Below are 72,089 nucleotides of genomic sequence, written 5' to 3'. Positions count from 1 at the left end.
ACCCATGTGCGGATGCTGTTTCTGGACTTCAGCTCAGCATTCAACACGATCATCCCCCAGGACCTGGTACACAAACTGGGCCCCCTGGGCCTCAACACCCCCCTGTGCAACTGGCTGCTGGACTTCCTCACTGACAGAACCCAGTCTGTCCGTGTGGGTAACAACACCTCAAGTGTCATCTCCCTGAGCACCGGTTCCCCACAGGGCTGCATCCTGAGTCCCCTGCTGTTCACCCTGATGACCCACGACTGTCGTCCCAGGTACACCAACCACATCCTAAAATATGCGGACGACACAACAGTTGTGGGCCTCATTCAGGACAACAACTAACTGGCCTACAGAGAGGAAGTGCGACATCTGGTGGACTGGTGCAAGGTGAACAGCCTGCTCCTGAATGTCGACAAGACAAAACAGATCATCGTCGACTTCAGAAGATCCCGACCCAGCCACACACCACTCCTCATCAATGGCACAACGGTGGAGGTCGTCAGCAGTACCAAGTTCCTGGGGGTTCACATCACAGACAACCTCAGCTGGACACTTCACACTACCTCCCTGGTGAAGAAAGCCCAGCAGCGCCTACACTTCCTGCGACGGATGAGAAGGGTGTCTCTCCCCCCTCCCATCCTCTCCACCTTCTACAGAGGGACCATCGAGAGCCTGCTGACCAGTGGCATCTCTGTCTGGTCTGGGAGCTGCAAGGCCTCCGACTGGAAGTCTCTGCAGAGGGTGGTGAGAACAGCGGAGAAGATCATTGGGACTCCACTCCCACCCATCAAGGACATTGCACACAGGCGCTGCCTAACCAGGGCTCACCAGATCCTCACTGACCACACCCACCCCCACCATGGACTGTTCTCCCTGCTGACATTTGGCAGGAGGTTCCGCAGCATCCGCTGCAGAACAAACAGACTCAAGAACAGTTACTTTCCGCTGGCCATCAGACTGCTAAATTCCAAATAACAATTTATTTGGAAGTCTCAATATGGAGTTTCATACAATACATTTTGAGGAAAGGTGAGTACTGTACTCCCCTTTCCAGTTCTAGCCATGGTTCACCTGACTCCTCTTCGCGTTGTACTATGCAACCTAAATCTGTCCACTGTGTGTCTGCGCTTATGGCACATGACACATGTGGTGTGCTGATCAATTGAAACATTTGTTGATCAGGTTCAGGTAATTTTACTGCTGCTGCACAATTTCCCTTTTTATCCCAATATAGGTTTGTGAGCGTCAAGTGTATGTTTGGCTCTTTGAGAAATGTAACTTCATAGAGTGTAGCTCAACCCTGACAAGGATTATAGTGCATTGTACAGTGCAGTTCTTTTGACAAGACGGAACAGCGAGGACTCAGACGCAGAGGCCTTTTAATAGTCTTTATTGACACTCTTAACAAATCTCAAGGAAGGTCCTCTTTACTGAGGAAAAACAAAGCGTGGCTATGAAAACCTATAACAAATGGTGAGCGCAACGCTCTACAAGAGAAGCGTTGCGGAACTATAAACGCGGAACAAAAAATCACTCCGAAGAGGAAACAAACTTAGACTAAGGGTATTATGTAAAACTTAAACAGAAAACTCTCCAAACGGAGGAAACACGGCTCTACACACTTCAAAACGAAAGCTAACTCAAAAGCGCAATCCTAATGATTGGCGATCCTTAACTAAGAATGGAATCAAAAACAAAACGCAATCTAAATGATTGGATCTAAATAGTAAAAGGTAAGTCACAATCCTAGTGATTGGAATTCCTAAAAGGCTGTGACAATTAACAAACAAAAATCTCTCCCAAGGAGGAAAACAAAAGGGGCTATAAATCTGAACTAAGGAATCAGCTAACAGGCTATGATAAGAAAACTTACAAAATAAAACGTCGCTCACAAAGAGGATCAAAAACTTGAGGATTCTGTGGCTGTGACGAGGAGCTCGGGTGATCAGGCATGAGCGATAACACACTGGCACTGATGCTGGGGAACAGAGAGTTTTTAAAGTGCACATGGCTTAATTGTCAGCAGGTGTGTGTAATCAGGGCCAGCAGAGGAGGGGGCGGGGCAAACTGCCGGAGTGACATCTTTTGGATCTTGTAACACTGTGCCTGGCGGTATTTTCACTTTTGCTTCAGCGATCAACTTGTCTGTTACCAAACTAGGTCCACTTGTAACCAAGTCCAGACCGTACCAGTAATGCAATTCCTCTCCCTCAACCATGTACTGGTTTGTACCTTTCATTTCTTCATCACTGTTATTTATTATTATGTATTTTTGTCATCCTGCAAGCTTTCATACAAAAATCGGACCACGACGGAATGTTAAACGTTTAATAATAACCGCATAACTTGTTAGCACATGGCTACTCAATAATAACAGAAAGGTGAAGGTTACCCATCATTCACCGGGTGCATGCCAACTACGGGTCCTATTATAACCCAAAATACACAACAACCACCTTGACAGCCAGCGATTGAATGACAACATGCGGCTATACATGTCATCACTGGTCACATTGGGCAAAGGGCCAGAAAAAATTACTTTGTACGACATAGATTTCGCGTACCCACACACAGACTCAACATTAACTTTTGTGTCATTACTGCTGACATAATTAATAACTTTACTAAATTATCTTTAGCCAGCAGTTTCAGATGAGACTCTATGTCGCCCGCTCTGGCCCCGGGAAAACACCTGACTGTGGTCGCTGGTGTCGCTATTTTCACGTTCCTCTTAGGCTTAACACTACGCCTCTTATTACCCAGCTGCCTGGTTTGTCTCCCGGCTGCACGGGAGTTGCTGAGGGAACTAATGCTGTATAATAATGTGATTCGCACCGACTACAGGGGACTGGCTAACTGACTTAGCTTTTATTGTGCAAAGCCAAGTTTCTACCTCACTAAGCCTCGCCTCCATCCTAGCCAATAAGCTACACTTTTTTTTTTACACAGTATTTTTATCGCTAAAGGAGGCAGAGGAGTAACTAAACATGTGGCACACAACACAGGAGAGAGTAGGAGAGGGAGAGAGAGAAGCCATCGCTGCTAAGTTAACTTGTTACGCTAGCAAAGAAAAAAACACTGTACGTGAACGATAGAGTTTAAGCAAAAGTAGCGGATGAAAGTATTAGTCAATTCAACAAAACGAGTGCTTGTTCAGTTAATCGATCGTTACAGTAGACTGAAAACCACAGAGAGAGCAGGAGACACACAGCATAACACCAGTGGAAGAACAGGAAGTGACACAATACGTTATCGCCCCGCCACATTCAGCCACATACAGTATCTTCAGTTACAATACAAAAATACAAAACATGGCCTGATACTAGGCCTGTCGCGATACACAATAAATCAATTAATCACACAATAAATAAAATGAGCATGATCATTTTTCCCATCGCGATAATTTCCATTTGCATGCTTGTTTGTTTTCCTCGTCTCTCTCTCTAGCAAAGACAGTGATGCCACTCTGGTGCATCAGTGACCCCTCTCGATTCCTTAGCGTAATGAGGAGTCAACCCTCTTGTCAGTCACTTGTTAGCCGCATGTTCTCTGTGTGAGGGGGCGGCACTCCTGGCGTAGCATACCACAGAATGCAGCAACAGAGCTGCGTGAGGAGTAGCCAGACGCTAATTGAGAGTTGGAGGAAGATGGAATTGGTTGCAAAGCCAAACATGACAGCTGCAATGTAAGAGCATTTTGGATTCAAAGTGAATGACCGTGGTTAACCACTTAACCTGAGCAGGTCGGTATGTTGCATTTGTTGTAAACAGTAGCAACTAAATGTGGCAAGTTTAGCACAGCTGGCAACATTGCTACTCCTGAGAGATCCTGCATTAAGCCACACAAAGTCAACATGTTGGTATTTCTTGCTCGGAATCTGCCATGCCGTGCCATGCCAGTGTCCTGGTTAGGTTCGGCTGAGCCTAATCTCCAACCCCTACCAGAGAAAAACGCAATGCCGGGGACCCAGAGGGTTGCAATCCATTCATCACAAACTGTTCAATCCTCTTTGCTCTGCAGCCCTACACCTTCGCCTCTGAGGAAGGCTGTGGGGAACAGCCGAGTGGGAACGCCACACACCGGCCTGCTCCTCCTGGTGGTGTAGCATCCATAGGTCTTGACACTTCCGGGGGTCTCCTGGGTCTCGGACAGGAATCCTGTGACTGACTACGCCATTGACTTCTGCATCCGCAACTTGTCATCAGGTCTGTCTTAAGCAAGCCACCACTTCCCAGTCTTATACCTGTTCCGGTCCTGTTCCATATATGTTGGGGGTTCCCGCCTAATACCTAGACTTCTGAGAGGTCTTCAGCAAAGCCAAAGCAACCTCTCTTCCCCCTCATAGATCCTACGACTGCGCCATCGACCTCCAGCCCAGTTCTGCTCCACCTAGAGGCCGCCTGTACTCAATTTCTGCCTCTGAGAGAGGGGCCATGGACAGTTACATTAATTACTCTTTGGCCGCAGGCATCATCCGACCCTCGTCATCGCCAGCAAGGGCGGGCAAGCCGCTCTGCCCTTGTATTGACCATCAAGGACTGAATAACATTACAGTGAAAAAACGTTATCCCCTGCCCCTCATCGCCTCAGCATTTGTGCTCCTGGAGAGAGCAACAGTCTTCACCAAACTCGATCAACGCAACGCCTACCACCTGGTCCAGATCCGAGAGAAAGACGAATGAAAGACGGTGTTCAACAACCACACCGGCCACAACGAGTACCTGGTGATGCCTTTTGGCCCCACCAATGTTCCTGCTATCTTCCAGGCCCTTGTCCATCCGGTTGTCTTTGGCTGCTAATGAGGATTTCCAGTCCCTAAAGACTAATTTTACATGTTGTTGAAGTTGCCAGAGGCAGAGGTAGACTCCTCAAAGGTGTGATCAGTCGCTTGGAAGCCACTATTAACTTGGAATGGAATCTGTGGAATTTGATGCCTGCTTTGAATAGCCAAGATTTAATCTCCCTGAATGTCCCTCTGTGTCGGGCAAGGTCAGGGGATAGATCTGGGAAGATTTGGATAGCTGAGTTGTTAAATGAAAGCTTTCCTTGTTGGTTACAAGCAAGGAGGTTGATCACTGGGCGTCGGGATAGTGAGCAGTGAGTAGCATCCAGTTACCACGGAAAACACCAGTTCTGCGTCAGTGACATGAGGCACTGGAAGTCACGCCCATAATTCATGCAAGATATCTGTCTCCACCTCATCTCCCCCTTGTCCTTTCTCTCCCCCCTTTCTATCCCCCACCTCTCCTCTGTCCCCCATTTTCCTTTCACCCCAACCGGTCTTGGCAGATGACTGCACATCTCTGAGCCGGGAGTTTTTTTCTCTCCACTGATGCCTAGTGCTTGGTCATTGTGTGAACTGTTCACTGGGGTTCTCTGCTCTCCTTGATGTTGTCTATGTACAGTGCCTTGAGATAATGCATGTTATGATTTGGTGCTATACAAATAAAATTGAATTGAATTGAATATCATGGGCCATAAGAATAAGGTGGATAGGTTTATACTTTATTGGCCGAGTTTGTGCACACAAACAAATTTGACTTGGTTCTGCCTTGCTGTCTAATACAAACAAACAAAATAAATATATAAACAGCAGAAGATATAATTATAAAAATAGGAGTTATTGAAAATATAACAAGAGGGTCTTTTGCAAATGTGCATGTGTGGAAGAGTGCAGAGTTGTCTAATAATTATTCATTTGATGCACAGTCTGGGGGAAGGAACACTGTGGCGGTTTGGTTTTGCAGACAGTGCTCTCTAGTGTCTGCCTAAAGGCAGCAGTTTGAACAGTTTATGTCTGGGGTGTGTGGGGTCTGCAGTGAGGTTTACCACACAGTAATAGAAGTGCCAGCAGCTCCTGTGGCAGGTTGAACTTTCTGAGTTGCCACCGGAAGGACAGTCTGATGGGCCTTATTCCTCCTAAAGTTTAGCTCCAGGTGGGTCAGTGGTCCACCTCCTGCCTGTTCGCAGACTTGTCATCGTTTTGGATCAAACCAAATGATGGTGGCGTTGTCTGCGAACCTTCACAGGCGGGTCTTCTGAGGTGCAATCATTTGTGTAGAAGGAGAAGAGCAACACCCTCTGGGTCGCCGGTGCTGATGGATTTTGAGAATGACGCAAAGCTCCCTAGTCTCACCTGCTGCCGCCTGTCTGTCAGGTAGCCTGCGATCCACTGACAGGTAGTAGTAGGAGTCAGAGGGGAGTGGGGTGAGCACTGCAGGCAGTCCTTTTGTAGAGGTGAGTGGAGAAGGTGAGTCTGTGAGGTGTGAATGACTGCTTTTCAAACCTGCTCAAGAAGCCGTTATAGTCATCAGCCAGTCGAATATTCATCTGAGGGTCGGCTCCTGATATGTGATATCAGGTGATATGCTTCCAAACTGATGCAAGGTCGTTGGCCGAGAAGCTGTTGTTTAGCTTCTTCATCTCCTTGGTCACTTTGTTCCTGGCCTGCTTGTACAGGGTTCGGCCCCTACTGCTGTAGGCCTCCTCCTTGGTCTGGTGGCTTAGTTTGGTGTGAACCATGGTTGGTCATTGCTGAATGCACAAAATGTCACAGGTGCTCACAAAAACTGATTTATGATGTCACAATGTTAGTGAGTTTGTTCAGGTCAGTGGCTGCAGTTTCAAAGACTCTCCAGTCGGTGCAGTGAAAGCAGGCCAGCTTTGATCCAGCTTTGACTGCTCTGTCCACTTCTTCACAGTCCTTACCACAGGCTTAGAAGTTTTTAATTTCTGTCTGTAAGTATGAGGTGAAGTAGGGTTGGGCGATAAGAGTTATACCGGTATATTTTTGAAAGAGTTATGTAGTTGAGACAATATTGCCATACCGGTATATTACAATAGATATTGTAGATATTGTAGATATTGTTGCCTTGCGAACGCTATTTATTAAAGCCAACCATTTTTGTTACTCGTTACAAAATAAAAATTGAGCTGGTGACGTAATGCCTGTTTGTTGTCGCTAGTTTTTAGCGGCACCAGCTGTTAGCCACTCAGCTGTTAGCCACAGATTTCGGCTCCAAGTGGACTTAAAACACATCAGTGGCTCGTTATTTACCGTGTCCGACACTGAGGCTCTGGTCTCCACGTTTCTGTTGTACACTCTGGACGCTAGGTTTCAGCTCTAAGCTGAGCGGCTAACCGGTGAGCTAACGAGCTCACGCAGATAAAACGCAGATTTTGTCTGAATTAAAACACAGTGTGTCTAGAAGCTCCAAAAACTCCAAAAGCACCAAAGCGTTTCAAAAATACAAGCAGACACAATAAGGTTTTCACCATTTGTGACAGAAGGTTTATTTTAATGTTGTTTCAAGTTGTTTGTCTGTACCTATTATTATGCTTTTATTGTTAAGAAGCCACAATACATGTCATATTCAAAATTGTAATTGCTCACTTTGTCTAAATACTTTTACTTGTAATACTTAAGTACATTTTATATCAGAAAATGACTTTTGATACTTAAGTACATGTCAGGTACTTGAAGACTTTTACTCAAGTAATATTGTAAAAGATGACTTTAACGTCTACCAAAGTCATTTTCTGGTAAGATACTTGTACTTTTATACTTTACTTTTGTGGGTCAGGTTTGTGCTGTTAAAATCCCAGGGTATAGTGATGAGGGAGTCTGGGTGTTTTCTATCCATATCCATTATCTGGTCTGCCAGCAGCTGTTCTGATACACAGGCTTGCGGTGGGATGTAAACTCTGATAAGAATGAATGAGGAAAACTCCCGCGGTTAATACAAGGGTTTGCAGTTTATGGAAAGGGACTCCAGATGAGGGCCACAAGACTTTTCCAACACTGTGACCAGGGTTTATGTTAGCCGGTATATGCCAGCTTTTGGCTGTTGTCACATGAATTTGGCTCGCAAAAAAAATTGTCACTGGCCAAAATGTCTGGTGGAAAAAAATGCTGAATAATTAAATCAATGGGTAATGTTGCCACCCACTTTGATCAAATGACTTTTAGGATGTGGTGGTCAAAGTTATTTCTACAATGGCCTGGTTTTTAGTTATGTTTCTGCCACTTATCTATATCATACCTGGCTTATGAGTGCAAGGATGGTCTTGATCCATCTTCCTTGAAGTCCACCTTTTTTTGGCATACGCCTTTATCAGGCTTGCAGAACGAGCATCTAGCTCACCAAAGAACTAAGACTGCAGATCGATTGTTGTGATCCTCTTGAATTCTGCATTCATCTGAAAAAGAAAGCAACAATGTATTTCAGCTTCTTCAATTCTTGTAAGGCTAATATATGGAATGTATTCATTCCATATATTAGTTTCTTTCAAATACCCATTTGTCAAAATGATTTGACTCTGCCAATATATTGTTGTATATCTATATGAAACATCCAGCACTCTCCAAGCAGAATATTTCAAGATGGAGGTGCTGTTTTATTCTTTCTGACATTCATTCACTTACCTCAAGCACATGGAAGAGAGCTGTGTAGCAACCGATAATGTAATAACGGCCAATAACGTAATAATTTAAATGTAATAAAACCAATAACGTAAAGCGTGGTCATGTGGCATCTCGGGGACGGAGCTACTGTCAAGGAAACGTATGATGTGAAAACTTTATGAGAAATGTGAATAAATTAAGGCTTTCTTTTACAACAAAATAGGTTTTAGTTGTTTATTCATCGCTCATTAGCATTTATTTTCAAACCTATTATCAATAACGTAATAAGTTATTACGTTATTGGCAAAAAGTTATTATGTTATTGGCTCAACAACTTTATTACATTATTGGCAATTTATTACATTATTTATATTATTACATTTAAATGATTACGTTATTGGCCGTTATTACATTATCGGTTGCTACAAGCTTGCTACCTTGTTTTGAAAACAGCAATCATGGGAGCTTCCTGAACTACCTCTTGCCTTCTGTATGCAAAGGTACTGTCCATCATTGTGGCCACCTTGTGCTCATTGTTTCTTCTCTTTACTTCTGAGAGAAGGGCAATTCTTGTTTCTTTAAGGGTCTCTGCTGTTTCACCGGCTGGATAGTTGGGGAAGTAATTCACTTCAGCCTTTTTTGGCTTCTTCACACAATATGGGGGTGGAGTTTCTCAGTGGTTAAGACCGGTACTGACAAGACGGAACAGCGAGGACTCAGACGCAGAGGTCTTTTAATAGTCTTTATTGACACTCTTAACAATTCTCAAGGCAGGTCCTCTTTGCTGAGGAAAAACAACAGCGTGGCTATGAAAACCTATAGCAATTTGCGAGCGCAACGCTCTACAAGAGAGACGTTGCGGAACTATGAACGTGGAACAAAAAATCACTCCGAAGAGGAAACAAACTTAGACTATGGTTATCCTAAAAAACTTAAACAGAAAACTCTCCAAACGGAGGAAAAACAAGGCTCTAAGCACTTCAAAAAGAAAACAATCTCTAAGCACAATCCTAATGATTGGCGATCCTTAACTAACTAAGAATGAAATCAAAACGCAATCTAAATGATTGGATCTAAATGGTTAAAGGTAAGTCACAATCCTAATGATTGGAATTCCTAAAGAGGCTGTGAAAATTAACCAACAAAAAATCTCTCCCAAGGAGGAAAAATAAAAGGGCTATAAATCTGAACTAAGGAGTCAGCTATCAGGCTATGATAAGAAAACTTACAAATAAAACGTTGCTCACAAAGAGGATCAGAAACTTGAGAATTCTGTGGCTGTGACGAGGAGCTCGGGTGATCAGGCATTGGCGATGACACACTGGCACTGAAACAAGGAAGCAGAGAGTTTTTAAGGTTCACATGGCTTGATTGTCTGCAGGTGTGTGTAATCAGGCCGGCAGGCCGGCAGAGGAGGGGGCGGGGCAAGCTGCCGGAGTGACAGGTACCCTGTGTACGAAAGACATCATGGTTGCAATGGTCGCAAGTTCGACCCCACCCCTGGCTGATTTTCCATTGTGAGGCATTTTGGATAAAAGTGTCTGCTAAATGACATGTAATGTAATATGCAGGGGTGCATTTTGTCATCAGGTCTTTGTTTTAGGTAATTCACAGAAACTTCAGGGCATCCCAGCCATCTCAGCTTTGTTCGGTAGTTGCCAAGCTTATGCTTCATGATCGTCTCGTTCCACTGCTATGCAGATGACAGTCAAATTTACATGCCTCTTAAAAAGAACGATACATACTGTTTTAAAATTTTACTTGAGTGTCTTGATGACATAAAGGCTTGGATGGCTCTGAACTTTTTAAATTTCTTGACAAAAAGACAGGTGATGCTTTTTGGTGGCACCACTGGGACCCCCCCAAATGTTGATCTGGGCTGCTTGGCACCGCTTTTAAAACCCACTATCACAAACCTGGGGGTTAAAATTGACTCTGATCTGAAGCTTGACAACCAGATCAGGTCCGTCGTTAAATCGAGCTTTTTTCAATTGAGGTAGCTGGCTAAAATAAAGCCAATTATTTCGAGGCAACATTTTGAAATGGTAATTCACGCCTTACATACTATATATTACACTGTTTATACTGTTTATATATTTTTTCAGACTGATAGTTATTTATTAACTTTTAACAGTACAAAACACACCTACTACCTTTACATCTGCCTTTTTTGCACTATTTGTATTGTTATTTGTATCGTATATTTTATATGTTTAAATTTTAGTAATTTTTGTATTTTAGTTTTGTATTAGAAAATGTCTGTTGTGCCTGTGCACTTTAACTGTTTTCACCGCGGGTGAATGAGAAACATCCTCTTGATTCTTTGAATGTCTAGTACATGTGAAGAATTGACATTAAAGCTGATTTTGACTTTGACACCACTCGGCTTGATTACTGTAATTCACTTTATGTGGGGGTCAGCGCATCCTCCATTGCCCTTCTTCGTTCTGAACGGGTTCGAGCCGACCCACGCGAGTCGGCGTGTGCCACGGCTCCCCGCGCGCCTCGCGCTCTCACCCGTTCATTCACCGCGCGCGGTACTAGTTATTTTCAGTACTAGTTATTTTCAGTACTAGTTATTTTCAGTACTAGTTATTTTCAGCGGCGTCCCCGCACATGTCGATCCAAATTTCGGGGGGGATCGGCAACGTATGGCAAAGTTATAGGGCACTTCCTGTTTAAAATGGCCGACTTCCTGTTCGGTCAAATGCACATCCGTAAACGTGTTCAGGGAAGTTCCCTTGTCTTACATATCAAGTTTTGTGCAGATCGGCCAATCTTAGAGTTTACTTCCTGTTTCGGGCATTACACTTCCTGTTGGGAGGTCATCTTTTGCAGACATGCTCAGGACAGGTCCCTGGTGTGACATATAAGGTTTCGTGCAAATCGGACAACGTACGGCAAAGTTAGCGGGCACTTCCTGTTTAAAATGGCCAACTTCCTGTTCGTCTCTGGAAACATGTTCAGGGAAGGTCCCGTAACTCACATATCTAGTTTTGTGTCAATCGGACAATGTAAGACTTTACTTCCTGTTTCGGGCGTTCCACTTCCTGTCGGGAGGTGACCTTTTACAGACATGCTCAGGACAGGTCCCTGGTGTCACATATAAGGTTTTGTGCAGATCGGACAATGTACTGCAAAGTTAGAGGGCACTTCCTGTTTAAAATGGCCGACTTCCTGTTCGGTCAACGGCATCTCCGTAAACATGTTCAGGGAAGGTCCCGTAACTCACATATCTAGTTTCGTGTCAATCGGACAATGTAAGACTTTACTTCCTGTTTCGGGCGTTCCACTTCCTGTAGGGAGGTGACCTTTTACTGACATGTTGAGGAAGGGTCTGGGGTCCCACATACTAAGTTTCAAGTGGATACAACAATCCCTGTTGGAGCAGCATCAAAAACTATAAATGTAATTCTGTCTGCTGTCAATTTGAAAATTAATATTTTCCTGTTCAGCAAGTTTGGTTCAGATCGGACCAGGATTGGCAAAGTTGTAACAGTTTGTTTTTTTAGAATTTTCTACCACCACCAGGAGGCGCTGTTTTCAAAATGTACCGTTTCAGCAACACAGTCGTCTTCAGCAACTAACCATCATCAACTATAGCAAGTTTGGTTGGGATCAGACCTTCCATCGCAAAGTTATAAGAGTTTCATTGTCTGCTGTGAAAAATTATTATTATCTCCAATTTTGGCGCCCCCTATCTCGTACGCCATACAATATTTTAAAAAGCTTTTGATAACTTTTGATGCTCAACTCGTCCACATTGATCTCACCAAGTTTGAAGGTGATCGCACAAAAGCTCTAGGAGGAGATAATTGAAATACAAGCTGTCATATTGTCTGCTGTCACCAGGGGGCGCTGTTTTCGAAATTGAATATTTTCATATAGACGTCTTTAGGGCCGGACTGTCATCAATCCTAGCAAGTTTGGTTCAGGTCGGACCAGGATTCGCGAAATTGTAGCAGTTTGATTTTTTGTCCCAAAAATCCGACTTTGCGTCGTTGCCATGGCAACACCGTTAAACGATTCGTCGTCATATTGATCACACATCATCTACCATGTGTTTTGACTGTTGTCACCAATTTTGAGTGCGGTACGATTATCTGTGTAAAAGTTATTCCCGAAATCGTAAAAAAACTTTTTTTGTGTGTATTTTCTTTCACCACAAGGAGGCGCTGTTTTCAAACTTCACCGTTTTTTCATGGACGTCTTCAGCCATGGCCCATCATCAATGGTAGCAAGTTTGGTTCGGATCGGACCTTCCATCGCAAAGTTATAAGAGTTTTGTTTTTCTGATGCGAAACATCAGAATCATCACGAACTTTGCCGCCCCCTATCTCGCGCGCCATGCGACATTTGAAAAAACTTTTGATACCGTGAGCTCCTCAACTGGTCCACAGGGACCTCACCAAGTTTGAAGGTGATCGCACGAAAACTCTAGGAGGAGTTAGTTCAAATACCATTGCTGCGAATTCGCCAAAATCGCCAAAAAATCGCCAATCAACCCAAGATGGCGGATTTCCTGTTGGGTTTGGATCATGGTCATAATGTAATTTTTTCTTCATCCTGACCCACTACACATGTGTACCGAATTTCGTGCATGTGCGATATTTGTGTTGGTCATGGTGAATTTGGACAGGTGGCGCCGCACTTATTGGCCCCTCCCACATTCAATTTTCGACGCACATTCCCCGAACCTTTTTCAGACGTAAATTTACACCAGGATTGATGCGGTCACAAAAATCTGTGAGTTTTGGGGTATGGGAAAGGCCTCAAAAAGGCGATTCATTTGGGGGAATAATAAGAATAATAATAACTAGTACCGCAAGCGGTAATTGACGGGTTCGAGCTTGACGGCTCGCGAGTCCCCGTGCGTCCACGTCGCAGCGCGAGTCCTCTTCCTCATCTTCCGTTCATTCACCGCTTGTGGTACTGGTTATTTTCAGCTGCATCCCTGCGCAATGTCATGCGTGTCCTTTTAAAATGGCCGTCTTCCTGTTGGGTGAAAGGCGTGTCTGTAAACGTGTTTAGGGAAGGTACCTTGACTTACATAACAAGGGTGCATTTTCTCTTTTTTCCCTCTGTTACTTTTTCGCTCTTCCCATTTTCCCTGGGTTTTTTTTCCTTGGCCCCTCTTGCAGTACCTTTTGCCCCATCTTTCCCTTTCAGAGCAGCATGAGAAACTGTAAATGTTAGATTTGATAGATTTGTAGGCAAATGCCTCCATCATGTGGCGAACAAAGGTTACTGCACTGACGAACCACTCAGTAGAGTTGATCCTGTGCAGTGTTCTTATGTCAACACCGTTGAACGATTTGTTATCATATTCAGCAAGCATCATCTACCATGTGTTTTACATGTTTTCATTCATTTTGAGTATGATACAATGAAATTTGTTAAAGTTATAAGGGAAATTGTGAACTTGTATTTTCTGTTACCACCAGAAGGCGCTGTTTTTAAAATGTACAGTTTTTGCATAAGCATCTTCAGCAAGATCCCATCATCGATCGTCACGAGTTTGGTTAAGATCTGACCTTCCATCGCAAAGTTATAAGAGTTTGTTGTTGTAGCGAAATACCAGACGTCATATTGTCTGCCGTCAACAGGGGGCACTATTTTTGAAAGTGAATATTTTCATATAGGCATCTTCAGTGATTGACTATCATCAATCCTAGCAAGTTTGGTTCAGATTGGAATAGCATTCGCAAAGTGGTAGCAGTTTGGTTTTTGTCGCAAATATCTGACTTTGCAGTGTTGTCATTGCAACACTGTTGAACAATTTGTTATCATATTAGGCACGCATCATCTACCATGTGTTTTGAATGTTTTCCAAAATTTTGAGTTTGATACAAGGAAATTTGTTAAAGTTATAAGGGAAATTGTGAACTTGTACTTTCTGTTACCAGCAGGTGGCGCTGTTTCCAAAATTTACAGTTTTTGCATAGGCATCTTTAGCAAAATCCCATCATCGATAATCACAAGTTTGGTTAAGATCTGACCTTCAATCGCAAAGTTAAAAGAGTTTGTTGTGTGTTGCGAAATACCAGACTTCCTATTGTTTGCCACCACCAGGAGGCGATGTTTTCAAAATTTACAGTTTTTGCATAGACATCTTTAGCAAGGGCCCATCATCGATTGTCACTTGTTTGGTTAATATCTGACCTGCCATGGCAAAGTTATGAGAGATTGTTGTGTGTTGCGAGGAATCGTGATTTTCGCCAACTTTGCCGCCCTTCTTCTTGTTCGCCGTGAAACTTAATGAAAAGATTTTGATACCTTTGGATCCTCAACTTGTCCACAGTGACCTCACAAAGTTTGAAGGTGATCCCATGAAAGCTCTATGACAAGTGCGTTCACATACCATTGGTGCGAAATGGCCAAAATCTGCGAAAAATGTACTTTCAATCCAAAATGGCGGCTTTCCTGTTCGTTTTAGAGGTTCGGCTACGCTGACTTTTTTGACCGTCTGGACCTAACGAACGCGTGAGTACCAAGTTTCGTGCATGTACATTCAACGTGCTCCTCAGGAGGACAAGTTTTACGGGTTGTAAGAGTTTTGCCTTTTGTTGTGAAAAATATGAATGAACACCAACTTTGGCGCCCCCTATCTCGTACACCGAGCGACATTTTAAAAAGCTTTCAGTAACTTATGCTCGGCAACTTGTTCACAGTGACCTCACTAATTTTCAAGGTGATCGCACAAAAACTCTAGGACAAGTTCATTCAAATATCAGGTGTCATAGTGGCTGCTGTCACAAGGGGGCGCTGTTTTTGAAAGTGAATATTTTCAAATAGGTGTCTTCAGGGCCAGACTATCATCAATCCTAGCAAGTTTGGTTCAGATTGGACTCAGTTTCGCAAAGTTGTAGCAGTTTGTGTTTTTGTCACAATATCTGACTTTGCAGTGTTGCTATGGCAACACCGTTGCGCCATTTGTTATCATAATAAGCACGCATCATCTTTCATGTGTTTTAAATGTTGTCACAAATTTTGAGTTTGATACGATTAAATATGTAAAAGTTATTACCGAAATTGTGTATTTGTTGTATTTTCTGTTACCACAAGGAGGCGCTGTGCTAAAAATGTACAGTTTTTCCACAGACTTCTTCAGCAATGGTCCATCATCAACCCTAGGTAATTTGGTTGGGAAGTGACCTTCTATCGCAAAGTTATAAGAGTTTTGTTGCCTGTGGCGAAAAATAAAAATTTTCACCAACTTTGCCGGCCCCTTTCTCGTACACCATGATACTTATTAAAAAGTTTTTAGCAACTTTAGATCCTCAACTTGTCCAAAGTGACCTCACCAAGTTTGAACGTGATCCCATGTAAGCTCTAGGACAAGTTCGTTCAAATACCGATGGTGCGATATGGCCAAAATCGGCAAAAAATGAATTTTCAATCCAAGATGGCGGCTTTCCTGTTCGTTTTAGAGCATAGGCTACGCTGACTTTTTTGACCATCCCGACCTAAAGAACGCGTGTACCAAGTTTCGTGCATGTACATTAAACGTGCTCCTCAGGCCCACAAGTTTTAGGGGGTGGAGCAGTTATTTGCCCCGCCCACTTTCATTTTTTAACGCACATTCCCCGAAACATTAATATACGTAATTTTACACCAGGTCTGATGGGGTTGCAAAATTTGGTGAGTTTTGGGGCATGGGAAAGGCCTCAAAAACGCAATTCATTTGGAGGAATAATAATAAGAATAATCTTAGCGATTATAATAGGGTTCTTGCGCAACCAAGTTGCTCGAACCCTAATAATAATAATCCTTCCAGTTTCAAGAGGGTTCTTGCAACCTTGTTGCTCGAACCCTAATAATAATAATCCTTCCAGTTTCAAGAGGGTTCTTGCAACCTTGTTGCTCGAACCCTAATAATCTTTGAATGTGTTTGTGTGGAGGAACAGGAAGGTGAGGGTGGTTGCCTGTCAGCAACAGCAGCTTCCCACACACAGAAACCCGTCAGGCTGTCCCCTGACCCCGACCGCGATCACTCACCACTGTGGGCAGTGAAAATGCGTTGGCTTTGGCATGCGGCAAAGGGGAGCCGGCGATCGCCATGGCAACAGACTGACTGATAGTGTTGCTGCCGTCTGGGTCAGAGTCGTCGGCGTGGGCTGAGGCATGGCGGACACGAGCAGGCGAGGTTTCTACAGAGGGATAAATGAAAAGCCTTATCAGGTGATCAGGTGCAATCACACAGGAAATAAAAAACACAAAAGAGACCGAGGACATTGTTCATGAGTGCATATGCGTTCTGCTGACCAGTGAAGTCGTGGAGCTGATGCAGTGTCTCCATGACGATGGGGAGGAGGGGCAGGTAGAGCTGAGCTATGTGGGCTCGGACCTGAGGGTCACTGTAGCGAGGGTCTGCATCGTGGCTGCAAAGGAGGGAGTGAACGGCACTAATGGCCTTTTTATGGAGGAAGAAAACCCTGGGGGGGGGAATGAAAAGAATATATTAGTGTGTACTGTACTGGAGATTTATACACACACACACACACACACACGAGTAATAACAACCCACCCTTCTCCATCAGGTTCAAGGATGAGAGAGAGCTCAGTAAGCACCAAGCCAGACAGGAAGTGCTGATGGCGGAAGGGGACAGAGAGCTCAAACATGGTGGCCACACCTTGGTCCTGCACCATACTGGAAAACGCTGAACTCTACAGAGCAGAGGGATAAAAGAACAGTAACAGCAGATTAAATTAAGGTACATTATGTAGGAAATGCATCGTATTAGGTCATAAAATGGCCGTGGTATTTCATAAGAGACTGAGGGAACTATTTAAATTGAAATACTGGCTGCTATACTGTTAACAATGTCACAGCCTGTTTATTCATGATTTAGGCCTTAAAGCCTCTATGTGGCGCTGTAACATTGCCACAAAAGTACACCAAAAAAGAACAAAATGAGAAGATGTGTGCGGTTTTCTAAAAACTGCATGTAAGGGCTCCCAAAAATCTGCAATAAAACCTTTGTGGATTCTCCTAAACTTGTTCTCATGTGTACGGTCCCTTAGATTTTCATTTTCAACCCTCAAAATCTGTTCATCACCTGTTGCGCCCCCCACTAATGCAGTGGTTCTCTATTATTTTCTGTCATGCCCCCCCGGAGGACAGAAATGTTTTCACGCCCCCCCCAAATTGAAATACTATTGAGAACCTGATCATTTTTATTTATTTATCTATAAACCACTGTATGAGTTGTCCTGCCCTGTATCTCACGCCCCCCCCGACACCTCACCACGCCCTACTGCACTAATGCAACTCGGAGCACTTTAGACACCAAAGTTACCACAGTCAACACAGTGAGCTGCAGCTATCAGTCAGTAAACCTAAAAGGCCTCACTACTCCTCTCAAAAACGTCTCTCAACTTTTCTCCTGGACAGATAATCAATTGAGCTAAAGCCAAGGATTTTCTCCCTCCCACGCTCTCTCTCGTTCATGTTTTGCTGGATTTTTGACATGTTACGTCGGCACGGTGGCCAAGTGGTAAGGCGTCGGTCTTGTAAACCGAAGATCACGGGTTCAACCCCCGTCCGTGCCTTAGGCGATGTTGGGTGTGTGGCATTGGGTGGTCACCAAGAGTAGAAAAGTGGTATTTACAATATGTTATTGTTGCCAACAAATCAATTTAAAAACAATTTGTCCTGTGATTCTTTGTACCATATACAAATAAACATATATCAATAAATAAATACATCTGAGAACATTATCATTTCAAGGTTTGAAAAACACTGATCAACATTTCTTTACATTTTGTGGATCAAACAACTACTTAGATGAAGTCTTAATGAAAATAATCGTTGCAGCCCATGTTGCCGTGACGTTTCCTCTGGTGCATACATGTGGAAAATTGAGCTAATCGATTGAATGTTTTGGGGGAAAAAAAGGCTGTGGGACAGTTATGTGATGTGTGTATGTGTTTTTGCATGAACACAGTGTAAAACAGAGTAAAAGTGCAGCTCCTTGTTTCTGTCTTTTGGAATCTTCCAAGCAATCATGGATCACAGAACCTGCTTTAAATGCAAATGTACAAAGCTTTACATATTTTACATATAGCCATATAGCATTTACATAAACCGACTATCCTTTCCAAACATAACTAAGTGAAACAGAAGGAAAAATATCTGCAGAAAAATTGAAGGTAAAATAATTCCAGTTACTTGTGAGGTGGTGGAGGAAGTAGAGGGGGAGGGGGATGCTGGAGGGCTGAGAGTTGAACACGGCAGGTTGAGAATGACGTAGTGCTCGTGGCTAGAGATGATTCGAATGAAGTCCATCCTCAGTGCGTTAAGAGAGCTGGGGTTCTGCGCCGTGTGGAGCTTGTTGGCGATCTGCTTGGCACACAATGTTCATTTTGAGAAGAGTGAAAGTTAAAAATACTAGTAGGAGCGTCAAGTGTTTAATATTAGAGGAAGATGGGCAGAGGAGAGAAAGGAACCTGTTTGTAGTAGGAACGGATGAGGTTGAAGACAAAGCCCCGGTCCATGAGAGACAGCAGGTCATTCAGGAAGAAGGCCAGACTAGTGTTTAACCTTTCCACAAGCTCCACATCCTGAGAGGGAGGAGGAGGAGGAGGAGGAGGTATTCATGTGGATATAACTCAACAAAATGGAAAAATATTCACAGATTCCAAAACTTTTTCATCTTTTACATGCTCTTATTTTGTCAGTTAAAATGTTTTCTGCTGTTATGTTTGTGTGTATTTCATAGAACTGCATGTATGTATGTCTTATTCTACAGGCAAATACACAACAAATCTCTAACAAAAACTCGACCCCTGTCAGATTTGTACCTTGTGATATCTGCTGGCGATGTCTGCACTGATGGCGCACACAAGAGCAGCGATGTCGTCCACAAATCTGTCTGGGAAGCGCTGACGTCTGGGAATGTCTAACTTGGAGGTCAGGAATAAGTGATGGGACATGCTCTTCGTCTGGAGGAGAGGGAAAAAAGAAGAAATCTAATAAAAAATGTTGCATTTCTGGCTTTCATAAGGGTACGAGGAGCATGTGTTTTGTGCTTCAAAGTGCTTCTGGTCAAAGCTCTTTTTGATTTACGGAGTGTGTTGTGAAACAATTTTTCATACTGACCATAAGTTGGAAGAAAAACCAGGCCTGCTGCAGCGCTGCTTCCCTCACTGTACTGGTGCTGACCACCCACTGTAATGCCAGCTCCTCATGGAGCAGCTGCACAGGAATCAACCAAGATACAGCTCATGTAACAATTTCAGAAACTGTGATTAAATAAGATATAAAAAATGTGTGTTTGCTGTTGCAGGGAATGAGATGTGAACTGTGACAGTGGCTAATAAAGATTATTGTACAATTTGTTGATAATTACTGATATACTGTATACACATATAATATATTATCCAGATTATCTAATGTTAGTTCATCGAGAAGCGACTGTTAAAATGTTATAAAAGTTGTTATTACTGATGAATGATAATGTCAGGAAGCTGAAACGTGTTAGTTAATCATGGTAAATGCCAGTTTTTACTGTTTTAAAGTAGATGCCAGTTTTACCTTCTTGATAATCTGCCTTGTAGGAACTGACAACAAGGCCACGCTGTCCAGAAAGGCAGACATGCGATTGCAGCTGTGGTCGTTTGCCTGACATGGGGTGATGGTGAGGTGAGCAACACAGACATGAAGACAAAGTGAGGTGAAAATGGATGAATGGAAATAAACGGGTGGCCAGTGAACTCTCTGTGAACACTGCTGAGTGCGAGGCCGGTACGTAAACCCACCGAGCCCCGGGCAGAGATTGTGTCTTTGAAAGAAAACCGATGTGGCGGCGATGAGAGGATGAGAATGTGAAGGAAGCAGGAAAACGTGTCATGCTGATTAGAAAGACGGACAGGCAGAGAAGTGAGGTAGAAGTCGAAGCATGGGGATGGTTCAGGCTGGAGGTGATGAAGGTGAAGATAACGAGAAGGAGGAGGAAGGGGAGAAGAAGAAGGGATTTGGCACCTGCTTGAGCTCACAGCTGGAGTTGGGGTTCCGACGTAGCACAGATCTGGAGCCCCCAGGGGCATAAGCAGAGTTTACCCAGGAGTGGGAGCGATCAATACCCTGCCATAAGCCACCGGAGAAGAGACACACACACACACATAACACACACAAACACAGAGCAGCGAGAGGCAAGGGCACAGTGAGTAAAAGGGAGATCATTGCCACAAAGACGATTATGTGGAGGAGAAGCAAATACAAGGTTGTGTGAAAAGTGAAGCTAAATCAGGAAATAAAACAGGAAAAGGGGAGAACAGAGGAAGTACTGGACGTTCTGTATGAATCACAAGGGACAGTGGCACAAAGATTAAATGCCTCTTTGACCTAAGCAACATCGTTCTCAGTCAACCTCTCTGAATCTGCTGTGAAGAAATCGCACAGGGAGAGCCACAATATCATTACATCAAAAATAAAAGTAATAATAGCACATGTAGCGCAGTGATAATGATAAAAAACATTACACTTTTTTGCTGCTCTTTGTTATTGATGTCAAACAGAATCATACAAGCTCCAAACCACTTCACAAATAACAAGGGCTGCAAATCACAATTTATTTATTTTTTTTAATAATCGATTAATCTGTGGATTATTTTATCAATGAATCGAGTTTTTTTTTTTGATTGATCATGACAAATGTCTTGTTTTGTCCACAAAGACAAATCAATCTGTTTTAAGGATTTCTTTGTTATATGGAACAAAGAAACTAGAAATTATTCACATTTAATAAGCTGAAAAATCTGAAATCCTGTTTTAATTATTAAAACTACTCAGACCAATGAATTGACTATAAAATCAGTTGATTCAAATGAAACAAATGTACATTATTGTTTGACACCACATGAAAGTATGGAAGAAGATTCACAAATTAATTGAAAGAAGAAACACAAATTAGACTAAATTTGTTTTAATGAACATTAAGTACAGTAAGAATTGTGCAGATATGCTAAATTATATAAATATCCAAAGATAACACACCTTGCTTCCGATGATCCTTTGCACCTCTTCATCAGGAGAAACTGGAGTGCTGGCCAGGTCCGGGTTGGAGTTGCTGATGCTCTTGGAGCGGGACAACTGCAGACTGCTCGGACGAGCTGTCGCTCTCGACAACGTGGCGTACTGCATTGGCATATCGTACGTATGGGTGCCCGCTGGAAGGAAAGAAAAGAGATATTTTGATCAAATGACTGCCCGTGATACAAAGACAACCTGTTTGTTGGAAACTCCACTGACCTGTTGGGGGCATCATAGGTTCAGCAGTGGGCAGGCGGAAGCAGTAGTGGATGTAGGATGCCAGCAGGTTGTTGCGGCCGTGCTGATCCTGGTTCCCCTCCAGGTTCTTGTGCATCTGGTTGACGAGTAAAGCCATAGCTTCGAAGGCGGCGCGGCCCAAGTTTACTGCAGAGATTAGCAGGATGGGGAAATTAAAGTCGTCTCCACACTGAAACAGAACTTCTGTGGAAACAATCTTTATCTGTGTTGTTTTAAAGGTTTTCCATAAACACAGCATCATTTCAGGAAATGTCCTAATCTACTACAGAGAGACAGAATGAACCAAGAAAGGTTATCAGAAAGTAAAAAGACCGAACAATCTCCAAACAAAAGAAGAGGACGACGACAAAGATATCGACAGATGATGCAAGAGCGAGATGGGGCTATGACATCGTCGTTTTGCCAAAGTTGTATATCAGTTGTCTACCTAAATTTTTTTTTGATTTTACCACTGTGTGTGTGTTTCAGGGCTCCCAAAACACGTGCGTGAACGGTTAAGACTTTATAGACAATAGGTGATTGAGCACGGGGGAAATACAGACGCAAACAGCTCTAGAACAGAGCAACCAAGCAAAAACACATGAGATATATGTGTTTATGCCAACCATCACATCCTCTACTCCAGGTGAACTTCACTCCAGAAGCAGAACAGATGTAAAAACAGCTCTTACCGATTTGACCTGCGATGACCGGCGGGTAGACGATGAGCTGAATGAGCTTGTTGAGCAGCTGGTGCAAGAACCTGACACAGGTGTCCAGCAGGGCCCCTCTCAGGGCGGCCATGGTGTTCTTCAGCTCCGTCTCCATGTTTGACTCAGTGATGATGACGTCCTTCAGGCGGAAGGGGAAGGAGTACTCCTCCAGGACATAGACTAGGGTGAAGAACTTATCCAGGTGTGGGTCCTAGAGGGACAATCATGGTGAATTAAGACGTCACTTTATACGTAAACACAGACCCATTACACGCACATGTACAGTACTTATACAGCGCTTTGTTTGGGCAGTTGGAAAACTATAAATACTTTTCCAGTCCGACTAACCTCATTCCAGTAGTTAGTAGTAAAAAGGAAAGAAAAAGAAAACAAGAACATTGTGTACCTGAGTGTGAACAGAGGAGGCCGCTTTCACCTCGACATTGAATACTCCTTTGTGATTATCCACCCACTTCATGCCTGGGAGCTGAACCTGCCACAGAGTGACATCCAACTCGGTTAACACTCCGTCACATACATCAAAAGGAGCAGGTGATGACAGGCAAAGTCACGGTCACACAATCTCTCTCCAAACACACTTACGTCTGGGGTGAGCACGGAGTAGCTGGGCGGAGGCTTTTCCACCGAGACGGGCAGACTGAAGGAGCCGGTGCGTAGTCGGCCATGCTGCATCAGAGGGATCCACTGCAGGGGAGACAGAGAGGTGGGGGTTTGGGGGAGTATAAGATCTCGTACTGATGGCAAAACAACAGAGGGAGCGCTCAAACAAGCATGCGTATGTGTGGGAGGATGTGTTAAATGTGGGTCAGCTGAAGGAGCGTGCTTACAGTGTAGCCCACAGCTGTCTCCAGAGGAGTGTTCTGTTTGGGCTGGCAGCTGATGTGGTAGAAGGTGAACAGCAAATGGTGGTTGTCTGTCAGATTGGCAGGGACCTTCATCTTCATCTCCTCGTAGAACTCGGGAGATCTGCGGGGCAAGAGTTAAACTTCAGTGTTTAAAAGAGAAAGAAGAAGAAGAAGAAATCTTGGGAAACTATAGAAAACCACAGAGGGCACAACAGGTAGCTGAGTCATACTTGTTGTGGTAGATGACGGGGGTGTACGCGTCTTTCATGAACTCGGCACAGCTCGACTTCCCAAAGATGACCTGGTCAAAATGACAAGAGTTTAAACATGGTTGTCCCACGACCAGTGGGTGAGCGGGCGGGCACGTCACCTGAGTCTAGTCAATCATTTAAGGAACCAACATGTATGTAACTGTGCAAATAAAACACTCTGGACACAATTATTATCAGATTTAGACTTGGAAAAAGGTTTATGTAGGCACTGATGTTGCATATTCTTACACATATCTTGTAACTTGATGTTTATTTATTGTTGGAGGGATGATGATGTTTTGGACTTTCATTTAACTTTTACTTCTAATAAGACGCTCCTGTCTCTTGATATAGATGTGATAAGTATTTGTTCAGAAGCAAATTGAGTTCAATTTAGCTTCCTTAGTTTTCCTATTTGTGTGACAACTTCCTGTTACACTAATGTATTATGACATTTGTAATTGTAAAATTGTATTTTTATATTATAAGAATAACTAGAAGTAAGCAATGTTTTTATTGCCGAGGGTTATGACAAAAGTTTTATATAGGAAGCAGTAAGAAGCTGAAGTCAGTGGCTCTTATTTTGAAAGCCAGGTTGTAAGGAAGTGGTGCTATGCATGATTGGCTGAGTGCAGTCGGCTGGTTCATATACGGCATCTCTTGTGTCTTCAGGTGCACATGACGACAAGCTACAAGCTACACGGACAAGCTCTGCGTTTCATTTTCTAAAAAGAACAACTAAAACAAAAGATAACATAAAAACATTTAAGGTGTTTCTTTTTATTTTATAAGAATAAATATGAAAAAAAAGTTTAGGTAAGATTATTTCATTTAAAATCCCTGAAACTGCTGTAAAAACAGATGTGCTTTTCCTGCTAAAGCATATCAAACTTACTGCCGTGTAAAGACTCTTAACATGATGTGATTCTTTAACGGAAAAAGCAAATTACAGAGGCATATTTAATAAGTTCTTTATATGAGGTAAATTTGGGTGGAGTGTCTCTTTAAGCGAAACGATTGCTGCTCAAACAAAAAAGCTGCCCCAAAAAAAGTTGTTTGGAAGACGTTCGCTCTTTTTCCGAGGAGGTGACATCATATCAATATTTCACTGCCTCCAGCTGTTCTTTTTGTGTCTCCAATTTCATTTTCCAGAGAACTGGAACTGCTGCCTGTCGCCAAAACCCGATTATCAGCGGCTGTGACTTACCGGCAGAGCCTGACTGGGGTCCTCTCCCGCCATGTACTGAACTTTCACAGCGATGTTTCTCACCGAGCCCTGGCGGCTGCTGAAGTTCAGGGACTGTGGGTAAACGTACAGCAGATTCCTGAAAGGCAAAATGATTCATGCCTCATTAATACAACTCAATTTAGACATTCAGTTCATGTCCCTTTCTTCAAGTAAAATAACTTAATGGAAGTATTTCTGAGACGCATCACAGGGCTATTTTCTCGATTAATCTAGTACTTGTTTGGTCTGTTAAATTATTCTGCTTGAATTAATTCTTTGTTACATGGAGAAAAGAACCCAGCAAAAAAAAATCACATTTAGGAAGCTGACCAGAATACTCGTTTTAATTATTAAAAAGAAAAAACACCCAAAATAGTTGACGATTCATTTAGTAATCAATTAATGATCGATTAACCGTTGCACATAATCAATCACAGTCGTGTAATATTGACAATATTACACGTAATATTGAAAAGCATTATTTTTGTTTTTTTGAGGATGGAACATTTCAATTAGTTGACATTACTGAATCATGAGACCAATGAAGATACATAGTCCGAGAATTTTTGATTCACATGTCATGATATGCACTGTAGTCTGATTGGAAATTAGAGAAGAATTAAAAATAAACAAGAAAAACAAGAAAATAAGAAATTGTAAAGCTTAAGGAGCACAGTTTGATGATGTGGAGTTTGCACTACAGAATCATGTGGCCTGGCACTGAATTTTCATGATGAAAGTCAACTTCACTCCTGCCCAAGTCAAACATCAGAGGTCACTTGTGTTCATATTTAGAAACAGCTGATTTTACCCATTTGTCATGACGTTTTCTTGAAAAAGCATTAACTGTACATATTGTGATTCACATCATTATAGAGCCACAAAAAAGGTGCCGTATTTATTGTTATTTAGGTCACATGTGTTTGTGACCTACATGACAAAATTAGTATCTCAGGGGTTAAACTTCAAGGCAAGGTCACTGAGACTAAGGCCAAAGACGAGACCTGAGATCGAACCACAGCTGAGCTAATGTTTCACTACACTGTTGCATGTACCCATCACATAAAAGGCACTGTAACCACCCAGCATATTCATCCCACAGGGGCGTTTCACTGATGATGCTCACCTCTGCACAGCTGTGATAGACAAAATACACATTGTCATTTCTGAGATTCTACATCCAACAAACATTCTCTCCGGCAGACGTAACTGCTGGAAAAGCAGTGACATAACTGTGGTAGACTTGACTTCAGTCAGTTTTTTTAAGTGATATCAAGATGATCTGGGGCCTGTGCTTACTCTGTGTGGCTGTGGGTTTGAGAGCAGTCCATGCAAGTCCGCTTGCAAAGACCAACAAGGTGGCTGCACCACAGGAAGAAGTCAACGTGCTGATGTTTGGCGTCATACAGTTCAGTGAATCTCTGAATCATGTTTACGAAACAACTGAGGCAAAATTAAAGAAAATCACCCAGGCACTGAAGAGCCACGAGGGGACTCTGCAAGCACTGGGGAAGGAGACAGAACAGGCTGCCGAGGTGGAGAAGCAGATGAAAGACGTGATACAATCGCTGCAGGTAAGAAAAACAACCAAACACACCAAAAAGAAAATAAGTAAACAAGAGTCTCCCAGTATGCTGCTGCTGCTGCTGCTGCTACAGGAGAGATAACCACTGAGACTTCCAGTCAAACTGCAGATCTAAAGCCACAACATGCAGGAGCAGAGGAACATACAGGCAAAATGTCAAGTATCTGTCAGATTAAATGTGATGAGCTGCAGAGGTGTGATATTTAAGAAGAACTTTGATTTGAAACAACTATTCAAACTAGAGAAAAAAAACTCTATGAGTGAAAAAAACTATGCCAACTCTACTCTAATAATTCTATCTAATAATAATCTAATAATCTATATCCCTACATAATTCCTTAATGTACTTTGTATTTGATTGTGAGCAGCATAAATGAACAAAGAAAGGCTGAGGTAACATTGTCCTGAGTGATTATTCGGTGCTAAGGCACTTCAATCTTTCCTTTGCAAAGTTGTAATGAGATTAGAGAATTTATTTTTCTAATGCGTTTAGACAAATAAAGTTTAGATGTAGAAATGTTTGTATTTTGCTTTTAAATAATTTGCATGATTATATAAATAATAATTAAGAATATATGGTACTAAACTCACAAAAACTGTATCTTCCGGATGGAAAGATACAGTTTTTATTAACCATTTTATGTATTAAATATTTTGTTTATACATGGAACATCCAAGTGCCCTACAGTATAGATATGAAGTGCATGAAAGAGATAAGTTCAATTTCCAATTCTATTTATTTAGAGATATTTCAGTTTCCATTACAGTTTTGTTTGGGTATGAAAGAGATTTTAACACAACTGTCGTTGCCCTGTAATAATTAAAAAATGTATTAAAGTAGCAATGTTTACATTAAAATTTAACCCCATTTTATTTAATGTGACCGCACAATGCAACACTACGGTACAGCCATGGGTGATAATTCAAACTCAAACCTTAAAAAAAACCCTGGTCCACCTTTAAATTGTCCAGCCTAGAAGAGCATCAGACAATTATAAGTCATTAACAAGTGTTCCAGCAGAGGTAGCTGTGAGTGCAGCTTAGCATCCATTCATCAGAAGACAAAAGTGATGATTTCCGGTGACAATGGAGGAAACAAAGAAACTAAAACGTCCACCTGAGCAAACAATCGTGACACAAAAGAGGCCTGAGGGAGTTATTTCTGGTTCAACACCACATATGCCAAAGAAACAAAGAAATATGACAACTCTGCTGTTAGCTCGTAAGGCGAGACTAATGAAGTCACGTGAGACTATCACGGTCAAGTCTATTTAAGGATTTTACGCATATTTCAAATGCAAATGTATATCAATTGGAAAATCAACATTTTTGAGCCCAGCAAATGGGAATGTTTTCCATCTGTTAAAGAGACATAATGTATTTTTCGATTAATTTTCTTAATAACAACAACAATGAGAAGAACCCACGGACGCTATGCAGCACAAAAAGAAAAACAAATGGGTAGTACAACTGTTGCAAGACAGAGCTTATCAGTTTGAAAAGATGGGTTTTGAGGAGTTTTTTGATTACTTATGTCCTTATATTCTTACATATCATGAGGTCTTGAGGCAATAAGATGAAAAACACATAATTAATGCTTTAGAAAAGTTGTAAAATGGGTCAAATCAGATGAGAAACAAGAGAAGAGAGTTAAGAAAGTGAGGAGGCAGCATGTTACTGTGGCGGCAGGCAGCTGCCAGCTGCACCAGGATCATTGGTGTGGGGGGAAGAGGATAATTTGGGCAGATGCTTCTTTTGACAGGCCCAGATGGCCAAGCAGCAAGCTCACACCATGATGACTAAAGACTCGCTGGCCAGTGTGGAGAAGGAGGCGGCGGAGCTACAGACAAAAGTGAGGAGGCTGGAGATGTTCCTCAACAACGCTGTACCAACTAGCCTCAAAGAGTTGCAGGTAACTTGGAGCTGAAAACCTACTCACGGACAACACGAGACAACTTTAAAACACTCACGTGAAGGAAATAGGTTACTGAAACTTGCCTCCTGTTTTCAGGAGCGAGCAGAGGAGCACTCCAATGCCTTGAAACATTTGCAGCATTTGACCCAGTTCCACAAAGAGAATATTGAGGCCCAGAATGAACAGCTCTGCAAGCTGCAGGAGATGGTGAAGCACTCGTTCAAAGTGTTCTTGAACTCTTGATGTTTAATTAAACTTACACTTTTATTTTTGTTCTTTCAGAGTGAAGCGATGACATAGTTTCGCGATTCGACACTGAGGTCTTTGCAGCTTGGAATGAGACGGGCCCGCCCAGCTCTCACTGCACTCCCTTCCATCCCTGCTGTGTAAAACTACACGTATGATGTATGACCATGATAGCAGCATTATGATTTAGGTGCTTGTTTTCACAGGAGTTATCTACAGCAGCCAAACCCAAACTGAAGAATGTTGTGAAAATCTTCCGAGGCCCAGCAAACTTTAAATCAAAGCTCTGATCAAACACAAAAACTATAGATTAGAAGTGATTTTCATACATATTCTTTATTCTATAAGGTCCATACTAATTACCTTTATTTGGATGTAACAATATTTTTATGGTCATTTGTTTATTTCTATGACTTTTGAGGGCCAACCTGCAGTACCTGCACAGCCCAACAGGGGACCGAGGCCCACACTTTCACTTTTCATTGACATCAGAACTGGGAACTGGGAGTGATGTCAGCCTCAAGTTCACCACGTTCCAGACAGACACAACATGTCTACAGATACAAATTTTAAAAAGTACTGTGCGTGCAACCGATTTATTGTAAAACCACGGTTAAATAAATATCTTGGAATTCTAACTCAAAGTACATGAGGTTGCTCTGAGTTCTTAGTTGAAACGCAGCATTAATAGGTAATATTCGGTTTGTGTTTTCACTTTTAGATTCCACTTTGTGGGGCTGAATTGTATGGTGTTATTTGGACACATGTTTTTCCACCATGAAACACCCCCGTAGTTGAAACTGTTCAAATGTTCTCACAGCTGCAACAAAATCTGAACATATAACTTTCATAAACATGCCAACAAACTGCTGTCAGGGAATATTCATGTAACATTTTGTCTGTTTTTTTGTTTATCTTGATGCACTTAGTAAACTTTTTTTAGAATGCTTTTCAAATAAACTTATTTAAATGTTACAAGATGTTTGAGTTATTTGTAACACGCCACTTTATTAGGTACACAGGACACCAATCTGGTCTTCTGCAGCTGCAGAGCGACATGCTGTACATTCAGACGCGGTCGTCCGACGTTGGTCGGAACGCGTGGTTATTTGAGTTATTGTTGACTGAATAGGTCATTCTCTGACATCAATGAAGTATTTTGGCCCAGAGGACCGCTGGCAGCTCACTGGATATTTACTCTTTCTCAGAGCATTTATCTGTAAACACTGGAGATGGTTTTGACTGATAAGAACAGCAGTTTCTGAAAAAATACTAAAACCAAAAGTTCAGCAGCAGGTCGTCTTGACCAGTACTACATACCTAGATAGGAGTTGACAAGCAGCTGTGGACACAGTGTAGCATGAATGCAGTGAAAGAGTTAAGTGTATGTTCCAATGCTCACCTGTAGGCGGTGTGTGGAGTGTAGACATAGCGAGCGGGGAACTCCTGCACGTCTTTGGTTGGACGAACACGCAGATCAGGGTAGGGTTTAATATGAAGCAGCTCCGGTGACAGACAGTAATGAGGTAATTCTGGAGCTGGAGAGATGTCGATCTTCAACTGGGCTGAGGAACAAAATACACACAGACCATAAAAAAAACCCATCATAAAATAGAAAATAGAACACATTTTCTTGCCGACTTTCTTGATTGGAAAAAGCTGGAAACTGGCGGTGATCTCAACATACTGGCAGCCAGATTTCAGTGCTTCTTGCTTTGAAGATGGCTCACCAGTGCTGCCTCTCCCATGCTGGCAATGTCCATGTTTTTAGCACAAAATCTGCAGTATGCTTTTGTGTTGGACTTAGGGTGAGGTCCAATTTTTAAACTTCAGATGTTCGAGCTAGGGATGGCACGATACCACTTTTCCATGTCCGATACCGATATCTAGAGCTTAACCAATAATCAAAGTTTTAACTAAATTGCAATATGGCCTACTGCAATTTTCAAATTGCAGTAAGCACAAAATGTGTGTGAAATAACCATTTTAGATTACATATTGTCCTGACCTAGGCACATCATATTCTACAGACCGAACAAATGTTACACAGTAATCATTTTAAATGTTATTCAAATAAAAATGAGAATAAATGTGGAAAAATGACAATTTCCTGTCATATCGCAAATCATATCACCATCGCAAATTCAGCCAAAATAATTGCAATTAGATATTAATTCATAAACCGTTCAGCCTTATCAATATCAGTCCAATACAGTCTATGACGCTGTTAACAACACACTTATGAAATTTCAAGCTATTTCCTTTCATTATTATTCAACTGTGTAACAACTGTGTAATATATTTCTTCCATATAAAAAGCCAACAGCACGACTCGGCTAAAATGCTGTTGCTGCTTTTTATTTACATGTCTACAGTCTGTGTATAGTGAAGAATGCGACATACAGGATACTGGAAATTCAGACTCTAAAATTCTACTATAAGCCAAGACTGTTTCAAGACAAACACACAAAACTCCACTTTTCAAGGAAACACTATTTCAAGACTTTTAAGACATAAACCCCCTGCACAAAGCTTTTAATAGCTAGACATATGCAAGTCTTGCTCACCTGTTACAGGTCTGAGTCTTCGCAGAACAGATGACGGTCGTCGCATGTCGGCCAGAAACTTGTAGAGGTCCTCGTCACTCAGTCTGTCCCCCTCCTTCATGCCCATGTGCAGGACAGCAGAGTTTAAATGAGAATAAATGTCTCATAAAATAACTGTAGTGATAACGGTCTCTACTAAAACTGTGTTTGGGGAGGTTGGTTCCTCCAGTGGACACGCCCCAGTGTTTTAAACACTCAACTTTTTTTAATCATTTAAACTTGGAGGTGGTTAGTGACACATTTTTCTGTGAAGAGATATTTGTCACCACTGTACATGCAATTCAAAAGCTTCCATGTTAGTCCTACCAGCTTTTTATTTGTGTTAAACCTTAAATAATCATTAAATGCCAATCTGTCTCCTCAGATCCTGGTGAACTTCTACCGCTGCACCATTGAGAGCATACTAACTAACTGTGTAACAGTATGGTATGGTATGTGCTTCCCCTCTGACCGGAAAGCACTGCAGAGGGTGGTAAAAACCACCCAACGCATCACCGGTTTCTCACTCCCCTCCATTGAGGCTGTCCATGAGAAGTGATGTCTGCGCAAGGCACGCAGCGTCGTGAAGGACTGTTCCCATCTCAAACACGGACTCTTTTCCCTCCGGGAGGCGCTATAGCTCTCTCAGTGCTCATACCAGCAGGTTCAGGGGAAGCTTTTTCCCTGGGGCCGTCACCCTACTGAACGCAACATGGTGAACTCTGCACCCCCCTAACCACCTCAACAAACAAATAAATTGTCAACCATTTTAATAATCAATTTAATGGTTTGAATGTTTTTTTCTCTGATTTTTCCAATTCTTTGTGTATATTTTCAGTTATAATAACAGTTATATAACAAAGAAGCCATTTTGGTCTGTCAACAAAAACAAGATATTTGAAAATATCATTATTTTGAAGTTTAGGAAACACCGGTCAACATTTTCTAACATTTTATGGACCAAACGACCAAGAAAATAATTGACTGATCAATTATGGAAATAATTGATCAAGTCCTACTAAACCGGTGCCTTATTTTGCTTCAAATGTGGCACTGGTGTGATGTTTGGCAGGTAGTCGGGCCACTTTACATACCACGTGAATGTCGGGACAACTGTAACAATAAGTAAAAAACATGACAACATGAGTCATGCAGCTATGACAGAGGAGTCTGACCTGTTTGAAGAAGTTGGTGACGGTAAGCGTCGCTGGTCGGAACGTGGCAAAGTTACACATGTCGTCACCGATGCTCATTCGCTCAAAGCCTTTCTTCTTTCTCTCGTTCCACGTGCCATGACTTTTACGCTCTGGTAGGAAGACACAAATGGTATAGTGTTAGAGAGGATGAGCAGGAATTCTAAATAATACAAGCACAGAATAATGCACATGATGTTTAATACTCGCCGCTAAAGGAGTTATTTAGAAATAATAACAATACATATGTATGTACATATATATATATATATATGTTAAAAAGGCAAAAAAGAGATTCTTAATTTTGATCAATATGGGTTTTTCTATGACCTATACTAATGCTTTTGGCCCATATATTCAGCCGATTTTTTCCTTTTAATTCTCCATCTGATAAAATACAACTGTTTAATGATAACAAATGATAAAACATTTACGTTTTACAACATTCTATGTCAGTTTCAGAGACTTAACATTTTTCACATTTTTGAGAACTATTATTAATGGCTTATTTAGTTAATCATTTTGGTAATCGATTATTCAGTTTTAAAGGTTTTTTGTAATAATTAAAACAAGCTCTCTGATTTTCAGCTTCTTAAATGTAAATATTTTCTGTTTTTCTTTGCTCCGTTTAAAAAGAAATAATTAAAACTGAATCTTTTTGGTTTGTGCACAAAACAAGATCAACATTTTCAAGGTTTGGGAGATATTTTTCAACATTTTCACACATTTTAGCTAATTTGCATTAATAGTCCTATAATCAGGTTCAGGTGAATATAACTTGTAAAAATGAACTATGAAAACCATTATAATATATATATCCAACAATATACCAATCCACAGTATAAATACTAAGAGGTTAAGATCTCCAAATAAATCAGATAAGAATATCAGGTCATGTATCATCATCAGAATTTGCTTTCTCTCTAAAAATCAATATGGTCTCTGCCCCCTCGTCATCTCCCATGGATCCAGTATTGGTCAGACTGTAAGTGTAACTGTATGTGGATGTGCGTGGTCAGCGGTACCAGAATCAGAGTCGGGGTCTGAGCGGTCCAGACCCCCGACGCTGCTGACAATGTTGATGAGGTGAATGGCGGTCCAAGCGAACGGCATTCGGAAGCGGCCGAGCCGACAGCAGGACTGCTCCGCCTGCTGCCGCAGCTTATCCAGCTTCTCCTTGTGCTGGAGTGGGACAAGAGCAAATGATGAAATAATGAAAAAGAAAAAAACAAACAAAGACACAAGACCAAAAATATCAGCAGTAGCCAAAAGCTGGGGGTGAAAAGGTGACGGTAAATATTGCAGCTTTCCCAGACAGAATTGAGAAATGCCGGTGAGCAGACAGTTGAGGGGTCTCACATGCCCGAGCACTGCGACGAGGTTCAGGTCCACGTTCAAACCGCGTTATCAACAGTCAGCCAAAGTACAGTTCAGCAGGTCCAGGAGAAGCGTTCATACCTGGCATCAAATTCAGTGCTGGATGCATGTCCTGTGTGGCTGCTGCCACGATTAATTGTTTACTAAATTAATCATCAACTATTTTGATAATCAATTTAAGTTCCTTTGAGTAATTCATTAAAACAAGCGCTCTAGTTTTTCTAGCTTATTAAATATAAATCTGTTCTGGTTTCTTTCTTGGCTCCATATAACAAAGACATCATTAAAATTCATCATTTTTGAGGTTTGGGAAACCATTTTTCCTGAAATTATTTCAACCAACTGAGGAAATAATTGACAGATTAATTGATCATGGAAAATAACCATTAGTTGCAGCTCTAATCTCCTGTGACCTTTACTCAAACATACATTGACGTCATGTTACTGTATGTTTACAAGACCCGCTGTACAAATGTGTTCTGTATGTGTGCATTAGTGACAGAGACGCAGAGATAAGAGGCGTGAGAAGCCTGAGTGAATCAAAGCTCTATTTGTGCTGTTGGAGCATGAAATAAGATTTTAACTGATGGGGGAAAAAAAATATTGTTTGGTTACATTAAAAATGTTGATCGGTGTTTGTCAAACCCGGAAATGATGATGTTCTCAAATGTCTTGTTTTTGTCCACAAACCAAAATGATTCAGTTTTTAATTATCTTTTTTTAAAATATTCACATTTAAGAAGCTGAAACAATCAGAAATCTTGTTTTAATCATTTTAATCGATTAATCAAGTAATTGTTTCAGCTCTAGTACAAACAACAACGAAAATGAAAAACTAACCCCAAAAAAACAACAAAATTAAAGCTGAAATAATTACTTGATTACTAAATAAATTGTCAACTATTTTGAAAATAGATTTGAAGCTTTTTTCATGATAAAAACAAGATTGTTTTAGCTTTTTTAGCAAAGAAATCATTAAAACTGAATCATTTTGGTTCGTAGACAAAACAAGACGTTTAAGAACATTATCATTTCCAAGTATATAAATAAATATATATATCGTCTTGGATGCATAAGAATATTTTTCAATATTTTCATGTGAAAAATTGGATAATCAATGACAGTTAAATTAAATAGAGCAAGCTATCAATTTTGAACCAGGCAGCTTACTAATCCATACACTCTCAAAAAATGTAAACAAATAATGACATGGCCGGCCTTTCTAATGTACAGTCGCTCTCTCAATAGCACAATTAATCAAATGAGAACCGCACGCAGATGGATTCATAATTATGTTCATGTGACAGTTTTTACTCGATGGTCGCGATATATCAAGCATGTTTGAGGTTTGAAATCCTACATTGTGTTGCTTTAACTCTATAAACCTAAATCTCCATTACCTTGGTTGAATCCGATTCTTTCATGACCATGTAGGGTTCACAGCACTCTCCGATGTCTCCTTGCTGGAGGACTTTCTCGAGCTGAAATCATAATTAACACTTTAATTCATTCTCCTCATATTAATTAGTGCACACGTTTACAGAGCGTGTATATTAAATGTAAGTGAAAGTACCACGTTCGGATGCAGGGAATTATAGGGAAAGTGAGTGTGCTATCATCAACACGGTCTGATTATTGTGTGTGTGTGTAACACAGCAGTTTCTCGGTACCTTAATGACTAAGAAGATGTCAGCGGAAGGATAAGTGATGGAGAAAATGGCCGACCGGGCCAGCGTGGATATGGCTACGTGAGGTGTGTGGGGTTTGAGCAGCCCTTTCATCTGATCCGAGTTCAGGTCGAAGTAGAAATTCTCCGAGATCTGTCGGAGGGAAGATTGAGATAAGCGGGAAGCAAGAGAGAAGAGGAGGGGGAAGGAGAGATGATAATGGAAATGCACGTTAAGGGATTTTTAATTCAGTTATGACTCAGTGATTTAAACCGCAAGAACCACTTAGACCTTTTTTGAGACGGGGAAAACTCAATTAGCCAAGCATGAGCTAAGCATTACGGGAGTGGTTTTTACCAAGTGAAAGCCGTTGGAGTACTCGCTGTACCAAATAAAGAAGTAATCTCATTTATTGTGATTCTAAAAAAATATATATACCTTTTTCTTTTCCTTGACATCATAGAGGGCAAGTGTTCCAAATATTGGCTCAATTTCTATTTCAAACCTGGAACAAACAAAAAAAAGCCATATATTATGGTTGTTTATGATTAATGAACCGGAGTATGAGGGTGAATTATTTTTCGTGAATGTCACTCACTTCAGAGAAAGACACTTGACCATGATTCTCTGGCCACAGTGTTCTTTGGGCACTTCAGGAACAGAGCATCTCTCCACTGCTTCATCCTGCAACACAGACCATAAACACACACACACACACACACACACACAGACACACACGAGTAACATTTACACAGGCGCCATGGCAACGTGGCAGCAGAGGAAGAGACGGTGTGTGTACAAAGAAATAAAGAAGGATCGAGCAATTGAGAGAAAGGAAGGGAAAAGAGCAAACAGTTCCCTTATAGACGGAGCTACAATAGAGTTTCCGCAACGTTAAAGAGCATTCATTTCATGGGAAATTCAATACTGTAACTCAGAGAGGAAGCAAATGGAAAGTGAATCTACTAATATTACTAGCAATGATTTCTGCGGCAAAGATACACTACTGACATTTAACGTCTCACTAAAATAGGGAGGCCTTTGCTGTGTGACGTAGAACGACATCAGCACATTATATGATTGCATTGCTCTAAAGAAACGAAAGAAAACGGGTAAAGATATTGTCTATTTTATTCAATTGTAATCATTTATATTGACCTGAACAAAAATGCTAACCAGTACTTGGATAAAGCTTATTAAAATGTGAGTTATTTAATATATTTAACATAAATAATCACTATGATAAGGTCACATGTCAGAATGAGACAATATTATTGCGTGTTTCTATTAACAGGGATAAAATAAAATGGGAAAAAATCGTGCCACAAGGGGGCATCTATGTGTATTCAGTCTTTATGGGATTTAAGATTGATCTTTTTCACGTTTAAATGTAGCCTCAAGAATATTCATCCTCAAGAAAAGCTTTTTCATAATCGTTCAAAATCTTTGGAAAACCTTTGTTTGTAATGTTAATAATGCGTTTTTCTAAGATTACAACATTTTGGTGACATCAGTAATGTTTGTGGTAACTTCAGTTCATCTGTTTTCTTTGTGTAAGTCTGTATTTGTATTAAATATTCTGAAAAATGTAAGGATATGAACCAAATGAATGAAAAAAATATCTAAATAAAAGATCAACTCACACCATGCCAAAAACAACCTCAAAATAAATGTGGGCGGAGCTTTTTTTCTGTCTACTACAGCTTTACCACGGTCCCGTTCAACAACAGAGAGCGGCAAACCTCGTCGGGGGGAGGGTACAGGCCCAGCAGGTCGCCGTGGCGCCCCTGCAAGCGAGCCTCGGTATTGCGGCAGTCCATGTCCTCGGCGGCTGTGCGTTCCAGCACAGACGGCAGGAGGGCGTCTGGGGAAGAGTTCTTCAGGTCAAAGATGCTGGAAGCCCAGCTGCCCCGGGGGGTCTCGTCGAGGCTGACCGACCGACGCTTTGCGTCATCCTAAAACACATCGGAGTGAGTCAGAGGGGGTGAGATCATTATTAATTTTCCTTCACAGAAAGATATAGAGAGCAATAGGTGGCAGATCCAATTACCCTGTAGCTTAATAGGATTCATATAGAGAGAGTACAACGGATAATGGACCAGGTATATGCATCGATCCGTTATGACCAACACAAAGAACACAAAATATCCATAATACAATACACAAGTCACAGTGCCCTTTGCATCATAACATGATTAATGCTTAAGTATGTACTTTAGGCAAGGGCGCCTTGTTTTGCAAAATTTTCCCAACCTTTAAGTAAAGATTTATGTGCATATGTTTTAAATAACATGCCAAAAAAGTAAGTTTTAGTTAATTTACCAAGCATCTCTAGGAAATGATTTGTTTGCCAATTCAAAATGAAACTCAGAGTCGCAGATATGGCTGTAAATTATGCACAAATATGGACATCTTTAGCATTTTTGTAGAATTAAAACAAGTTTCATTATTATCTGTAGCCATTGTTCGGTTTCTTTACTCCACATTACAAAGAAATCCTTAAAACCAAATAATTTTGTTTTGTGGACATAACAAGACATTGCTCAATATTTTTCAACATCTTCTAATATTTCATGGACATAACAATTACTCCATTAATTTGATTGATTGATTATGAAAATAATGGTTAGTTGCAGGCCTGGTCACCTTATAGGAAGTTTGGGAAACAGTGCTTTGACACACTCATATTTAGGATTTTTGGATCATACTTGAGTTTACTTTTTAATCCTGATATCTGATCCAGTGATTCTGGCAACCAATACCAATTTCAAGGTCAACCAGTTGTGACGGAGTAATTTTTGTAATCAGCAGTCACCCCCTCGTGGCTGTTCAATATATTCTATCTTTCTGCTTAGATCGCAAACTGAGTGAATGCGTCCACTTTTTTTTTTAATACATGGCCTATGATAGCACCCTCAGTTACCTGGTCATCCTGGCGCTCAGTAGCAGCGACCTCGTCCAGTTCAAAGGTCTGTTTGACCAGCCCTCGCTGCCTCTCCCTCTGTCGCTCAGAGCTGTGAGGGGTGTACATGGTGCTGTAGTGCTGATACCTACGGCAGAGGTTATAATGTCACTGTCAATCATGTGATGCAAATGATTAAATATTAGATAGGAAAAAAACTGGGTTAATTCAGTTGATAGCGTGACTGACGCCGCTTACTTTCTCTGAATGACGAGCCAGTCGTCTGTGTAGACTGCCAAGGCATCTCTCACTCTGGGATCAAGGGAGCTGCAGCGGGGAAAAAAAAACACATTAATTATTGAGCAAAACATCCTTTTAATATTTATGATTATTCAGTGCGACAGAAAGGAAGGCTTTGTTCCTATCTGAGGAGATGTTTTGTCCTCCATTAGAGCAATATTAATCCTCTGTGTGAGGTAGTGTTACAGAGCACGGAGGGGATGTGAGTGTGTTGGCCACCGGCGGCCGGACTTACTCCTCCTCCTCAGGCAGCGGAGGCTCCAACGTAGTGCACTCTTTGTCCTGGTGGAGGAGCTCTAGGTCATCCTGGGGGAACTCCACCAGCTGCCTGAGGGGCCCAGGCTCCACCGCAGGAGCGTGGCTGCTCACATACTCCTCAAAGTCCACGGGCTCCACCACCTCTGTGAGGGGCAGCTGTCAAACGAGGTTAAAATTTGATGTGTGAAGAAATACAGTAATGACAAGTGGTTTTCAACAGCAGGACAGAAGACGGAGTCATTGTATGGGCTGCTGATTCCTTCTTCTATGGAAGAAGAATATTTGTGACATGGGTGAAGAATTATATCTTTTTGAAAAAGCTTGAAATGGCTGGGTGCAGCAGGTGTAGATGGAAATGTTCTTATTTGTGCAAAATAAATAAATATTAAAAATATATATAGTTAACTTGTCGGTGGGACAAGCATAGAAGTCAAGGCAGTAGCAAAATATTCAGCCTAGCCTTACAATCATTTGGTTTTCAGTTTAGTATAATTTAATATACTTAAAGGGCTGTTTCACTCATTTTCTCCCCCACTTGGTCAAGTGAAGAATAAACTTAAAATCATTATGATGCTGCTGTATTTGTTTACTTCACATTCTAATACAGAGTTGGATTAAATTTGACATGGTTTTTTTTTTTATTTATTCTATTTTACAGATCTTTTACTCGCAAAACGTTGTAATTGACAGTAACACAGTGGAGGGCAGTGGAGGGCTTTTATTCCTTTTGAAGGAAGTGAATTCATTCCCACAACTTCCTCTGTTGGGAATGAGACATGCATCTCAGATCCACTGTCTAGAAATTAGTAAAAATCCCTGATTGTAAGGCATTAAAAACCAAACTATTTTTATTTTAACGCAATTGGACAACACATGGGACCTTTACAGCAAAAAGAAATACATTTGTTGACTAAACCTCCCTGTAAATATGGGCATGTATGACAGAAAAACCCGCAATTTCTAACTCGACTATACATTCACAGAATGCAAAAGAATAATGATTGAACTGTGTCTGAAGTTAACAGATTTCTTTTATACATTAACCATCCTTTTCTTCCACAGTGACAGCTGCACATACACTGAATAAAGCCACTACAGCATTTACATAAATTATACTTCAATTAATGACCTCTTCAATAGCAACCTAAAATTTGCTTTAAAGCATTTCTGGACTAAACTAAGTGAAGAGATTCCATTACACAACCAGTGTCTGGTGTCTCCGGGGGGTTTTCAGGAGTTCATAGTGCATCTGTATTGACTAACTCATCTGTTACTGTTGTGATGTGACAACAGAACATTTTCCCCAAACACAGCACTTTATGTAACAGCCGATTGTACTGTTGGGCGAGCATCCACGCAGAAACCTAACCTGGCAGTCACACAGCACGTGAGCACGAGCAGGTATATCGCGTTTCAAAACACCACCTCCTGTCACGCCTGCTGTCAGCGTTTATTAAACTGCACTCATCTGTATTTACTTGGATCAAAACAAACTTGACTGACGCACACACCCATAAATCTATGACCTCCCTAAATGGAAGCTTCAAAGAGCTGCAGCAGGTTAAACACAGGGTGACTCACGGGGTGGTGGGCGCCGCCTCGTTTCTTGGACAGCTGAGGAGAGCCATAATCTCTGGACACTTGTTTTCGGACCTCGGCGGCGACCGTCCTGTGCGAGACAGAGATACAAAAACACATTAATCCAAGAAGAGGAAAATTCCAGCATTTTAGACAGCAATGGAGGACATCCAGCAGCTCTATTTTTGTCCTGCTCAGTTTGTGTCAATAAGAAAAGACTGCGGGCATTTGCCTCAACTTCCATGTGATATTTGACATTTTTCTGTCCGTCTGTCCCTATCAGCTGATTGTTGTGGGTGGAGCCAAAGAATGGAACGGGTGGGGCCGTTTATTTTGGTACTATTCCTTATGGTGAAACACAAAAAAATACGTACTTGCAAAGTTAAATATATCCATCTATAGATTTGTAGTTTAGGTGGACTTGTTTTGATGAAAATCTGTTGAAGATCTTATGAATGCTCCCCTTGGGCGTCCGTAGTTAAGATAAGATCCCTGGAAGTTGGGACATTGTTTGAAGCCAGTAGAAATCTTCGTGAAAAATTATATTTTTGCTGTTTATATGCTTGTTTCGAGGCTTGTATTTTGTTGCACTCAAATCCCACGAGGAAAAATAAAAAACAAAATAAAGCAATTCTTGTTTTGAATACTTTCTAAAGATAAAAATCTATAATAAAAATCTGATTGATATATATATATATATATATATATATTAGAAAAACGTAAAATCCTGTACCTTCAAGAGCTGAAAAATATTGATTTGAATTTGAAAGATGCAAGTAAGTGACTTTTTAAGTGAGTGTTTTAAAAATTGTTTTATTTGATGTGCAGTTGCATAATTGGATATCATACCAAGCACAAATCTAAAAAAAATCACTGCAAAAAACTCAAGGAGAACTTTGCATAAACAAAGTCTCTCTGGTGTTTATTTACATTTTTAATCTGCACAAGACTCACACTCTATGGCCGTATCCACACGGAAACAGAACTTTATCTCTATGATCGTTTTTCCTTGTCATTTTTAAAAGGTTTTCCATAAACACATCTTCATCCAAGCTGGCATGAAGCATGTGCACTGTGTATTTAAAACACAAAAATAAAGCTTTACTCAAAGACTGTACACAATCACAGAAACAGAGACAGAATTAATTGTATATCACTGTGTTTTTTTCAAATTGTTCAGTTTCACAGTATACAACATTTTCTTGTTACCATGCATGAGCGTGGGTGGTCAGTCACAAATTTCAGAACCTTCAAGGTCCAACCTGTTTTGCCACTCGACACCCACTTTTACTACCACAGTTAGTTCTTGTGTCAAACATAGGGCCCCCGGCCAGAACCGGCCCACAGGAAGATGTCAAATACTATATTTCAAAGTTCCAGATACCCGTGACTAAATGTTTTGTGTCTTTGTAGATTCACTGTTATCTTGCACACATATAAATGGTAAAACTTGGTTGTTGTTCATAATACGTTTTGATGTAAAACAAAGGGAAAAATCAAGGGTCCATCGGTTATTATGCGATTACTTTACTGGGCCAGCCCACTTGAGTTCAGATTGTGTTGTATGTGGCCCCTGAACTATAATGAGTTTGACATCCCTGCCTTAACAATTTTGAGGACACCATGAAGAGGAGAACTCTGGAAAAAACTGCTCTCCATCGTGAACAATCCAAAGCACCCCCTCCACTACAAACTGGACAGACAGTAGACCGCCTTCTCCAACAGGCTGTTACAGCTGTTGTCAAACTAACTGATTTAGGAAGTCGTTCCTGCCACGTGCCATATCTCTCTACAATAGTCGTGTAAGTACAGAGTTTTACAAATGGCAGGTGTGTGGGAATACAGCTGATACGATATTATCCTGAACTGTTTTTTTGAGTGCAGCCCCAAAGCTCATAGAGATGCCTATACAATCTATGACAACCCTCCTCCTATGACATAGTTTTCAGCTTCTGGTGCTTCTGGTAGCGATGCTAAAGGCCAGCAGCTGTTATGAATAGGGACTTGAATGGACCTCACAAAGAGAGGTGGTGAGTTGGCTCCATGGAGCAGGCGCGAAGCCAGAACCACATCCGTGGCCTTTATGGACCAACTGCAAATGCAGGCTTATAGAGAGAGAGACAATGCGGGGAAAAAAGAAAAGAAAACAATCGCCTCAACAAAGACAGCAACAGCTGCTCCTCTACAACCACAAAATATCAATTTCTCTCATATACACAGCTGCAGAGGCTTCAACGTTACCCAAACTGTGGTCCTTGTGATTACATAGCTAAAGATTTATGCCTCCATTCTGCCAGTACACAAGAAAAGTACTGCTGTGATGGAAACTGTTTCTACAGATCTATATCCATTTAAAACAGGAAAAAGGAAAGCTATCGACAGTAGATGCAATAGCCTTAGCACCCCTTCCTTTCCACCCTTTCCTGCATCCGGCACTGAACAATGCTCAGGGTCCACTAAGGAGAGGAAAGGCAGAACTTGGGGAATGCAGACAGATCCTCGTTAATGATGCTAATAACTCCCATGTCATTATTAACAAACATAGAAATAATAAAACCAAATCAATCCGACATGCAATTGTGGAGCTCAGTTATGACTTTAAAAGTGGTGGAGAGTTTACGCTGAGGTGGCAAAACTTTAAATTGCAGGTCAGAGATAAGAATCTGTTTGTTTTCTCACAGGCTCCTGGAAACAACACTGTGTTAGCTTTAGCTGGAAGTACAGTTCCTGAATAAAAACTTGCCACCATGAAAATGGGATGTCTGATGACCTCCAGGGCTGAAACTAACAATTATTTTCATCACCGATTCATCTGTGGATTATTTTCTCCATTAATTGAGTACTTGTTTGGGACAGACAATGTCATAAGTTATGATTTCTCAAACGTCTTGTTTTGTCCACAAACCAAAATGAATTACTTTCAGCATAGAAACCAGAAAATATTCACATTTAAGAAGCTGAAAAATCAGGGTTTTACTTTCTTTTACTTTTTAAAATTACATTTTAATCATTGCAGACTTAATGACCTCCAAGACTTTTTAACTGACCCTTATTGTTCATATCCTCACACCAAACTTACATAAAGCCAGTGCCCCATGAGAGATTTGACTGCACAAACAAGTGTCTGTTCAGGTTGACAGATGTGGCATGCCATAATAATTCCACCTGGAATGTCACCATAATTTATTCCTGCATTAAAAACCAAAGCTAGATATCAAATCCCCTTGTTGTGGAGAGGCAGAACGAGTTTATAACATGTGGAAACATGTTTCTACATTAACGCTGCAAGGCGTTCACACAAGGACAAAAACATCATAATGTGTCACTTACAGACCATTTTTTTCATGTATAAATTTCGCAATTATTCTCAAAACATAATTTGCAACACTATTGAAAAAGTTGTAAAAAATTTGCTCTTATATTTACTTAATTCGTATCCATGACGTATCTTTAAGTTGAACTTTCAAAAATATATTTATGCATTTGTGTGGTGGGGGGAAAATACATACTGTGATATATCGCGATATTTTGTGTGGCAATGTTATGTAGCTGTCGTAATACTCCATTAATGGAAACTCACCATTATCGTGCATCGTGATACGTTGCACGATAATGGTATATTGACACAAACTGGATAATATCACATATCGTCTCATCCCGATATCACTCATCAGATTAGCCCGCAGTGTGTAGCTAAATCATTCATGACAATGCTGTTACGATGCTCCCAAGCACGCACACAAACGCGATATTAAAACTGTGTAAATTATGTTTTACTTCACTCCAGACGTTTTTAAATGTATCGATACTGAGCAGTTCAAAGTTAAAGACACATCAGGAGACCTATCTTACTTGCTATATACACATGTATACATGTAAATGCACATTTCTGTGATGCTCTTTCATTCAAATTCTTATTGTGCATTTTTAAAACTGTATATTTTCATTTTAAATGTTCTTTGCACTTGTTTTGAAATGTCTCTGTACAGCACCTTGATAATAATGGAAATTCCCCATAATCCAGTTGTTTGGGGGGATTTACATATCGCGATGCGCGATAACATCGCAATCTCATCAGATTAGCCGTAAACTCGGCAGAGTGTTATACTTGAGTAGCTCAATCATTCATGACAATGCTGTTACGACGCTACAAAGCACGCGCACAAACGCGACATTAAACCGCGTTTATGAAGTGCTTAAATTAACTTTTACTTCACTCCAGTGGTTTTTAAATGTATCGATAAGGAGCAGTTCAGAGTTAAAGACACCATCAGGAGACCTAGCTTACTTGCTATATATACATGTAGACATAAACAGGGAGCAAGTCACTCACACTCTCACACACACACTCACACACACACAAACTGCAGCTGTTCGACAATAACTTGTGTTTCACACTCACCGGTTGATTTTATGAGCAAACGCCCTCCTTTCGCTGGCTGTAGATGTCATATTTCGTCCCCATGTAGAGAAACTCCGCTGGGTCGAAGTGGAGACACCCCGTGTCACTCGTAATTCCGCGGCTCTAGTGTCCCGACTCCTTGTCTTCCTCTGTGCGCGAGAGACGCGGACGCTTCACGCCGCAGCAGCAGCTTCCTTCTCCACGCTGGGACAGGGCTCGGATTCCTCCTTGTTCCCCCTAGCGGTCGGGAGCGGAACATACATCCAAGGAACTGGATGTAAAAACAGCCATGTGACGCGAGCACTGCGTCCGGTGTAATATCAAAATAAAAAGATCGCCTCAAGATTCGTACAATTGAATCGACAGAGTATTTACGTATAATTATTCCTGAATAATGATAATATAAATATACGATTCTATATAATCTGAGCTCATATAGATCCTATATGATCATATATATCATAATATACCTAAGTTGGATGGATTTGAATGAATAATTAAATACAATTAAAGTGCTGCTGTGTTGTATTGTGTTCTGATATTTGAAAACATTTTTATATAAAGTATTTTATTTTTTTGTTATTTTCCGTTAACTTTTTTTAAACCGTTTGATTTTGTATTTGTATTTCTCTAAATTTCATAGATTGTTCTCTGCACTTGTTTTGAACTGTCTCTGTACACCACGTTGAATGGTGCCTTACTGTGTATGGAGGATGCTTTATTTATTAATTATTATCATTATTGTTATCATTATTATTATTTCTTTAATGAATTTTATTTTGTTATAAGACTCTCTTCACCTCACTTCCGCTCCTCCTCCGTTGTGTCACCGCTTTATTGACCGCCGTAGTACAGATGGGCAGTTCCACAGTGTTCACGCAGAAATCTCACCTGACCGGTTTTAGAACGCGCTCAAAACGTCTCACATCCACTTTAGGTTAGGATTTCACTTCTGTATGAAATTTAGGAAACAGCCAAAAGAAACCACTCTCTAATCAGTCTTGTATAAAGTACCTTAAAGGGTACCTTAAAGTATCTCACCAGCAAATGACTTTGGTAGAAGTTGAAGTCACTTTTTAATAATATTGCTTAAGTAAAGACAGTACTTAAAGTACATGATATTTACTGTACTTAAGTATCAAAAGTCACTTTCTGATGTAAAATGTACTTAAGTAAGTGGTAGGGCGAGTTGTCTTTTAACTCTAAGGTCATGGGTTCAATTCCTGTCCCTGAGCAAGACACTTAACCCCATGCTTATTCAGTAAAATACGTATTTGTTTCCTACTATTTTATGTCGACAAATATCGGCTGTGAAAAAGTTCTATTTACTAATCACAGAATATGGCAACAAAACAACAAAGTGGTTGATGCTCTCTCTTTTATGTTTTTACTTTTGCACAGCCCTATAAGTATTGTTTCCTATATATATTTTTTCCTTCATATTTTATACTTCCTGCTGTTATTTATAATCGTTTATGATCACCACTTGGAGACAGGAGAGAATTTTTTTTTTTACTAATACTCCTCTCTAGTATCAGAGCGAACCTCTTACTTCTTAAATAACATTTCCATTGATTTGAAGATTTTACCAATCACTTTTATAAAGCTTGTATGTGTCTACATAGCAGAAATGTTGACCTCACATGAGCCACTTACAGATACTTTAGCGAATGACCTTTTTGAACCCTTCCAGTCTTGCCATTCCACGTAAACAGCACTTAGGAGAGTAATTGACTTACCGCTCAACATGTGAATTCCACCTCTGTACTCTTGCTTCTGGATCTTAGTGCAGCATTTGATCGCAGTATTCTTCTGAATCATCAATTGTATCTATCCAGGAGAATGCAATCAATGTACTCTAAAGTAAAGTATGGAGTGCCTCAGGGGTCTGTCCTTGGACCATTATACTTTTCTCTCAGTACATTTCACGTCTCGGTTGTATCATTCAGAGTTACGGAATGAATTTTCAGTGTTATGCTGATGATAATGCTAACAATCGCTCCCAGATCAGAGAATGTTGAGGCATGTGTATCTGCAGTAAAAGCCTAGATGAGTAAAAAATTCCTGCTTTTAAATGATAAATAAATTGAATTCTCAGGCTGGGGGCATGAGACTGTGCCTTTGCCATCAGGGCCGACTTCGAAATGACCTTTTAGGAGACAAAAACCTTTTTCTTTTTTATTGTAAACCTTCATTTCCTTTTTTTAGGAAATCTTTTTTATTATTGTTATTATTATTATTATTATTATTATTATTATTATTATTATTATTATTATTATTATTATCATTGTTAATATTATTTTTAGTAGTAGTAGTAGTAGTAGTATTCCTTGTTGTTATCTGTTTCTTGTCATTTATAGTTGTCTTATCTAATGTCTTAAATCTGGTCATTTTAAGCACGTGATAAGTCTGTTTTTAAAAGGTGTTATATAAATATAGTCCTTTTTATTATTATTATAATTATCATTATTATTATTTTTTAATATGATTATTATTATTATTATTATTACTGTTATCATTATTATTATTGTTGTTGCAGTAAGATTACAAAAATCAGAGCTGTGGGAGCAGTAAAGCTTTTATTTATGATATGTTATGTCATTTTATTTATTTGTAGTTTTGTTATTTATTTATTTAGTAAGCTATCATCTGTGACTCTGAACACGCACAATAGCAGCACCTAGAGGTCACTGCAGATACTGTATCACATACTCTAGACAACATGGGCCGTTGTACTGAGGCTAAACCAGCAGATGGAGGTGTTCACCACGACTGAGGGAAGACGGAACAGTGATTGCTTCTAAAAGATTCAAAAGTCTTTAAATTTGACCTCTACAAGGAGACAAGGAGGAGCAGCCACGGCGAGCTTCGCTGACTGAGCCGCAGTCAGCGAACGCCTCACCATGGGGGACGGGGGGGCGTCCATTAATACGTGAATAATTCAAACTCCTAAAAACAACATCAACAACCATATGTGTCAGAAAGTGTAGATGTGACCACGTCCTGATTGAGTGGATGAGGGATGACACCGTCTGAGAGTGTCTTTCACTAATGGAGGCCCTCACTTTATCGCCTCCCTCCTCCCGCTGCATGCAATCACTCTGTAACCTCATGCCTACTAAGAAGAATTAATACAGCCATTCTCACTGCTGCTGCTGCTGCTGCTGCTGCTGCTGCAGCCCTCCCTTCCCCTTCCTCCCCCCTCTGAGCCCCACAGTCGTCCTATTCAGCACCCTGGAGAGCTGCTGCAGGTACTGGGCCTGTCCTCTGTGAGACGGCTGATGAATGGCAGGAATTGTAAAGGAGGGATGTGACAAATGGAGAGACGGACAGGGGGGAAGATGGAGGCAAAATTAACCTTGCGTGACAGAGGCTGTGGCTGAGCAAGGACAGACGTGTGTGTGTGTGTGTGTGTTAATGCAGAGCTCGCAGCAGCAGCAGGCAACGCTCTGGCCCTGCAGACGCTGCTAATGAAAATAAATATGATACACGACCATCCCAGCGCCCCGAAAACACATTGTTCTTTCTTTTCTTTTCTTTTCTTTTCTGCTCCAAGGTTCCACAAATTATAATTCATAGCACAGCAGTGCTTTTCCATAATTGATTTGTTTAGGGAGGGAAATATAATATTGTTCTCCTCCTGACATTCGTGTGTGCATAATCAGTCAGAGTTATATTTCAATATGATTCCACCGTGTAGATGTACTGTGTGTGTGTGTGACATTGCAGTGTCCTTGCATAAATGGGAAGCCTGCGCGTGTACCATAAGTGAGCTGAACCCGTGCCGGCTTTATCCTTCTGTCCACACCTTCCCTGCCTGCTCATCGAAAGGCTTTCAATTCCTAGATCGGCACTATTGTTTGAGAGCCCAGCCCCCACAGCAGCAAGAACACACACACACACACACACACACACACACACACACCCACCACCACCACCACTGCTGTGTTACCAAAGAACAAAAGAGAGAGTGTCAGACACCACCCACTAGATCTCTTTCACACCAGAACCCCCACCTCACTTCCAGATGGGGTTGCCTTTTTTCAGGGTTGCTCTCAACCCCAAGAGTCCTCCAAAATGGATGCCCCCTTCACCCCTCACCCCTCTGGAGCCCACTACTCAGCTGCCCGTCATCCACCTGCTTCGCAGCCACGCGCCCGTGGCCAGGACACATCCCCCCTCCACCCCCACCAGGGAGTCCCATTAAAACCATTAACCACTTTTCTTTGCCGGGGTCTGCTCACAGGACGTTACTCCATCAGCTGCAAAAAACTTTAACCACATTAAGTCCTAAAAAAAAAGGAAGGACAAACCTCCCAGTGTGTCTGCCAGAAGACGAATTACTGAGGGAAAATGAGGAGTAAACGATGATGAATGTTCAGTGCGTGACATTTAAAAGGGTTTTATTGGCAAAAAATTAAACATAATACCAGTTGGAATAGCTCACCATACGATACACGACACCAATGATATCGCGATACGACGATTCTGTGATAATCGATATATTGAGATATCTGTCTCACTGAAGAAAACAACGTCAATGTGAAAAGTTAAGAAGTGCCTCATTCATTTGTGCTGCGCCACCATGAGGACACATGAAGTAGCGACGCCCGGCGAGTGAAACTGGCAGGTTTACTGTTTATGAAGAAAAATAATCAAATCGATATTTTCTCATCATCTTTTCTACAGAAGCCCACATGGTCCAAACTAATCAGAGGTGGAAGATTATCACACACACACAAAAAAGAGAACAATATCCTTTGTGGTACGCAAAGGCTACCGTAGAGTCAGCTGCTTAACCTCCGGTGAGTTGTTGCTAAGAGGAAACATGGACTTTTTTATGGTTCCTTGTTTCGATATCGGTCATAAATGTTTTTTCATTGTCCTTTTTGGTTGTTTTTTTAGTAGTTAGCCCTCAACATGGCAGCGTTGTTAAAGCTGCAGTGTGTAACTTTTGTATATTTTGTTTTTAAAATTGTTGTTGATATTGATAATATTATTATTATTATTCTGCTTCTGTTTGGTCTTCCGTGAGCAGAAACATCTGAAAACAGGCTCAGTCAAGCAAAACTATCACACCTAAGGGAGCGTTTGTGCGTGCAATGCAGAGGTGGGCGGGGCAAAGGAGTGCTTATCCCGGCAGTAAAATTTACTTGTGAAAGTTTTTGTGGAAGCTTCTTTGTGTTTTTTTTTTTATTTATTTTGCTTTTACTAGCTGTGTGTTGCGGTTGACTATAAAACAAACCACTTCCTGTGTGCAGCGAGAGACACGAGTGGAGTCAACATGCTTAACTTGAGAGTGATTTGAACGTATCAGACATTTGTCGATATTTAAAAGTTGTGCACTGCAGTTTTCAGGAGAAAAAATAGGCTGGAAAATTTCCGTAAATCGTAATTGCCGACACGTGCCGATCTCGATCCCGCCTCCAGGAATCTAGATCACGCTCGTTAAGCTGCTCTGAAAGCAGGTTGAAGGAATTACACCAGGCCTGAATACTAATCAATAATGCTAATACCCATCTCTGTCCTGTGGTGGCGTCCTACACAAGAGGCAGGCAGATGCTCATTTGCTTTGTTTCGCTCAAAGCGTCAACATGTAGCATCTTCAGCAGAGACCTCTCCACTTTAACCTCCAACCCCCCCTCCAGTGTTGACCTTTGCCCTCTGGTAACAGAGAGCGAGGTGTAGCAACAGGACACATCTGCTCCAGGGTTTGTTGATCCTACAGTGAGGATATTTGCTGAATCACTACAAAATCAGGACTGGAAATTGTGCCAAAATAGACGGAGCTACAGCTCTTGGTATTCACCTTTTCTCTGTCCTTGGAGCTATTTTAGCGAATCGAATAAAGAAAAAAAACAGCCACACTTTCTCCTCTGCCTGCATTACATGCATGGACGCCTGCTGCTGCTGCTGCTGCTGCTCGCTAACCAAGATTTATGGAAATGTTCCCGTCTCACCTCGCTCTCCGTGATCTCCCGTCTTTGAATATATGCAGATGTATGCATGTAATATGTTTATGAGTTCTTTACAGCACTTGCTTGAGACTTATTTTTACAGGTCCTGTGCTGCAGGAAATGACTAAACCCCCACCACCACCACCATTACCACCACCACCCCCACCTCCAACACCGTCCTCTAGTCCCTAAGGGTTCAAGCACCCAAATCAATTGAAAGAAAGAAGAGAGCACACTGTGGTCCTCCCCCTACATCTGTCAGGGAGGGAAAACAGGAGGGGCCGCACTCATGGGCCGTACACGGGAACAATATCACTCCATCTGTCACAAACCGTTTCATCTCTGATGGGATGAAATATCGCTCGCAAACACATCCACCTCCATATCATCGATGCGTATTAGCTTACTGGTGCCCAAGCCTCGAACCAAATCCCAGAACACCGCGGCCCTTTTTTGTCTCGTGTTACTTTCCTCCCACCGACATCAGCACTTTCCTATAACCTCCCTTGCAGATCAGGCTTTAGAGCCAAACAGTGTTTGTTAAGAGGAACAATTCCTCTGTAAACAGTGGGCCAGTTAAAGAAAATGGACGTCTACCAAGTCAAAAAGAGTTCCAGCTTAATGCAAGAGAAGGCACATAATGTCTTTGGAGGAAGTAGTGGGAAAAAAAGTGAGATGCAATCTGTTAATAACCAGAGGGCTCTTTCATATTCTAATGCTGCTGCTGCTGCTGCTGCTGTGTTTGGAGGATGGGTGTGGCAGCTTGATTCTTCTTGCCTCCCGAACTGTCGCAGCTTTGTGACGTTCCATGATTGCATTTTGCTTTATCGCGCCGTGCTATCGCGGACTGGTCACTGTTCGCCGCCAAAGAGGAAAATGACAAGTCCACAGTGCTGCACAGCCGATCTCTGACAAAACACGTCAGAGAGCAGCGATCCAGTGAGCTGTAAGGACAACACAAAACGGGCCTGACTGTCTAGTGGAGGAAGGAACGAAAGCAAAAATCCCAGTTTCCCCAGAGCCATCATGCATCTCTCTCAGCAGCAGGTAGAGCTGCAATCTCAGTCATTCATATTTAATTCCACAAGAGTTTCCGGCCAGACTAATGTGCTATTGATTTCAAGTCTCCTATTACTGAAACAGGGGAGGGCCATGAGGGAGAGAGCTGGATGACAGGGAGCAAGAGATTGAAAGAGGAGAGGAGGATGGAGAGGGAGAAATCAGAGTGCAATTGCTATAAACCTAGTTTTTTTTTCTTTTCTAGGAAACACGATCATATTCCATTTGGACAGCCAGCGGGTATCTATCTAATAATCTGGCTTTCAATCCATAAATTCCACATCAATGAGAGCATTTTCAAGGTTTGGGGGCAGGAGACGCGTGTTTATTCTTCATTAGAAGTCACGCTTGTAAACATTTCACGCAGCGAAAGTAGCTCATCGTTACAGGAACAAGCGCGTGTGTCACTTCAACTTGTGTTTTATTTTATTATTTCTTTTTTTTCCCCCTCTTCATGTCTCATTTACATTAAAAGAACGCGGCAGGAAAAGGAACGAAAGGGAAAAACAAAGAGAATGTCTAAGAGCTCCGTGTATTTAAGGACGCTCCCTGGATACCGACCTCAGACAGGACAAAATGAAAGATTAATAAACACCGCTTTATTTTTAAAAAGGGTTCTAAGTAAGACGCGCTCTCTCCAAAAGGAGCTCCATCTGCTCAGAGCCACGAGAACATTCATAACACATTTAATTTCATTGCTATATTTCCGGCACATTTTCTTCTTTTAATCACATCATCAGAATGTGGAGCATGTGGACACATGGCTTAAAGTTTAAACCTATCCTGTTCTGCCAACAATACATAGAAGAATTAAATGCACACACAGACAAGCAGAATATAATCCATAAATAAAAAGATGACAAGACCGTCTACTTCAGAGACTTCCTCCCACCAGCCTGTCTACTCTAATAATAGCCAGGAGACAACACATCCAGAGAGGCAGAGGGAGAGAAAGATACAGAGAGAGAGGAAGAGAAGGGAATGAAAGAGCAAGAGTGAACCCATGAGGGAGAGCACGAGAAAATTGCCAAAATCGCACATAAAAAGGGTTGAATTAGGCCATTTGCCATGATCAACAAATGTCCTTTTAAAAAGAGGCTAATTTAATTTTGGATCCATTCCTAAATGCAGTAACTGCTTCACTGCTGCCGCCACAAAAACCCTGAAACGCCGAGAGCCAGGCCCAGAAGAGGGACCACTGAATTAACCAGACCCGAGGCTGAATCATCCTACCCATCCCCCAGATACACTGTCATAGTGTCACTCTCCCTCCGCCTCCCCTCCTTCTCTCCCCTCCTCCTTTCTCCTTCTCTTCCTCTCAGAGGCCACTACTTTACCGCAGGGCATCGGCAACAGGCTTTTATTTTGACGTAGGACTACGAGAATAACAGAGATGAGGCTGAGGAATTCAGACCTGATGGGTTTTTTTTTATGTCCAATTTCCAAGGTTTTTGTATCGTTGCCTGCAAAGGATGAACGGAATAATGAGATCATGATAAATCCACACACTGCTGGCACACATACAGACATGACAGAGAGAGAGAGAGGGGGAGAGAGAGAGAGAGAGACTCCCCTTTCAGGAAAACAAAATTGAAAAAATCTATAAAAAAATATGTGTGAAACATTTTCTTGGATAATTGCACAGATATGTAGCAGGCGGTGTTTAGTGCGAGCTCTTTCACGCTGTAATTAGCAGGTTCATCTGGGATTCGGGAACCCAGGTGAACCCAATAAAAACCCGATGTGAACTGTGATGTAACCGACACAAACAAAATTGGAGAAGGAAGACAACAGAAACAGGGGGAGGGGTTAATATTTTGTTTATCATGTACTTTGTTTGCTCCGTCGAACAATCTCATCATTTATTTAAAATAATGACACTAGGAAATATTTGGGAGCTACCTACATTCATGGCTAACGGTTAGACGATGAATGCGAGTCATAGCACTGCACTGGAGATGATACAGGAACTTAAGCCAGTGGTATACTTCTGAAGTGCGCGTTGCATATTACGGACCCTGGTATATTAGCACGTCACAGTCCTATAGTATCCCACCGTACCATTGGGTGGTCCGACCAGGGCTGATTTTGCAGATTCTCACTGGAGGAAAAGCAGTTTAAGCCTGGGTTTGAACTGGTTTTTGCCTGGTATAACTTGGGTAAACTGTGTGTTTCTTCCTTCTGGCACCAAAGGAACATTCCACAATATGCCAAGAGAAAAGGACCTCCGAAACAAAGCCCCCTAATCAGAAGTAGCAGAGGAGCTCTTAAGAATAAGAAAATAAGCAGTGGAATAACAAAAAGGCTTTTAAGCAAAACCTATGCTTGATCCTTTGATTCAGTAATGTGCAATTGGGCGCTTCAAATGCCCTCTTACCCCACAGGAGGATTCAGCTGCCCGTGCTACAAACCAGGGCTCTAATGAGGGGCCACAATTAAGGCCATTTATTCACATTAAGTGTGAACTGTAAGTGGAGCTGCAGTCAGTTGACAGACCTGGGCGCCTTTGTGTCAGAAGAGCCGCTTTTATTCGGCAAACAAAGCCGGGAAAAAACACAAGCACCTAATGACCGAATCTTGCCGTCTCCTCTCAGACGTTCATGCGCACCACCAGAAACACACACACACACACACTCTTTTTCATCCCTCAAAACTGACTCAAAGGCTGAGTTGAGTCACTGCCTGACAGAACGGTGGGGGCGGGGTTAGGACAGACTGACAGTGGGGCTCCATCTCTATCCTCTTATTAACGCTTAACGAGTGCTTTCCTCATGCAATATTCATCCGCGCTAATATCATCCCAGCTCCGAGTCGAGCTCGCTACTTATGTAAGGCAATTATGTAAAAATATCAGACAGGAGCCCGTGTTCAGAGTCTGACTGTGAGAGAACTGCAGGACAGTGACAGAGAGGGCGTAGAGTGACAGGGCGGGGAGTCGCGCCCGGTACCCAAACCGAGGAGAGTCGAGTAGAGTCGAGGAGAGTCGAGTAGAGCTAGAACCGTGTGACGGAAAAGCGCCAAAAGGTTAGTACACATTGAGGAGATGAGTCATTTCTGTGTCCTGAAGTGCGTCTTCATCTCCATCAAACGGCAGGTGACCACTGTCAATAATGCAGTTTCCTCCCTCGCACCACATCTGTCCTCAGAGCCAGAGACATCCGAGGACTCATCAAGGTCAGATAGGGAGAGCAGAGCGGAGCAGGGTAAGTCGTAGGGCTGTCACTTGCTTTTAATGCAAAATTAAGATATCTTTCAAATTGGAGTGGAGGGATGTCAATCTAGTTTTATTTCAAACTGCACAGCCTAGAAGCACAGAAGACCAGTAGTCCTCTTGGGGACCAAAATCTAACATCCTAATATCGCAGAATCTTATTTTTTGAGGACCTGGTTAAGTTTAGAGCCAAGATTTGAATTTTGTTTAGGTTAAGGTAAGGGATAAGGCTTTGTTTAGGCTGTTCAAATGAATGAAAGGCATTAAGAGTCCTTAAAGCACTAACCTTGTAATATTGTAACCCATTTTTTGGGAAAAGTGACAGCCCTAATACCTAGGGTTGAGTTCCTTTTGACTCACGTTGTTTTAATGTGAACAGAGAAGATCAAATATTCCTTACTGTTTTCTATATTTGGATTCGTTACCATGATGATGATGATGATGATGCCAGATACTCGGAACGTTATCAGCTGATCTGCCAGGAATGTGCTGGAAAAACAATTGTCTGTCAGCATGGGAAACCTAGTGAAGTATATTTTGAGCGGGGCCTTCATTCTCATCTCTCCACCTTCACAGGCGGCACATTGGAACCATAAAGGTGCCAATTAAGGTGAAGAGATGTCTAATGTGAATTCTGAGTGAGTGAGACAGTCACAAACTGCTTCACCTCTGTGGAACAGTGGCTGAGCAGGTCGTCTTTCAACCCTAAGGTTAGGGTTAAATCCCCATTTAAATCGTGTTTGGTAAGGGATGTATCTTTTGCGTTAATATAATAATATCAAAATAACCGACCCCAACCGCTCCGTCCCTGATAAAAATCACGCGGTACGGTCACAACTGTCAGTGCCTTCAGTTTATTCTCATACAAACTTGACGTCTTGATGTCTCGACCTTTTTGCGAGCTGCTGGATGCCCTCAATTGTTGCCTTTGGTGTCGCGCTTGACGGTATGACGTCACACTACGTGGACGCCCAGGCACAGCCCACAGTCCCAGCCTACCGTTCTCAAAACGCAAAGGACTTTACCATTCCAAACCGAACTCGGATCACGCCTGAGATAACTGGCGACAAACCAGGCTCAGGCCAGAGCCAGACAGGTTTTCCAGGAGGTCGTGTCCAAATTTAAGAGGATTGTATACTGTATACTGTAAATACAGTATATATACATATATATATATAAAGAGAGAGATTTTAATTTGACACAAGAGCAGAAATCTCCCTCGTCATCGCACTTCCTTCCAGACATCCACAAAATAAACATACACTGATTTACGTACTACCCACCCACCCACCACGCAACGCAAACTCCCCCCCCAGGTCAAGGCCCTATGGGGGTCTGCACAGAAATAGGTCATTTGTCACACATGATGTCCCGGGGCAGGGGATGCATTATAGATGAGCCCAAACAGCATGTCTCAGTGAGCACTCGCCACACAGCCAGGGACAGAGGAGGGAGCAGCAGGAGGCGGGCAGAACTCCTCAGGAACAGGATACGTATGGCATGTCATAAAGTGAGACAAAAATCACTGCGGGCCATATTTCAGGAGGGGTGGGGTGGGATTTCTTCGCCCCGACAAGGGAAAAGAAATCATTCAATACAGTCTGATGAGAGCTACAGCAGCACCTCTCTCAACTTTCCACTGAATGGATATATATATATATATAAGTATGTATGTATGTAAGAGTCCGGGGGGTGGGGGCATCTAATTTGTTATTCTCATGTCTGCACCTGACCCTATAGCTCACCATCTGCCTGACATGAGAGGTCCAGAAATCAGCCAATCAGTCGTCCCTTTACATGGATTTGAGGCTTTGTTTTCACAGCCCAATTATTGAATATTTTTGTGTCATTCTGTCATTCTGTGATTTTCCAGCAGAGAATGTGAAAACACAGAAAAGTCTTACGTTCCCAGCCCTTTTTATTTTCAAAGACAAAAGACCCCGAGGAGAAGCAAAGTTGTTTGCTGTGGTTTCAAAAAAAAATGAGAACAACCAACGTAGGAAAAAGGGAAAAGGGGCTGTGCTTGTAGGGGAGACATGTCCACTGTCTTCTGCTGCACCCATCTGTTCTCAAAGTGCAGGTGGAGCCCTATTCACTCTGCTCTGCATGTGTATGTGTGTGTGAAGAGGGGGGCAGGAAGAAAGGAAGGGCAGCGAGAAGGAGGGAGTGGAGACATGGAAGGGCAGGGATGGAAAAAGAGAAAAGAGGGAGGGAGTAAAGGAGGAGGAGGAGGAGGGGGCTCTTGGTGATCTCTCCTGAAGGGGATAATGGGCGAGGAGCGCATTGCAATGGCTGCCATGTAGTACCCTCCCTGCACAATTAGCCAATCAGCAGCGTGCTCTGCCAGCCAGGAGGACGCATAAAAGAAGAACATTGCAGCAGAGGCACAGAAGGAGACTGCGAGAGGAGCAGGGAATTACACACACAAAACACAGCAGAACCAGAACTCCCTCCCCTGGACACACCCTGCTGAGGATCACTGCTTCTCTTTTTTTTCCTTTCTTCCTCCTCCTCCACTCTGAATCCATCACCCACGCCACTCGGAGAGAGAACGCTCTCCCTCATCATCATCGTCCTCATCACCACCGCCGCCATCCAGCAGAAAAGCCCCCTTTTCTCCTCCTTTTTTTCACCCTGTAGAGGACACCTACAACCCCACAGGGCTGAGATCCCCTGAAGAAGACTCTGTTTTTTTTTCCTTTTTTTATTTTTTTTACATTTTTTTTCCACTGGGACTCCAAGGCAAAGGGCCGTACTATCATTATTATTGTAATAACTACAATAATTATAATAATCCAGAAAGGCCGAAGAGCACAGACGCCGTCCGAGCTTCAACACCAGTGCAAAGGAGGACCTAGATTTTCTTGAATTGTACGTCAAGAATGGTTACTGTACGTATGACTCCATATTTTCTTTTATAGATGTTTGTGATGATGCAGCAGCAGCAGCAGCAGCAGCAGCGGCTACAGTCTCTTTGTGGTGGATCTGTTGTTCACACACATGTGTCATAGAGCTCCGGTCACATCTGAAATACCTTCAGTAGAGAGGAATATGATAGAAAAAAGAGCTTTACCGGCCAAAACATGGAGTGTCTGTGTGAGGGTGAGTGGGTCCAGTGTGCAGTGCCATGTTATAGTGATTTATGGCCAGCATTAGCAGGCTCATACTGAGTGATGCGCCATGCCCCGGCTCAGCCTTCAGCCTGCAGTCAAGCATCCTCCTGCCATTTTAGACGAAGCACTCACACGCTTCATATTCTATAGCAATCACAGCCTTCTCAGTGTCGCAGCCGTGAATTTATACATATATATGTATGTTTGCTGTAACGGTGCAGGAGTGAGGATGTGAGGAATTTCCGCAGGATTATTGTGATGGAAAGGCGACATGGGGATGAGGATGAGGAGGAAGATTTGGTTTCTTTTGGCACAAGGATGCTGGAGTCAGGATTCTTTTCTTTTCCTTTATAGGAGATACAAATATGTGATGCTTTGGAGGCTGAAGTGCTCATATATACATATACATATATATATATACAGCATATGTACAGCGTGAGGAGGAGGAGAAGAAGAAGGAAAAAGAGTCACTCTGGGGGAGAGGGAGGAACGATTACGCATCCATTGGTTTGCGTAGAATCAGACAAAGTCCGAATTCCTCGGGGGTTCTCGAGCAACAATGAGCTGCAAATCTCGGAGGCCTCCACGCGCACGCACGCACGCACGCATACACACGCGCGCGCGCACGTCTCCATTTTCCTCCAGACTTGACTCCAGCGCGACAAGATGGCCATGCGTGCGCGCATTGCGCGTGTCGGTGCGCGGTGGTGGAAAAGTGGAGAGGAAGGAAGGGAGGAAGGGAGGGAGGAAGGGAGGAAGGAAGCGGTGGTGGTACATTAGCGTTTGCCGGACTGGGCGTGTCTCTGCTGGACCGTGAGGACCAGAGCGAGGCCTTGTTGTTGGAGGAGCCGCTTCCTCCACCTGCTCCACCAGCAGCAAAAAAAAAAATATACACACATTCTTGAATTAATTATTGAAGCCAGGGTATAAATAATAAAAACCTGGAGTCACAGACAGGTGCTTAAAAAATCAATCTGCAAAACAAAAGACTGAAAGAGATCACCTCCTCCTCCCCAAAAAAAAGAAAAAACTACACATTTAATTCTGAAATGATGACAAAATACAGACTGTTCTGTGACTAAGAATAGTGGGAGCACGACATGAATTATTGAACCCAGAGAAAGTGGAAGGACGTGAGTCACCCACGACCAAGAATAACTTTAAGATTTAAGAAAAAGAAAAAGACACAGTATTGCTGAGGAGAAAAATCGTCACCTTCAGTTTCCTCCTTTTTCCTCCTCGCAGCTCATCCTTTATACACCTATTGTCCCTCACACACGCACAGGAGCTCCACATGGTCCGCAGTCCTCCATGTATTCCTGTAAATACCGCAGTGCCAAGCAAATAAAAGCGTCGAGTCAGATAACCTTTAACAATCCAAGGACAAGGACAGTCAGCGCGAGGCCATCACTGTGAACCGTGCAGGCTAAACAGTGGGATTGATCACAAACACCTTCATTTATAATCTCTCTATATAAAATAAAATAGCCCAGAATTTATTTGATTAATTATCTCTTTGTGTTGTGCTTCTTTTAAAATCTTAAAGGTCATTTTTGAGGTTTTTATTTATTCATTCTTTCTTTATTTATTTTTAGAACTAAGGAAAAATAAAAATAAAACAAACGCATTAAATGTAACCATCAGCTACAAAATAAGTCAAATAAATGAAATGAAACTGTTAATTCCCCTTTTCTTACAATAACCTTTTTAAGGGAGCACATATATATCTATATAGAGAGAGGGTGTAGTTATATATTCTAAAACTATATTTTCATTTCATTTTTTTCCTTGATAATTCAAATTCCCTGTGCGGTTTGACTCCAAAAAACGCTTGATTTACTATTTTCTACATGACAAAATCTATGTTTTTCCTCCATTCATCCACTCATTCATTCATTTATTTATCTAAACCCTTTAATTTAATGCTAATTATTTTGGCTTTGAGATGGCAACTGTAACAGCCATTGTTCCCGGAGAGAGAGAGAGAGAGGGAGGAAAGAGAGAGAGTCCTGCAGCCCTCGGCCTCAACACAAAGCGCCACTGTTTACATTAATATTCATAGTGCTGCCAGAGAGAGAGAGGGGAGAGAGGCATGGAGAGAGAGAGGGAGGGAGAGCGTGTGTGTGTGAGAGAGAGAGAGATAGAGAGAGAGAGAGAGAGAAGAGGAGGAACGGGTGGCTCTTTTGTTTGGTCGCTTCAATACGTTTATTCAGCAAAAAAAAAAAAGGTTCCACGATGAATGCCTGCAGAGCTCACAAGTCAGAGAGAGGAAAATAAACAGAAATGAAAGGATGAATGAATGAATGAATGAATGAATAAGTCAAAGAGGATGAAATTATTGTATGTTTGAATGAAAAGGTTTTAAATCTGTACATGAAAAATAATAACTTATAACAAATGAGATGGAACGGTTGTGTGTTGACTGTGGCCTTAGTACGGAGGAGACAGTGTAACCGGATGAAAGCCACTCCCTTTTTCAGCACGCTGGATAGCGCCCTGCCTGCTGCTGCTGCTGCTGCTGCTCACAGCCTTTCACACTCTCACATCTTCATCCTCACCATCATCATCCTTAGTACGCAGCCTTTCTACAAATCTTTATCTTTATTTATTTTATAAAAAACTAAAGTCGGAGACTGTGTGTGTGTGTGTGTGTGTGTGTGTGTGACTCCTGTCGCCCTGTTGTTTTACAGCTGCCACCGTGATCCTTTAAGCTGCAGAGAGAGTGTGCCTAATGCCCTTTGTCTGGGATAATCCCGTAATCTGTGTTATTTAGGAGGCTCATTTACACTCCGAGACGAGCGTTTTGTTTTGATTCAAGCATCATCTCGAAAAAAAAAAAACAGAATAACATAAAGAAAATCTTTATAGACAAGGTTTTTTTAATATCTGTCCAAAAATAAGATGAAATAACTTGTGTTTAAAGCCACTTATTATCATAGACTATTCTTACTTTAATTATAAGTATGTTTATAATCAAATCAACTCATGTATGTAAGTTTGGAAGATATAAATGATACTAAATGTGCCTGAGCAACGGCGAAAACATCACTCTTGTGATATATAGACAAATGTGATATTATTTTGAATAAATTAGTCTTGTGGCAACTGGCAAACATGAAACTAATAGTAAATTAAAAAATATCTAAGTGGAATCTATTTTAAATAAATAAAGTGCAACTATTTTGAATAGTTACCTATTCTTACCTTAATTATAATTATGCGTATAATGAATTTAACTCATGTATGTAAGTTTTGAAGATTACAAAAAGGAGGAATAGAAGCAATCCGAATAACTACAAACAAATAGAAAATATCACTCTTATTTAAATAAATGTTATTATTTTTGGAATAAAGAACTCTTGTGGCAACTGGAAAACTAAGAAACATCCCATGTATGGAAGTTCTGAAGATAAAAAAAATAAATCTGAATGACTATAAACTGATAATGAGACTAAAATGTGGCTGAGAAACAGAAAACATCACTGTAACACAAATAAATGTTATTATTGTGGCAACAGGCAAACGTGTAATCTCTGAGGCGATATTTAAAAACGTGTATCTATTTTGAATTGAAGTGAAATTATCCCCCGAGTTAAAGTCACCTGGAAGCGTTGGACAACTTTAAACAACTTCACCTTCCATTGTGAAGAGAAATAATGTAACGTTGAGTTGAGTTGACATTTTGCTCCGGTGACAGTCGTCTTTGTTGTGAATAAAACCGCGCTGACATTTTGAGCGTATGCTCCTCTTATTTGGAGCAGAAAGGGAACGTGGGGGAAGCTGTGTTTATAAACACGAAGCTGAGGCAGAGAAACACTGAGTCGTGTGATGTTTTTGTAATTGTATTAGTGTTGTACAGTGTAGGTGGCTGCATGTGCTTGGCAGTGGAGGCAGGGCGCTCGCTTTCTTCTTGTTTCTCTTTTGCGTGCGAGTCTGGGGGTCATGTGCTTGGCGGTGCGTGGTGGTGGAGGCGGGGCTTCTGTTTGCGTGCAAGTCTGGAACCATGTGAAGGCGATGATGCTGAAGCACAGCATTAAATATTGAAGGATGTGGGGGTGTATCTCACTGAACCACTGAAATAGAAACTAAAAATGCTGATTTTCAGTCTTATTAGTCACTTAAGAAGACATATGTTGACATAGAAGGGGGTAATGATGTGCAACTGCATGCAAAGTCACCCTGGGGTCAATATTTAAATCTTAGATCTCCTATAGATTTAAAGCCTATAGCTGTGATTATTCATGCTTGTGTCGACTCATTCACATCGCAGTAATTAGGTTAGTGCATATCAAACCTCGACGACAACTTCATTCCGTTTCTGTTGTTTGACGTGCGTCATAAAATACCTGCGCGTCGCTGCTTGTGTCAGCCGTTCTCATTTACTCGGTGAATTATGTAACTTCACATTTGTTCTTCGCTGGGGAAGCAAAGCGTGTTCCGTTGTCGTTGCTGTGCTACGTTAGGTTATTATTTTCACTCAGAATGCTTTTTGTCATATTCGGGCCACGTTCGGACGCATCACATCACATCACAATAGCACAATATTCTCGAGGTCATAAAAAAACACGAGGCGTTTTAGCTGTGGTCAAACACTTCACGCACAACAAGGACTGTGATTCCACATCATGTCGTGTGTGTGTGTGTGTGTAAATGTTTGCGTCTATCTCTGTTGTTATTATTATTATTATTGTTATTATTGTTGTTGTTGTTATCACACGGAGGGAAATACAGAGCGAGACAAACACACACACTGAGCTCAAAGAAACAATGCACGTCTTTGAGGGGCTGTTACCTGGGCAACGAGAGTCGAGGTGAGGCTCAAAGCGAAACAGCAGGTTACAGAGACGGAGGGGGGTTGGGGGGGTTGGGGGGTGTGGCGACGACAAGGCAGGTTAGACGGCTCCGTTCGTGAAGAGCAGCACGGATTTCTGGTGATGCAAGAGAACAACAGTAGAAAATCGTGTCATTCTACTTTACCACAACAGGCATGTTTTTACTCAACACAATCCAATAAGTGACCCAGTCTCCACCAAAATAGGGGATTCCGTGAATACAAATTTAGAAATAATTCTTATATGACTCATTCATTAAGTCAATTTCTTTCCCTATTTTTTTTTTTTTTGCCTTGTACAACATTAAAGTCCTGAGAGCGTAGATAAGACTCATTCAGCACTATTGACACACTATTGGTGATGTGCTACAGCTCAAACCCACTAACTGACACAGTAATTGTCACTTTGTCCCAACAAGTGCACATTAAGACACTTAAACGGCTGGTGGGGAACTGAAAATGCAGCACAGACGCGACAGAAGCGAGCTGCAAATGTAGATGATTACGTCAAATATTTGACATGGAAACCTGATTCAACGCGTGCATCATAAAGTAGGATAGAGACAGAGACACTTTATATTCCAGAGATGTTCAAAGAGCAGGAGACAATCAGTGCAGCATTGACCTCACGACCCGTTTAACTTCATTTCTGTGTCCTCCACTTGGAGCAAAAACAGATTCAGAGACAAGATAATGATGAATTAGAGGGGGAAAGAAACTGGAGCAGGAAGTTGCTTCTTTTTCTTCCCTCTGACCAAACAGATGTTCCTTCAGAATCCCTGGTGGAACCACAGTCTGTCTTACTCCACTTTTACAGAAATAAAGGTCACTTGACCACAAAGAGAAACCATACCAAGACCAGGAGTACAAACGTGTAATCCCCCAAAATTGCCTTCCCATCATTGTGATGATCTTTGTTTATTGCAGAACCAAATCCTTTTAACCACTGCCACTCTCGCTCTTTGTCCGTCACGTCAAAGCCCAGCCACACTTAACTCCCCCCATCAACCCTCTCTCCCCCTTCTTCTCCTCCCCCCCGCCTCACATACCACCAGGGCTACTATCCATCCCCGTGTAATGATGTAATGGTGTTTGACCCTGGAAGAGAGTTGGGGGAGGGGGGGAGGAAGGAAAAAAAAAAGGGACTGTGACATCTGCAGGACCAGCGGCAGGGAGCGAGAGATAGGGCAAAAATGGGGGGGGGGAGACAAATTAGACCCTGAATCCATCTCCATTTCAGCAGTGCTGATTCCTAACCTTTGCCTCAGACAGTGACAGAGTGGACAGCCTGTGCACCATACATCTCATTTGTCTGTGTGTTGTAGTAAAAGTTAAACAGCAGATATTTATATCACAACGCTGCCCGTGCTCTCGGGAATTCTGGATCTAAGTCCTCCCTCTTCCTCAGCAGATAATCAGCACCATGGAAACCCAGGTGTCCAACGGTCCCAGCGGAACCAGTATGCCAAACGGTCCAGTCATCAGCACCAACGGCTCCACGGACGACAGCAAGACCAACCTGATCGTCAACTACCTGCCGCAGAACATGACCCAGGAGGAGTTCAAGAGCTTGTTCGGCAGCATCGGCGAGATCGAGTCCTGCAAACTGGTGCGAGACAAGATAACAGGTACGAGACTTTGTCCACATCATTAGTCTGTCCAACTGGGGTTTGTAATAGAATGAAAAGTTAATGTGAATATTTGAAATTATAATAAAACCACAAAGTAGCAGCAGCTTCAGTCATTTAAGGTTGAAGAGGTTACTTGAATGCACCTTGAGGCTCCTCCTCTAAGGTCAACAGGCAGTAGATCCCACAGAAATGACGATTTATCGGGGTCCTTGAATGCATCTCGTTAGCTCAACACGTCCATCTCTCATGTGCTAGAGTTTAGATTATTTGACGAATATTCCCGTTCAATATTTGATGTCTTTGCTTGAAATAAATGCTCAGCAAAACTGTTCCCACTTCCTTGTTTCTCCAGGTCAGAGTTTGGGATACGGGTTTGTAAACTATGTGGATCCAAATGATGCGGACAAGGCCATCAACACACTCAACGGTCTCAAACTACAGACTAAAACAATCAAGGTGAGCACTCTTGGTTTCTTTATTTCTCCTGCTTCTCGACTGCGGCGTGTTTGACAAAAAAGAAAAGGAAGTGGTGATTTTGTCAAGGGTGGGGAGGGAGGTGGTGACAGACGTGGCAGAGGGAGGGGAGGAGGGGCAGGAGGAGGCAGAAGGTGGCTAGAACAAAGGCAGCGAGAAGGGAAAGAAAAGGGTGAAAGGAGAAGGAGAGAGTGGAGGTCAGAAAGCAAGGGGCGGGCGGCACGCAGAGGTTATTGTGATGGAAATGTAATTAGGGAGCCTGGCTGCGGCACACGAGGGTCAGTCCAGGTTACCCCATCTGCCTCCGATCGAGGCTAATTAGGGGGTTCTTTGTCCCGGAATCAGATGAGAGGGGAAAGTAGAAGAAGAGGAGGAGGAGGCTGATTCCTCCTCTCTCACCCCCAGACCTGATCAAAGAAGATCAAAGATGGACAGAGAAAAAACTGCAGGACGGAGAAATCGGAGCAGGTGTTTGCTAACAACAGCTGGACGGTAGATTTGACTTATGACTCATCAAACGAGACGAGCTGGACGCAGACAAAATACTGACCCTAACCCACAAATACTCAAAATGAATTGTACACAATAGTGACTCATACTAGTAACCATATTATTATATTATTATAACCTTTATTTAATCAGGAAAAGTCTTTTACAAACGATTCTTGGGCTATTCCAGGAAACTCCAGGAAACAAAATAACAATTAACAGTAAGAGCTGCAACTAAGGGTTATTTTCGATCAGTTTTTATTTGGATTTCTTTGTTACATGGAGAAAAATCCCAGAGCTCCTTTTTATTATAGGTAAAAAAAAACAAACGCAAATGTATTCATTGATTTTCAAAATGGTCTACCATTACTGACGTAACTGATATTCATCAGACGTCAATAGATGCATCAAAATATCAAAATATGCATCATATCAGTGGGATTTACAGCCAGATTCACATTCAAAGTGAACTTAATTTAATCGTAGATGTTTAATATCTCAGGGAAATTTCTTCTGCGAAAGATTCAGCTGTTCTTGTGAGTGATTCTGAAATGACAGAGCTGTAGAGTGACAAGATTAAGAAGTAAAATTAATTAAAATTAGAGAGCGGGAGGGAGAAGAGAGGTGGAATTATACTTATACACGTTTCTATACACAGATCTCTCTGTCTATAATTAACTTAACAACATTTAAAAATAACTCCTGAAGCCAAGACCACAGTTTTATCTTCCTGATTTTGATTTTGCCAGACGCTTCAACAGAGACAGGATGTAAGGCTGTGAAGGAGGGAGTGTGTGGGGTGGTGGGGGGTCAACAGTAGATGGGTGGGGGGTTGCTCGGAGAACAGAATGCCAATGACAGGATTAGAGGCCATATGGGCTTCAGGCACCATCTGTACTGTGGGAGCGACAGGGAGAGGGTTAATTATAGGGCAGCCTCTGCTCCCCGAACACAGCAACTCCCCTCTGACTCGGCCAGAACACCCTAATCACTGCAGCACACCATCCCTCCTGCTTCACACAGTCTGTCTGTCTGTCCGTCTGTGGACACAAAGACACTGGTGCAAAATCACAACACCTGTATTCGTCTGAAAGAGGATATGCCGTCGTAGTGACACGGCCGCCTTTGTTCACGCGCACAAAAAATGAATATGTGACTATGCACTGTAAGCGTCGTGGTGGTGCGCACAGAAGTGCTGGAGGAGTCTTGTGATGCACTCACATTGTTTGCTGTTTTGCCAGTGGAGCCGTTTTCTCCCGAGAGACGGAGACAAAGGAGGGAGGCAGGATGGGGAGGGCAGCTCGGCCTATCTCACTCACACAACACTCTCGCTCTGTGTCTCCATCACACGCAAACACAGCACGCACAACAATGAACGCACCCAACTGCACTATCTATCCACCCCACACACACACACACACGTGTTCACATGCTCCCGTGAACACAATAACAAGAACATGTGCACGGCTTTTACGATCACTCAGTTATTCCTTGGCACTAAAACTGGAGACAAAATCTTTTTGAAAGAAAACCGCAAGAGAGATAAACACAGACTTACCCCAAAAAAAAATGGACTAATTAAGTCACTGGTGAATTCAAGGAAGATTGTACAGACTAAAACCAACGCTGATGATCACTATCAGTCTGAGTAACAGTGACAGCGTCATTGCAGCTTAGTGTGAGCTTAAACACACTGATTAAATCCACAGATAGCACACAGAGAGAGAGAGAGAGGAGAGAGAGAGGGGAGAGAGAGAGAGAGAGAGAGGAGAGAGAGGAGAGTTTGGTTTGTGTCATTTTGTGGGTGAATACGGAGGAATCGGTAGAAGTCGAACTCCGGCTTCTTAGACCTGGTCTTTCTTCACTTGAATTATTTGTTTTTTGGTCTTTTCTATTTCTCACACTAGGGCTGCAACCCGCCGTTATTATCACAATCGAGTACTCGTGTGGTAAAATGTTGATCAGAGTTTCCTAAACCTCGACATGACGACGTTCTCAGATGTTTTGTTTTGTCCACGGAGCAACAAAAGTAGATCTGATAGATCTGGTCTGATAGTTTTGCCTCACAGAGTCTGTTTTCAACTTCAAACGTCACAAAGGTCAAACCGAGGCATACGAACATCAACGAAATGAACAAAGCATTTGTTTTATTTGTGTTTTAGGTATCTTACGCTCGACCAAGCTCAGCGTCCATTCGTGACGCCAACCTTTATGTAAGTGGACTCCCCAAGACCATGAGCCAGAAAGACATGGAGCAGCTGTTCTCCCAATACGGCCGCATCATCACATCCCGCATCCTAGTGGACCAGGTTACAGGTATAGCCTTAATTCACTCCTCCAGCCGACACTCGTTAGAACAGGACGAACTCGCCTCAGCTCAGCTCAACCCAGTGATGCCAAGGTAGTAACATTGGTCTGTTCTTGTCAATCGGAGCAGGCATATCACGAGGAGTGGGCTTCATCCGGTTTGACAAGCGCAACGAGGCGGAGGAGGCCATCAAAGGTCTGAACGGACAGAAGCCTCTGGGCGCCGCCGAGCCAATCACTGTCAAGTTCGCAAACAACCCCAGCCAGAAGACGGGCCAGGCCTTACTGACTCAGCTGTACCAGACTGCTGCGCGCCGCTACACGGGGCCCCTGCACCACCAGACTCAGCGTTTCAGGTACTGAACCTTTAATGGACCGCGCCGAGAGTGTCCGTCACTAACCCGAACCCGTTAGTCTGTGCAAGAATACTGTTTCAAGACCCAGTCGCAGGTTAAATTACTGTGCCCTTCAAATTTAAAAACTGCAGTGAGTGTTGAGTGTGCCAGCCTTTTGTTGTTTCATTGTTACCTGACTATCGCGACTGAGTCTTTAAAAGCTTTTTTCTCATAATAATCCAGCCTCAAGTGAAGAGCTAGTAGTAAATATTCAAGAACAGCTCAGCAGACGAAGTCGCACAAACCAACAAACAGCAAATGTGGTGCTCTAATTCAAAACAGTCCAAAAACAAACCATATTATTATTATGTTACGTTCATTAACATAAAGTGTTCCTTTGATTAAATATTGTCACAGTAAAGGAGGGAATGGCCGTGTGTCATTGTCCTCCTCCTTCTCACTCTCTCTCTCTGACTTTCTCTTAAACTGCAGCGTGATCCCTTCACTCGGAAAGGGACCAGATCCAAATAACAGCTCAAAACCAATGTAAGAGACCAGATTTTATCAAGAATTATTTACAAGGATAAAAGACATTTTGATTTCAGAAGGATTACACAGTGCCACGTACGACTTAGACGCATGACGGGATTGTCCACGTTTGAGTCATTTTTAAATGGTAGGTTAGAATGGTCACTGGGTGTAAGACAAATATTAAAGGGGAACCTTTAAGCCTCGACAACACGAAATTCAGTATATCACAGGATGATTTGACAAGCCATCAGATTGAGAGGGTTGGTGGGTGGGTGTTTTTGTTTTTGGGGGAGGGACTGCAATGCAGTGAAGGATGCCCTCTGGAGGCCAGCTGGTGAAGGAGCTACATGTTAACTGACAGCCCCCACTTCCCTGTCGAGCTCATAACTAACTTCTGCATCCCCTTCATTCTCCCTCTTGCGTTGCAGACTCGACAATTTACTAAACGCCAGCTACGGAGTCAAGAGGTAAATGCCAAAGGTGTACTTCTCAAAAGCATCCATGCCAAAATAAAACCCTCAAACAAAGTGCCCCGGAATACCGCCTGCTGACTTCACCTGGAAAATTAGATAATGGCCATAATTCTTAACGTCCACTGCCCATTTTAACCACGTCACAGACGCAGCCCAGACAACCAAAGCCTATATGGAACTGCAATAAGCAATGATGCAGCCTCCTTAGCAGCAGGGTATTCTGGCATGGCTTTGTTTAACATTTTCGTTCCGTTTGTTTTACTTAATAGAAGTAATTTATGTATGTATTTATTTATGAACTAACATTCAGTTTCAGTTGCTTTAATGTCCCCTTTTTTTCACCAGCATGGACATACCAGATTCCGTTTTTGCGTCTTCTCTGTTTGCTCCAGTTTTTCGTATGATTTGATTCCTGATTTGCTTTTCATCCCTCTCTAGGTTTCTGTGTTTCGTTTCGATACTGTGATTTCTGTTGAACATTGTGATTCATGTGGTTTTAATTCTTCCAGAGGCTTTGGTCAGCAGACAAAAAACACGCAGATTGTGGGGGTGGTTTTCCTTTTCCTTTTCTTTTCTTTTTTTTTGTCTGTGTCTCAGGGCATTCAGTGTCATTTGTATGGTAACAGGTAGTTTGGAGCCACAGCCGGGCCCACATATTTATCTACTTACTGTGCAGCACAGAGGAAGGAGTTGGAGTCCCTCGACTCCATACCCAGCTACAAGCTTTTATCAATTCTAACAGAACAAACGCCCATAAGAGACATTGTGTAGAGCAGTGACTGCTGTGTTGAACTTCAGAATGACACCCATGGTAGTTCTCCTGCTCTCTTCCCCAGATTCTCGCCCATCACCATCGACAGCATGACCAGCCTGGCCGGGGTCAACCTCACCGGTCCCACCGGCGCCGGCTGGTGCATCTTTGTGTACAACCTGTCCCCCGAGGCGGACGAGAGCGTCCTGTGGCAGCTCTTTGGGCCCTTCGGCGCCGTCACCAACGTCAAGGTCATCCGTGACTTCACCACCAACAAATGTAAGGGCTTTGGCTTCGTCACCATGACCAACTACGACGAGGCCGCCATGGCCATTGCCAGCCTTAACGGCTACCGCCTGGGTGATCGCGTGCTGCAGGTTTCTTTCAAAACCAGCAAGCAGCACAAGGCCTGAGGGAGAGAGAGAGCGCGGCCGCTGGCACCAGCTCCTTTGACCTGCAGGGGGAGCCACCTGAGCTCCCTGTGCCATCAACTCTACATGGGCCTGGACTGAGTCTCTCTCTGACACATTCTCACACAAATTCATAATATATTATTGCAAACACAGACATACAGATAATCACACACATATCCAGACATGAGCATATATACACACACACACACACACGTCAGAGTTTCAAACAAAAACACACTAGTGGAGTTTTTCTTTTCTCTTTACACAACATGCTAGTCCTTCCCAATATATTTGCCTGGATTGAATTAGAAGAGGGCACGTAGCCGGTTTGTTGGGTCGGGGGCGAGCGCTATCTATTTAGGAAGACAGTCTAACGAATGTGACAGAGAATGTGTACGGAGTGCTTTGATTGAATTCAGGCAAATAACGACAACCGACGAACAAAAGAAAGCGATCAAAAAAAATAATTTAAATGAACGAATATGTGCAATTTAACCCAAACTCTTACCCCCCCCACCATCTCTCCCACTATCCTGCTGGAGAGGATGTCGTCACTTTTTTTACACTTGGGCATTTTGAATCAGCGATTTTTTTAGATCAAAGAAAAATGAAATTAAAAAACAGTGTTCTCTTATATACGTCTATCAAAAATATAACTATATATTCAATATTTAAGGTGGTTATAATAGCCGAGTATGTAAGCATTTTCTAGAAACTTTGACTACTGTTTCCTGACCTGCATTAGGTGGTGCCTAGCGTTCAAAAAAAGAAAAAAGAAAAAGGCAGTTTCTCTACCCCCCTTTGATTGAGGATAACAGTAATTAATATGGTCACAGAGAAGAGTCGTCCAAAGGCCATGAGAATCACGCTCTCCCTCACAGTCTCACACAATCGTCACTTGCGTATCACAGAAAACACAGTTGAGTAACTAGAAAATACACGCGTTTAGTCCACAGACACACACACACACACAAAGGATATTCTCAAGACGGACTCAACACAGGCAGACTGTCGGTGAACAAAGGCAGTATGTACTCGCATGGCGACGGTGTTCATTAGCGATTCTCTCGTGGGCAAGAGAGCGACGAACTCGAGAGGCAAACGGTTTCACCACAACACAGCCACGTTACAGGGAAAATACCGGTGTCCTTTCACTTTTTGCATCGTTTAAAAAAAATACAAAAACAAATATTGCACCTTTACTGTAACCTCGTCCATGCGCCATTTTCCTTTGCACGGCTTTGTCGGCCATGATTCGGTGAGAGATCCCTTTAACTGACGCGACGACATCAATACATAACGCAAAGCAAGACGTATGAGTTGTTCTCACTGGGCTGCTTTGAATTTGAATGTAACTGCGCTTCAAAAAAAAAAAAAAAGAAGAAGGAAAGATTTGAGCAGATGGAAACAGGAGATTCAGTCATTAAGATCAAAAAAAGTCGAACAACCCACCCATGGACCGAGCAATGGTCTAGACAGGTTTGCACAGATGAGCAAAAACCCAAGAGCACCGGTATTATTCTTCAGTCGAGTGCACACGTACAAGCGCGCTCAGTAAATGAGGTCAAAGTTTTGCATTTCAGCAGAATACGTCAGCTCTCGTGTAACAGTAACGCACAGAGCGGATAAAAACGGGGACTGCGGTCCCCGATGGGCTCAGCGTGGAGTCACACGTGTGAGCAACGATGTGTGGCGACGTTCGAATTATCACGGAAACCTTTGAGGAGACAGATTACCGGGTTCCTCCAGCTTCTCCCTCAGTTTTATTTAAAGCCCCCCCCCCTCT

The 72,089-nt window shown here is 42.1% G+C and overlaps 2 protein-coding genes and 1 non-coding gene across 15 annotated transcripts in view; 2 read left to right on the top strand and 1 right to left on the bottom strand.

Moving 5' to 3' along the window:
- Positions 1–17,872: 17,872 nt before the first annotated feature.
- trnat-ugu lies at positions 17,873–17,944 on the top strand. Its single transcript has one exon. It is a non-coding gene; the product is annotated as a tRNA-Thr (tRNA).
- A 1,653-nt stretch (positions 17,945–19,597) lies between these two features.
- Positions 19,598–44,962, bottom strand: LOC122785713 (dedicator of cytokinesis protein 7-like). Its single transcript, XM_044051626.1, has 24 exons — positions 44,729–44,962; positions 40,330–40,417; positions 38,726–38,904; positions 38,449–38,517; positions 38,212–38,338; positions 37,031–37,243; positions 35,887–35,972; positions 35,727–35,793; positions 35,292–35,441; positions 35,022–35,102; positions 33,270–33,426; positions 32,227–32,357; positions 31,034–31,127; positions 29,869–30,031; positions 24,700–24,817; positions 23,472–23,542; positions 23,224–23,362; positions 22,979–23,080; positions 22,782–22,868; positions 22,355–22,586; positions 21,645–21,809; positions 21,390–21,562; positions 20,376–20,477; positions 19,598–20,015 (listed from the first exon to the last, which is right to left on the bottom strand). Exons 1-24 carry the CDS (start codon positions 44,776–44,778, stop codon positions 19,899–19,901), a joined length of 2,961 nt encoding a protein of 986 aa, XP_043907561.1. The 5' UTR covers positions 44,779–44,962; the 3' UTR covers positions 19,598–19,898.
- A 12,365-nt stretch (positions 44,963–57,327) lies between these two features.
- The window catches only part of elavl3 (ELAV like neuron-specific RNA binding protein 3), an 18,529-nt gene continuing 3,767 nt past the window's right edge, over positions 57,328–72,089 (top strand). Inside the window, exons 1-8 of one of the 13 annotated variants that reach the window (XM_044050555.1) lie at positions 57,328–57,846; positions 64,308–64,527; positions 64,883–64,986; positions 67,656–67,809; positions 67,931–68,156; positions 68,628–68,681; positions 69,095–69,133; positions 69,976–72,089. The exon at positions 69,976–72,089 is cut by the window's right edge and continues 3,767 nt beyond it. In XM_044050555.1, the coding sequence (XP_043906490.1) occupies positions 57,838–57,846; positions 64,308–64,527; positions 64,883–64,986; positions 67,656–67,809; positions 67,931–68,156; positions 68,628–68,681; positions 69,095–69,133; positions 69,976–70,303 (1,134 nt within the window). In that variant the 5' untranslated portion in view covers positions 57,328–57,837 and the 3' untranslated portion in view covers positions 70,304–72,089. Of the gene's footprint in view, positions 57,847–64,307; positions 64,528–64,882; positions 64,987–67,655; positions 67,810–67,927; positions 68,157–68,627; positions 68,682–69,094; positions 69,134–69,954 lie in introns of all 13 variants that reach the window. The other 12 variants (XM_044050545.1, XM_044050547.1, XM_044050554.1 and 9 more) reach the window with 12 other exon arrangements.

This window comes from Solea senegalensis, linkage group LG19 (assembly GCF_019176455.1).
Source record: "Solea senegalensis isolate Sse05_10M linkage group LG19, IFAPA_SoseM_1, whole genome shotgun sequence".
NCBI lineage: Eukaryota > Metazoa > Chordata > Actinopteri > Pleuronectiformes > Soleidae > Solea > Solea senegalensis.
This window is presented reverse-complemented; position numbering and strand designations above follow the sequence as displayed.

Excerpts from the sequence above, each read along its gene's own strand:
- LOC122785713 (XM_044051626.1), bottom strand. The coding sequence starts at position 44,778 with ATGACATCTACAGCCAGCGAAAGGAGGGCGTTTGCTCATAAAATCAAC. Across the intron at positions 30,032-31,033 it reads AAGACTCAGACCTGTAACAG|CCCAGTTGAAGATCGACATC; the intron begins GTGAGCAAGACT and ends TTTGTTCCTCAG. Across the intron at positions 23,363-23,471 it reads CCCGTCATCTACCACAACAA|ATCTCCCGAGTTCTACGAGG; the intron begins GTATGACTCAGC and ends CTTGCCCCGCAG.